The 72,089-nt window shown below is 42.2% G+C and overlaps 2 pseudogenes; both read right to left on the bottom strand.

The window, feature by feature from the left end:
* Positions 1–15,194: 15,194 nt before the first annotated feature.
* LOC144297501 (cationic amino acid transporter 3 pseudogene) lies at positions 15,195–48,994 on the bottom strand (annotated as a pseudogene).
* Positions 48,995–49,105: 111 nt separating this feature from the next.
* Positions 49,106–51,095, bottom strand: LOC144297500 (cationic amino acid transporter 3 pseudogene; annotated as a pseudogene).
* Between the last annotated feature and the right edge of the window lie 20,994 nt (positions 51,096–72,089).

The raw sequence follows: 72,089 nt of genomic DNA, 5'->3' as shown, positions 1-72,089 counted from the left end.
CCGCAGCCACTGGGGTTGTTCCTCCAGGGGCCTCACGGGGTAAACAACCCCACTGAGCCCTGCACCAGGCAGGGGGCAGAGCAGCTCCCCTGAGTGCTAACACCTGAAAATCAGCACAACAGGCCCCTCCCCCAGAAGACCAGCTAGACGAACAAGTTCCAGGGGAAGTCAAGGGACTTAGGGTATACAGAATCAGAAGATACTCCCCCGTGTTTTTTTTTTCTTTTTGATTTCTGATTGCTTCCCCCACTCTTTTTTTCACCTTTCTTTTTTTCTCTTTTTCTTCTCTTTTTTCCTTTTTTTTTCCTTTTTTCTTTTTTCTTTTTCTCTTTTCTTTCCTTCTCTCTCTCTCTTTCTCTCCTTTTCCCAATACAACTTGTTCTTGGCCACTCTGCACTGAGCAAAATGACTAGAAGGAAAACCTCACCTCAAAAGAAAGAATCAGAAACAGTCCTCTCTCCCACAGAGTTACAAAATCTGGATTACAATTCAATGTCAGAAAGCCAATTCAGAAGCACTATTATACAGCTACTGGGGGCTCTAGAAAAAAGCATAAAGGACTCAAGAGACTTCATGACTGCAGAATTTAGAGCTAATCAGGCTGAAATTAAAAATCAATTGAATGAGATGCAATTCAAACTAGAAGTCCTAACGATGAGGGTTAACGAAGTGGAAGAACGAGTGAGTGACATAGAAGACAAGTTGATGGCAAAGAGGGAAACTGAAGAAAAAATAGACAATTAAAAGACCATGAAGACAGATTAAGGGAAATAAACGACAGCCTGAGGAAGAAAAACTTACATTTAATTAGGGTTCCCGAGGGCGCCGAAAGGGACAGAGGGCCAGAATATGTATTTGAACAAATCCTAGCTGAAAACTTTCCTAATCTGGGAAGGGAAACAGGCATTCAGATCCAGGAAATAGAGAGATTCCCCCCCTAAAATCAATAAAAACCGTTCAACACCTCGACATTTAATAGTGAAGCTTGCAAATCCCAAAGATAAACAGAAGATCCTTAAAGCAGCTAGAGACAAGAAATCCCTGACTTTTATGGGGAGGAATATTAGGGTAACAGCAGACCTCTCCACAGAGACCTGGCAGGCCAGAAAGGGCTGGCAGGATATATTCAGGGTCCTAAATGAGAAGAACATGCAACCAAGAATACTTTATCCAGCAAGGCTCTCATTCAAAATGGAAGGAGAGATAAAGAGCTTCCAAGACAGGCAGGAACTGAAAGAATATGTGACCTCCAAACCAGCTCTCCAAGAAATTTTAAGGGGGACTCTTAAAATTCCCCTTTAAGAAGAAGTTCAGTGGAACAATCCACAAAAACAAGGACTGAATAGATACCCTGATGACATTAAACTCACATCTGTCAATAGTAACTCTGAACGTGAACGGGCTTAATGACCCCATCAAAAGGCGCAGGGTTTCAGACTGGATAAAAAAGCTGACCCATCGATATGCTGTCTACAAGAGACTCATTTTAATTTTTTATTTATTTATGATAGTCATACAGAGAGAGAGAGAGAGAGAGGCAGAGACACAGGCCGAGGGTGAAGCAGGCTCCAAGCACTGAGAGCCCGACGTGGGATTCGATCACGGGTCTCCAGGATCGCGCCCTGGGCTAAGGCAGGCACCAAACCGCTGCGCCACACAGGGATCCCCAAGAGACTCATTTTAGACAGAACGACACCTACAACCTGAAAATAAAAGGCTGGAGAACCATTTACCATTCAAATGGTCCTCAAAAGAAAGCAGGGGTAGCCATCCTTATATCAGATAAACTAAAATTTACCCCGAAGACTGTAGTGAGAGATGAAGAGGGACACTATCTCATACTTAAAGGATCTATTCAACAAGAGGACTTAACAATCCTCAATATATATGCCCCGAATGTGGGAGCTGCCAAATATTTAAACCAATTAATAACCAAAGTGAAGAAATACTTAGATAATAAAACACTTACACTTGGTGACTTCAATCTAGCTCTTTCTACCCTCAATAGGTCTTCTAAGCACAACATCTCCAAAGAAACGAGAGCTTTAAATGATACACTGGACCAGATGGATTTCACAGATATCTACAGAACTTTACATCCAAACTCAACTGAATACACATTCTTCTCAAGTGCACATGGAACTTTCTCCAGAATAAACCACATACTGAGTCACAAATCGGGTCTGAACCGATACCAAAAGATTGGGATCATCCCCTGCGAATTCTCAGACCATAATGCCTTGAAATTAGAACTAAATCACAACAAGAAGTTTGGAAGGACCTCAAACACGTGGAGATTAAGGACCACCCCACTAAAAGATGAAAGGGTCAACCAGGAAATTAAGGAAGAATTAAAAACATTCATGGAAACTAATGAGAATGAAGATACAACCATTCAAAATCTTGGGATGCAGCAAAAGCAGTCCTAAGGGGGAAATACATCGCAATACAAGCATCCATTCAAAAACTGGAAAGAACTCAAATACAAAAGCTAACCTTACACATAAAAGAGCTAGAGAAAAAACAGCAAATAGATCCTACACCCAGGAGAAGAAGAGAGTTAATAAAGATTCAAGCAGAACTCAACGAAATCGAGACCAGAAGAAATGTGGAACAGATCAACAGAACCAGGAGTTGGTTCTTTGAAAGAATTAAGAAGATAGATAAACCATTAGCCAGCCTTATTAAAAAGAAGAGAGAAAAGACTCAAATTAATAAAATCATGAATGAGAATGGAGAGATCACTACCAACACCAAAGAAATACAAACGATTTTAAAAACATATTTTGAACAGCTATACGCCAATAAATTAGGCAATCTAGAAGAAATGGATGCATTCCTGGAAAGCCACAAACTACCAAAACTGGAACAGGAAGAAATAGAAAACCTGAACAGGCCAATAACCAGGGAGGAAATTGAAGCAGTCATGAAAAACCTCCCAAACACAAGAGTCCAGGGCAGGATGGCTTCCCAGGGGAATTCTATCAAATGTTTAAAGAAGAAATCATACCTATTCTACTAAAGCTGTTTGGAAAGATAGAAAGAGATGGAGTACTTCCAAATTCGTTCTATGAGGCCAGCATCATCTTAATTCCAAAACCAGACAAAGACCCCACCAAAAAGGAGAATTATAGGCCAATATCCCTGAGGAACATGGATGCAAAAATTCTCAACAAGATACTAGCCAATAGGATCCAATAACACATTAAGAAAATTATTCACCATGACCAAGTAGGATTTATCCCTGGGACACATGGCTTGTTCAACACTCGTAAAACAATCAATGTGATTCATCATATCAGCAGGAGAAAAACCAAGAACCATATGGTCCTCTCATTAGATGCAGAGAAAGCATTTGACAAAATACAGCATCCATTCCTGATCAAAACTCTTCAGGGTGTAGGGATAAAGGGAACTTTCCTCGACATCTTAAAAGCCATCTACAAAAAGCCCACAGCAAATATAATTCTCAATGGGGAAGCACTGGGAGCCTTTCCCCTAAGATCAGGAACAAGACAGGGATGTCCACTCTCACCACTGCTATTCAACATAGTACTAGAAGTCCTAGCCTCAGCAATCAGACAACAAAAATACATTAAAGGCATTCAAATTGGCAAAGAAGAAGTCAAACTCTCCCTCTTCGCCGATGACATGATACTCTACATAGAAAACCCAAAGACTCCACCCCAAGATTGCTAGAACTCATACAGCAATTTTGTAGCATGGAAGGATACAAAATCAATGCCCAGAAATCAATGGCATTTCTATACACTAACAATGAGACTGAAGAAAGAGAAATTAAGGAGTCAATCCCATTTACAATTGCATCCAAAAGCATAAGATACCTAGGAATAAACCTCACCAAAGAGGTAAAGGATCTATACCCTCAAAACTATAGAACACTTCTGAAAGAAATTGAGGAAGGCACAAAGAGATGGAAAAATATTACATGCTCAAGGATTGGCAGAATTAATATTGTGAAAATGTCAATGTTACCCAGGGCAATTTACACGTTTTATGCAATCCCTATCAAAATACCATGAACTTTCTTCAGAAGTTGGAACAAATTATTTTAAGATTTGTGTGGAATCAGAAAAGACCCCGAATAGCCAGGGGAATTTTAAAAAAGAAAACCATAGCTGGGGGCATCACAATGCCAGATTTCAGGTTGTATTACAAAGCTGTGGTCATCAAGACAGTGTGGTACTGGCACAAAAACAGACACATAGATCAATGGAACAGAATAGAGAACCCAGAAGTGGACCCTGAACGTTATGGTCAGCTAATATTCGATATAGGAGGAAAGACTATCCACTGGAAGAAAGACAGTCTCTTCAATAAATGGTGCTGGGAAAATTGGACATCCACATGCAGAAGAATGAAACTAGACCACTCTCTTTCACCATACACAAAGATAAACTCAAAATGGATGAAAGATCTAATGTGAGACAAGATTCCATCCAAATCCTAGAGGAGAACACAGGCAACACCCTTTTTGAACTCAGCCACAGTAACTTCTTGCAAGATACATCCACGAAGGCAAAAGAAACAAAAGCAAAAATGAACTATTGGGACTTCATCAAGATAAGAAGCTTTTGCACAGCAAAGGATACAGTCAACAAAACTCAAAGACAACCTACAGAATGGGAGAAGATATTTGCAAATGACGTATCAGATAAAGGGCTAGTTTCCAAGATCTATAAAGAACTTCTTAAACTCAACACCAAAGAAACCAACAATCCAATCATGAAATGGGCAAAAGACATGAACAGAAATCTCACAGAGGAAAACATAGACATGGCCAACATGCACATGAGAAAATGCTCCGCATCACTTGCCATCAGGGAAATGCAAATCAAAACCACAATGAGATACCACCTCACACCAGTGACAATGGGGAAAATTAACAAGGCAGGAAACCACAAATGTTGGAGACGATGCAGAGAAAAGGGAACCCTCTTACACTGTTGGTGGGAATGTGAACTGGTGCAGCCACTCTGGAAAACTGTGTGGGGGTTCCTCAAAGAGTTAAAAATAGACCTGCTCTAGGACCCAGCAATTGCATTGTTGGGGATTTACCCCAAAGATTCAGATGCAATGAAACGCCAGGACACCTGCATCCTGATGTTTATAGCAGCAATGTCCAAAATAGCCAAACTGTGGAAGGAGCCTTGGTGTCCATCGACAGATGAATGGATAAAGATGTGGTTCATGTATACAATGGAATATTACTCAGCCATTAGAAACGACAAATACCCAACATTTGCTTCAACGTGGATGGAACTGGAGGGTATTATGCCTAGTGAAGTAAGTCAATTGGAGAAGGACAAACAGTGTATGTTCTCATTCATTTGGGGAATATAAATAATAGTGAAAGGGAATATAAGGGAAGGGGGAAGAAATGTGTGGGAAGTATCAGAAAGGGAGACAGAACATAAAGACTCTTAACTCTGGGAAACGAACTAGGGGTGGTGGAAGGAGAGGAGGGCGGGGGGTGGAGGTGAGTGGGTGACGGGCACTGATGGGGGCACTTGACGGGATGAGCACTGGGTGTTATTCTGTATGTTGGTAAATCGAACACCAATAAAAAATTAATTTATTAAAAAAATAAATAAAAAAAATAAATTCATGAATGAAAAAGGAGAGACCACCACCAACCAAGGTAATACAAATGATTTTAAATACATATTATGAGCAGCTATACGTAAAAATTAGGCAATCTAGAAGAAATGGACACATTTCTGGAAAACCACAACTACCAAAACTGGAACTGGAAGAAATAGAAAACCTGAACAGGCCAATAACCAGGGAGGAAATTGAAGCAGTCATCAGAAACCTCCAAAGACACAAAAGTCCTGGGCCAGATAGTTTCCCAGGGAATTCTATCAAAAGTTTAAAGAAGAAACCATACCTATTCTGCTAAAGCTATTTGGAAAGATAGAAAGAGATGGAGTCAATCCCATTTACAATTGCACTCAAAAGCATAAGATACATAGGAAAAATCCTAACCAAAGAGGTAAAGGATCTATACCCTTAAAACTACAGATCACTTCTGAGAGAAATTGAGGAAGACACAAAGAGATGGAAAACTATTCCATGCTCATGGATTAAAAGAATTAATATTGTGAAAATGTCAATGTTACCCAGGGCAATTTACACGTTTAATGTAATCCCTATCAAAATACCATGGACTTTCTCCAGAGAGTTGGAACAAATCATCTTAAGACTTGTGTGGAATCAGAAAAGACCCCAAAAAACCAGGGGAATATTAAAAAAGAAAACCACAGCCAAGGGCATCAGAAAGCCAGATTTGAGGTTGTACTACAAAGCTGTGATCATGAAGACAGTGTGAACTGTCACAAAAACAGACACATAGATCAATGGAACACAATAGAGAATCTGGAAATGCGCCCTCAACTCTATGTTCAAGTAATATTCAACAAAGCAGGAAAGACTGTCCACTGGAAAAAGGACAGTCTCTTCAATAAGTGGTGTGGGGAAAACTGGACATCCACATGCAGAAGAATGAAACTAGACCATTCCCTCACACCAGACACAAAGATAAACTCAAAATGGATGAAAGATCTAAAAGTGAGACAAGAATCCACCAAAATCCTAGAGAAGAACACAGGCAACACCCTTTTTGAACTTGATCACAGTAACTTCTTGGAAGATACATTGATGAAGGCAAGGGAAAGAATAGCAAAAATGAATTATTGGGAGTTAATCAAGATAGAAGCTTCTGCACATCCAAACAGTCAACAAAACTAAAAAGCAACCTACAGGATGGGAGAAGATATTTGCAAATGACCTATCAGATAAAGGGCTAGTATCCACGATCTATAAAGAACTTATTAAACTCAGCAGGAAAGAAACAAACAATCCAATAAAGAAATGGGCCAGAGACATGAACAGAAATCTCACAGAGGAAGACATAGACATGGCCAACACGCACATGAGAAAATGCTCTGCATCACGGGCCATCAGGGAAATAAAAATCAAAACCACAATGAGATACCACCTCACACCAGTGAGAATGGGGAAAATTAACAAGACCGGAAACAACAAATATGAGAGAGGATGTGGAGAAAGGGGATCCCTCTTGCACTGTTGGTGGGAATGTGAACTGGTGCAGCCACTCTGGAAAACTGTGTGGAGGTTCCTCAAAGAGTTACAAATAGAACTGCCCTATGACCAGCAATTGCACTGCTGGTGATTTACCCTAAAGATACAGATGCAGTGAAACGCCGGGACACCTGCACCTCGATGTTTCTAGCAGCAATGTCCACAATAGCCAAACTGTGGAAGGAGCCTCGGTGTCCATCAAAAGATGAATGGATAAAGAAGATGTGGTTTATGTATACAATGGAATATTCCTCAGCCATTAGAAATGACAAATACCCACCATTTGCTTTGACTTGGATGGAACTGGGTGGTATTATGCTGAATGAAGTAATCAATCGGAGAAGGACAAACATTATATGGTCTCATTCATTTGGGGAATAAAAAAAATGATGAAAGGGAATAAAGGGTAAAGGAGAGAAAATGAGTGGGAAGTATCAGTGAAGGTGACAAAACAGGAGACACACTTAACTCTGGGAATCGAACGAGGTAGTGAAAGGGAGGTGGGCAGGGGAATGCGGTGACTGGGTGATGGACATTGAGGGGGGCTCTTGACGGGATGAGCACTGGGTGATATGCTATATGTTGCAAATTGTACTCCATTAAAATAATAATAATAATATTTTTTTAAATAATAATAATAATATTAAATAAAAGTCAGGAGGGGATTTTCTTTTTTTTTATAAATTTATATTTTATTGGTGTTCAATTTGCCAACATATAGAATAACACCCAGTGCTCACAAGGGGATTTTCTTATGTTTGCTGTTTATGTTTCTCTGCAAAATTTTTCCGATTGTAGCTGATTGTCCCCCTATAGAACTCCACAGCAGCCCAGCATCTTACCCAGGAAATTCCCAGAAAGAAAAGTCATTGAGGTTCCCTTAGGAGAAAAAAGAAGAAAAAAAGAAGAAAGAAAGAAAGAAAGAAAGAAAGAAAGAAAGAAAGAAAGAAAGAAAGAAAGAAAGAAAGAAAGAAAGAAAGAAAGAAAGAAAGAAAGGAGGAAGGAAGGAAGGAAGGAAGGAAGGAAGGAAGGAAGGAAAGAAAGAAAGAAAGAAAGAAAGAAAGAAAGAAAGAAAGAAAGAAAGAAAGAAAGAAAGAAAGAAAGAAGAAAGAGAGAGAGAGAGAGAGAAGAAAGAAAGAAAGAAAGAAGAAAGAAAGAAAGAAAGAAAGAAAGAAAGAAAGAAAGAAAGAAAGAAAGAAAGAAAGAGAAAGAAACAAAGAAAGAAAGAAAAAGATATCAGGGTTTGCTACAAACACTCCAAACAGGACTAAAGAAGGAAAATACTCAGTTCTTATAGATGGTTGAACTCCTTTAGGATTTGTGCATGTGCACACACACATACACACACACACACCATCCCCCCAAAGTGTAACAAATATGCATATTTGCACTCAAATTCAAATACGTATGTCCATATATTAGGCACACGTATATGACTTACACTGAGTTGTTTTATGAACATATGCACCCAGCATCACCCTCTTTCTGAGCTCCTGACTACAGGGTGGGGTCCAGTTAGGATGAAGGAGAGAATGTCTGAGTAGAAGCTGCCTGTGTCACTAAGTGTGTCTCTGACTTCATGCCACAAAACACATAGAAATTATTTTTTTAAATTATTCACTATTTGGTATTACCTACTGCCTTTCAATGATCTCTATGAAATCAAGTTTATTCATCATCTATTCCTTACTGGGCTACTCCTTGCAGAATATGCTCAGGAGTAAGAGGCACCGACTTTGCTCAAACTTGGTACAAATCCAAGCTTCACTTTGCACAAATGACTTCACCTCTCTGAGCCTTACTTTCAACTTTTGTAAAAGGAGCATTAATAGTGACCTCTTTGAACTTTATATTAGGTAGATGATTATGGAAAGTGTTTGGACAAAGTATAGGGCATAGCACTCAGCACATGGTAGCTATTACTATCATCGTCATTGTGGGGGCACTGGAGATCCAAAGAAGTAATATGTAAAAGAGATGTTCTTTTCCCTGAGGAAGATTTAAAATACCATCAATGAAGCAAGATAATAGAAACATGGAGAGAGAAAGTACACACAGAAACCTGACACTCTTTTTTGAGCCCTAACATGCAAATTGTCCTCCTAAATCCAGGCCGTGTTTTTAAATTTTCCAATTTCAGTGTTTTAAGTTTTTTTTCTTCTGTCAATCATCATCCCATGCCTCACCACCTTACATACATCGCACATCTGCCCCAGCCTTTCATTTCAGGAGTGGACTGGAGAATTCTTTTGAGGAAAAGATTTTGAGAGTTTGTTGTGTACTTTTCACTGTTTCTGGGCAGGAGCCCATCTGAGGCACTCCCAATTCAAATGAGACAGCCGTGGGCATGACCAGAGAGCCTGTGCCTTCCCCCTTACTCTGTCACCCTCTAATCTCAGAAAATTCTTCCTCAAGTTCCATCTCAGTCTGTTTTCCTTCAATATTGGCTTCTTTATCACTCGTTCTGATTGGGGATGATATACACAATCCTCAAAGGCTGCAGAAAATTCTCAAATGCTCACCTGGTAACCTTGTTCTATGGCCTATCACTCCAGGTCTCTGGATTATAGGCCTGATATTTTCTTATTAGCCCATTAAAAGTCATCAAATGATCCCTTAAAAAGCTACTAATTTGGTCCCTACCAGGGTATAATCCTTTATGAGATCATTTGGTCACTCCTTAAGGCTTTTGAAAGATGAAAGTATCCTAACTTCTGGGACAGATAGTGAAAAGGACTCCCCTTTCAATCCTCAGACCTCCAAAGGCTCCTCAATTAGTATTTTCATACTTGATTAAGGGACAGTACAACCCTGAGGCGGGGCATGACTCATATGTAGAGGTAACAGAACTGGCAGTGGTCTCCATCCATGCAATACTTGCATCAGGGGAGCTCCTGAGGACCAGGCAGATTCCAGCGAGGGCACGGCAGGTATTTTCCCAAAGGAGGCAGAGTGCCAAACTCTCCATAGTGACTGATGTGGGAAGCCTGGGGACAGGAGGGCAGTCAGGGGCCACACTTCTCCCTCTTCCCCAATTTAGTTTCCGTAGCCTAGCCCCTCTTCTTGTGCTCCCAATCTCAGACCTTCTATAGCATTCATCTGAGGCCAGACACCTCTCATCACTAATTTAAGGCCAGTGCTTCTCAAAATTTAAGGAGCATACAGGTCATTTGGGATCTTGTTAAAAATGCAGATTCTGTTTCAGCAAGTCTGGGTTGGGGTCAAAAATTCTGCGTATCTTTTAGTTTAATTTCTTTTTAGGTAGGCCTCATGCCTAAAATAGAGCGCAACTCAGGGCTCGAACTTAGGGCTTGAATTCAAGACCCTGAAATCAAGACCTGAGCTGAGATCAAGAGCTGGATGCTTCAGAGATGGACTCATCCAGGAGCCCCTTAGATTCTGCATTTCTACACAAGCTCTGAGGTGACATCCATGGACCATGCTTTGAAGAATAAGGATCTAGATAAGTGCAGCAACTGCTACAAATGTCTCCCAGGAAGAGTCTGTCTGTCGACAACCTTCTGTCTGTCTATCCCCCAGATGGCAATGAGAATTATGTCTCATCTCTAACTGATTCAGAAGTCTCACTTAATGGCACAATATATAATATAAGCCTGCTCCTAAATTCCCTTAAAATGTGAGAACAGGGCAGCCCGGGTGGCTCAGCGGTTTAGTGCCGCCTTCAGCCCAGGGCCTGACCCTGGAGACCCAGGATCGAGTCCCACATCGAGCTCCCTGCATAGAGCCTGCTTGTCCCTCTACCTGTGTATCTGCCTCTCTCTCTCTCTATGTCTCTCATGCATAAATAAATAAAATCTTTAAATAAAATAAAATAAAATGTGAGAACACACATGCCTCAAGGAGTCTCATTCTTTTGTGACTCCTAAAGGTCCTTGTAACCTAGAAGTGCTGTCCTTTTCTTTTTCAATTCACCCATCCCTCTTTTATTTCCCAGACTGCTCCAGAGGCATCCTCCTCTAGGAAGTATCCCTTAACCAATACCTCTCTCTCAGTTATCTACTCATACCTTCTTTTCCAAAGCAATGATGACTCCAACCCAACAGTTCCTAATTCCTTCTATTTCAGTGCATTTTCCTCCCTATTTGCTTTGTAAATACATTCTCCCCAAAGAATCTTAGATGTTCTCACAAGGTTTTTGCACCTGTCTCTGAAAAAAGCATCTAAAGGAGTTGGTAAGGGTATAAGTAATCCTTCCCCTAGAGTCTTCCCTGGAGTCACCTGCTGTCTGTTGGGAAGATGAGAAATTCCACAAGAATGCAGCTTCTTATCCACCCCTCCCAGGCAGGCTCCATGCATAAATACAATAGAAAAATCACTGGTCCTTCTCTCCCAACCATAAAACTGGCTGCTTCAAGAAAGATGCCTGTTGTGCCCACACTGGAGCCAGTTGCCTCTTCAAGGAACCCCTGGGGTCAGGTAGAGCCAGTTGGACAATCTATCCATTGCACTATTTTAGGCCCTATTCCAAATCCCATGGGAATAGGTGGAGCAGGATCCAGGGAAGTCATGTCTGCCATTCTCCAGCCCAGGGCTGTATTTTCCCTCCTGCTCTTTGAATGAAGAACACTATTCTTATGGTTGGGCCTAGAGGAAGGGGAGAACCTGCTCCTGGCTCTGAGCAAGATTCCAGTCTCATGGAACAGACAGGACAGTCACCAGAACTCAGGCATAGCCACACAAGGCAAAACTAGAAGTGCCTGGGTACAGTTTTAGATGCTGGGTACAGAATCTGATCTGGATGGAGAGAAATGCTACTTGTCAAGGAAGCATCCCAGGAGATAGTTGTAAAGGAGTAGCACAGTGCTAGCCTGAAGGAATGAAGAATGTTTGTTCCAAATAAATGTGTAAGGCTCAGTTCAACTTAACATGAATTTATTAAATGCTCCTATGTGCCTGCTCCCCAGCTGGATGCTCTGGGGGAGTGAACAAAAATACTCCTTACTTATAATCTACAATCAGGAACAAAATACAGAAAATAAAGACACACAGATGACTGAGGTATTTTTTTATTTCAGCTTTATTGAGGTTTAAGTGACATAGAAAACTGTAAATTATTAAAGTGTACATTGTGATTATTTAATATACACCTACATTGTGAAAAGATTCATTATGATTTCCTCACTGTGAAAGGATCAATGATATATTTTAATCTAAATGTTTCCCTTAATGAAAGTAAGTGTTCAAGGACATCTTTGTTTCCCTCAGTTTACCTTCCATGTAAAGAAGCTTCAGCTGGTGATTTGGTTTTCAAAGTGTGGTCCGTGTCCAGCAGTATCAGCATCTCCTTAGACCATGTGAGAAGTACAAGTTCTGGGACCCATCCAGACCTGCTGAGTTCCAAACACGGGGGCCGGGGCCCACCAATCTGTTTTCACAGGCCCTCCAGGTGAGATGACCCCTGCTTAAATTTGAGCACCACCAAACAGAGTACTGTGCCTGTCCTCTCCCCACCCTCCCTCTCTCACTGTGACATTGATTAGTGAGTTGAATAAATGACCCTGACTATGTCCAGTTCAGCCCCTTGCAGTTTTTTGTTGTTTTTCGTTTTGTATCCAGAACCACCCTGACCCCAAGACACATGCATTCCAACCTGTTCATATAGCAGAAAATCTAAAAAAAGCAGACTCTCTCCGGTTGTGGGAACAGGGGTGCTCAGCACTACTTGTGATAAGGAGTAAGTCTGCCTATTCAATGATGTGGCGTTAGTGAGCCAATTAGGCTGAAGATATACAGCTAACAGTTTAATCATGTCTTTATGTCTCCATTAAAATTGTTTCCAAGCATAGGATGAGAAAATGGCATGTTATTTATTGGCCCCCTGCAGCTCCAACAATGGGTTGTAGTGAGCAGTGGACAGGATGCAGATATAGATCACGTGCAATAGTGAGGCCTAGTTCAAAGAGTAACCAGACAGAAAAAAGCAGAGGGAATCCTAGCATTTTTTTAAGTAAATGTAACTTTAGAAATGATCAGTTCTGATCTCTCATGCTGCAGATGAATATGTAGAGCTTGGAAGGGACTGGGAGGCTTGCCCAAGGTCACATCACTGGTTAGTGGTGGAAACCGACCAGGACGCAGGACACGTGGCTCTCAGCTGTGCACTTTCTGAGCAGGTGGATCAAAGCAGATAATAGTACAGAAACTTTAAAGTCCAAGAATCCAGATGTCACCAAGTAGAAGAACCAGCCCCAGGAATTTTCAGCATGGGCAGTGGCTTCAAAGCCAAAGAGCTCTGGGCTCAGAGGAAAGCTCTACTCCAATCCACCTGTCCATGCTCTGTGGCCCCTCACCCAGCCACGGCTCAGGCTACACAGCCTGCTGGGTCAGCTCTGAACACTGATTCGTTTTCCTGTGCTTTTCCTCATGGTGTTCTCTCTGCTCACAGTCTTTCCCTGAAGCCCCTATGTGCCCAAATCCTGTCTTTCCCTAGAGGGAGCCAACTCCAATGCCATTCCTCTACAGTTTCCTCTGATCTCACGAATCAGTGCTTACCACTGTGCCAGCCACAAATGATCATCCTTCATTCTGAATTCCCAATATTTTGGGACAACAAAAGAAAACACTTCCTCCTTTGTATTACAGCTATGCTTTACTCTTTGGATTAGAATATAGGCTCCTTAAGGGCAGAGGACACATTTCATCTCTTTATTTGCCTTTTTCTAGTTTCTTTCATTTTTGAAGTATAATTAACATACACTATTGCCATATTATTTTCAGGTGTACAATGTAATGCCAACAATTCCACATATTTCTCAGTGCTCATCAAGATAAGTGTACTCTTAATTCCCTTTATCTAAATCACCCATCCTTCTACCCAACTCCCCTTTGGCAGCAACTCTTTGTTTCCTGTATTTTCGAAGGGGATATGTTTGTTTGTCTCTCTTTATTCCTTTTTTTTTTAAAGGTTGTTTGATATCTTAAATTCCATATAAGAGTGAAAACATATGGGATTTTTCTTTCTCAGACTGACATATTTCAATTAGCATTATACTCACCCAGTCCATCCATATTGGTACAAATGACAAGATTTCATTCTTGTTTATGGTTGAGTAATAGTCCATTGTATATACAGATAAACCACATTTTCTTTATTCATTTATTGATGGACACTTGGATTGCTTCCATATCCTGGCTATTAAAAATAATGCTGCAATAAACATAGGGGTACATGTATCTTTTCAAATTTATGTAACTAAAAAGTTTTTGCACAGAAAAGGAAATCATCAACAAAACAAAAAAGCAACCTACAATGGGAGTAGAATTTACACAACCCAATACACACACACACACACACACACACACACACACATGAAAACCAAAGAATCTGGTTAAAAAATGGGCAGTGGACTTGAATAGACATTTTTCCACAGGAGACATTAGATGCCCAAAAGACAAATGAAAAGATGCTCAGCATCACTAGCCATCAGGGAAATACAAATTGAAGCTACAGTCAGATATCACTTTTTACCTGTCAGGATGGCTAAAAAAAACCACCCAAACAAACAAACAAAAACAAAAAACATAAAACTAGAAAAACAAGTGTTGGCTGAATGTAGAGAAAAAGAAACCTTTGTGCATGGTTGGTGGGAATGTAAATTGATGTAGCCACTATGGAAAACGTTAAAAAAGAACTATCATATGACCAGTAATTCTGATTCTGCTACTGGATATTTTGCTAAGTAAGTTATACAGCCAACACTGGGCTCAAAGTCACCACTCTGGGGAGAGTCCCATGCCCTACTGATTGAGCTAGCCAGGCACTCCCTCCAGTAGTGGCCATGTAAATACAGAAAAGGAAAACATTTTTTCAAGTTTATTTTAATAATATTTTTAAAAGCCAGTAAGCAGCTATAGACACAATTGAAAGTAGACAAGTTTTTAAAACAGGAGAAATAACAAAAATTCAACCATCACTCCATAATAAATATATCTATTAATAAATAAATTCTATTCGTGTCCTCCATCAACATCCCATGGGGACCTAGCTATTTTTGTACTCAAGAGTACTCCCCATTACTGTGCAGGGGACCACACTGCATTCAGGTATGATAACGTCAAACCATATATGTACTGGCACTGCTGGGTTCCAGTTTACAGTTTGAGCTCTAAGTGAAGTGGGGTTAAGGAACCAGGTTGTGCTGGATCCCATAGCTGAAGTAGATAGCAAACCCAGCCAGCATCCAGACACCAAATAGGGCCCAGGTGCTAGCATTCATAAAGATGCTCAGGAGTGGGGAGGAGAGGCAGACTAAGTACCTTAAAGTGAAGGGGATGGGAGCTCTGTGGCTGTCTCCAGATGACCCTAGTGATCCCAGTGATGAGTACCAGGAGCAGCACAATCACTGTGATCCACAATGGGTCTCCAGAAAGTAGTACTGGCCACCGGGCCTGGCAGAGCTGAGTCAGCAGCAGAACAAGGAGTGAGGAGCAAACAGAGACAATCTGACCAGAAAGTGGAGTGAGGGTGAGGGTGCCTGGGAAAAAAAAATAGTCCTTGTAGAATCTGCTTCTCTGCTGCAGGTCCATTCTCCTTCTTCACCTGTGCTTCAATTCCCCCATTCCTTCTCTCAGTCTTGTCCCTGAGGATGAATACACAAATAGCAACAAGGGATTGAGGTATCAGGGACCCAATTGAACTGAGGTCCACCAGATCAGTAAATGCAAAGAAGAATGCCACAATTGCTGCAATAACGCAAACGATCACAATGACCACAACCTGGGTGAGTATGCCAAAATAGGTCCTGGCGAGGACATGGAATAGAGATTCTCTCTCTCCCTCTGATCATCATGCCCCATCCCACTCACACTTGCTCTCCTTCACTCTCTCTCTAAAACTAATCAATATATCTTTAAAAAAAACCCACTCACTTGTAACTCCCAATAAATTTTCACAAGGAGTTATTTTTAACTCACTCAAATCATTGCCCAAATATTTTCTTCATGAAAGAAACTTGGATATGGCTCCTCCTTCTTCCTACCCCCAGCTGCCATTCAAATAGGACCCTAATCAGGGAGAGCATGCCTTTGAATGAACAATTCACACTAATTCCTCAGAAATGAGTTGTAAACAACAGAAAAAAACAAAGTTATGCAACCCCTAGTCTCCCCCCTACTCAGGCTTTGGTTTTGAGAGAATTTTAGGAAATGGTGTCAGAAATTTTAAAGACAGAAAGATTAAGTCAAAATTGAAAAGTCTTCTATATAGATGATCATAAGGAACCATTGGGTTATGGGTCAGACTTGTATATAAATCCATCTGGACTCCTTATTTGCTACTCACCAGTTACAATTTATGATTTACCAACAAACACACGAGATAGATGAGAAGGGTCAATTCTTCACTCACAAGAACTTTCTATACTCTAAATGTGACTGAGGTGTCCCCCATCTACCCTCAGGCTTCAAACTCTTCCATGGTTCCCACTGCCCTTCCTTCATAGTCCTTCCTTCCTTCATCACCTGACCTGTGCTCATTCCTCCAGCCTCATCCCCTGCCCAATTCCTGCCCCAACTATGAAATCCTACACTCAGCCTGTTCCCTTCCCTCTAATACCCTCTTGGATCCTTCACTTATCACCCCTCACTCCTCTTTCAGTTCCCAGCTCTAGAGTTCTTGTCCAGGAAGCCTCCCCTGACTCTCATGCTGCCATTCCTATGTGCTCTCATAGCTCCTGGGCTTCCCCCATGTGCCATTGACCCTAATATATCAGAGTTCCAGGTCTCCTCCATCAGACTGCAAGTTAGGTGCTCCATATGAATTTGTGGAACAAATGACCACCCTGAGAAGAAAAACCTGAAAGAAAACATAATCCAGAATTTCTATCCACTTGACTTTGAGATACATACTCTGTAGCCAGGCAACCTTTATAAACCTGGCTCAAGTAGCGATGTAAATGGTATCACCTTCCTTGCAGAAGACAAGCAAAATGACAAGTGTGGAAGGAAAACCAACGTGATAAAACTTTGACTGAACATCATTCAGGGGAGGTATAAGCTACACAGGGTGACAAAGAATTGTTTGCATTGTAGGAAACTTGTTTGAAAACCATCAATCTGCCTTGGGTTATAGACAACCAGCCACTCATGCCCAATTAAAGAATTCTTACTTTTTGAAAGGCATCATCCTCAGTCCCTATATTCCAGGGAGGATATCCTAAGGCAGAAGTTCTCACTTCTGGGTATAGAGGCAGGCATCATAAAGACACCTGGGGAACATTTTCAAACTCCACATCCTTTCCTTCTGGAGATTCTTGTCCCCTGTCCCTGTATGTCTCATGACTGCTCTAAACCACTCCAACTGACAGAGAATCGTTCTCAAGTTCAAGAGGAATAGATTTTCAAGCTTCCTTCACAGGAGGGCACACAGCTGAGTAGTTAGGAGTAAGGCTCTGCAGGTAGATGGCTCAAGTTCAAATTACACCTCAACTTCACAGCTGGTGACTCTGAACAAATTTGTTCACCTTATTTCTACTTTCCGCAATAGTCAAATGGGAGTAAAAGTAAATCCCTCCTGGTGTAGTTGTGAGGAATAAGTGAAATAAAGCCTGTAAAGTACACAGCTCAGTGCCTAGCAAACAGTAGGGACTTAATATCATCTATTTAGTATTTACTATTAAAATCTGATCCAAAGTCCTCCTTTAAAAATCATAGTCTTTACAAATGACTAGCCTTGATATCATGTACTGCCACTCAAGCCTGCTAGCTAGCCCTCATGAGACCAAGAAAACAGGTTTTTTTTCCCCATGTAATTCACCATTAAACTCAAAGGGCTCTTACTAGACACCTTCATACATGATGATGCTATACATGTGGGGGTCCTAGGCTCACTGAGTTAGACCAGGCATTAAGAAATGCAAGGGTCAGATGTAATGATAATAATAATAATAATAATAATAATAATAATAATAATAATAATATCTTTCCATGGGAATACCTCATCTTATTTCTGGAAGAGGCAGTGCTGGGTACTATGGACGTAAGAGCAATGAACATTTTTTAAAAGATTTTATTTATTTATTCATGAGAGAGAGAGAGGCAGAGACACAGGCAGAGGGAGAAGCAGGCTCCATGTAGGGAGCCCAATTTGGGACTTGATCCCGGGTCTCCAGGATCACAACCCACGCCAAAGGCGGCGCTAAACTGCTAAGCCACCAAGGCTGCCCAAGAGCAATGAACGTTATGTCAGAAATTCTGCGTGTGAGCCCTGGCCCTTCCACATGACCACATGAACTCGGAGCATTTGCTCACGCTTTCTAAACCCTGGTGTCCTTGTCCACAAGGGACCTCACCTGACTGCCCTCACTGGGTCAGCATGAGAATTCAGTGAGAAGATACAAACCATCACGCACCATTGGTGGGAGCACACTGGGTCATCATCCTGAAGCATGATATCAGTGGAATTAAGAATGCACACACTCTCACACTCCACAATCCTTCTCCCAGGTATACCCCCAGGAAACTCTCTCCTGAGTCCATTAGGAGCCCATGTGAGCATCTTCATCATAGGACTGTTTGTGGTGCCAGGAATTGGGGGCTGTACCAGTGTCTGTTCCTGGAGGAATATATCAGTAAAATGCGCCATGTGTGCACAATGAAATATGACACAGCAGTCAGAGATAATAAAGTAGATTTATAGACAGCAACTTGGTAGGAAACAATGTTGGGTAACAAAAGTAAAAGCAGGATGAGATATAGAGCACATACCATTATGTACCTTTAAAAAACAGCCAAAAACATTGTATATTTGTTAAGGAAATGCATAGACCTATTAATAATGTCATAACATTCCTCTATGCACAAACTTCCACTGATTTCTGAATTGAGACTAATGCAAAAGACTTCATTTACAATGGCCTACAGAGACCTACAGCATTTGTCACTGACCCAGCTACCTCTCACCTTGTTTCTCTCCCTCCTCACTCATTTCTCTCTAGCCACTGGCCTCCTGAACATTTTGGCCTCCTAACATACCAGGCCAGACACTACGTCAGGGCCTTTGTACTTGCTGTCCCATGTAACTGCTCTACTTCTAGCCCAGATACCCACATGCTTGCTCCCTTCACTGCATTTGGTGAAATAGCACATTTGTAACACGACCTTCCTGAATCACCCCACATACAACTGCAGTCTGCTCCTGCCACCTACAGACTTGAACCCCCTGTTTTTCTTTTTCCCTTAACACTTATCACTATTTAAGGTACTTTATGTTTCAGTTATTTATTCGGTCATGATTTGTTTCACTACATAAGATTGAGAGCTCCATGAAAGCAGGATTTTTTGATTGTTTTATTCCTGGCTGTACTCCTGCACCTACATCTGTGCCTGACAGAGTCAGCACTGTGTATTTGTTGAGTGGATGAATGTATCTTAATACATATATGGAGCATAGATAGGAAAATTATTTGTTAAATACAATAAAGCACATCTCCTGTGAGGAGGAAAATGAGAATAGAGATAACGATGAAAGGGGAAAATAAATGCATTGAAAGGGGCCTGACAGGAAGTGATGATGAAAATATGCCACAATTGAGAGAGGGACTGACCCCACTCTGTGCACTGTAGGTTCAACAAAGGAATTGCAGGAGATCATGTGAGAGGACCCGTTACAGAGCCCAATAAATGGCAGGCATTCAGTAGGTTTAACACGAAGGGCAACCAGAACCCTGTAATCACCAGCATATGGAGAATACAGAGTGGGAATACCTGCTAGAAAGAGAGCAAAGAATGAGGGAAGGTGGGGCACCCATCGTAGTTCTCTCTGAACTCATTTCCCTTTTCCCAATTCCTCTTTCTCCTTCAACTCCTTCAACTGTCCTCAGAGGCTCCTGCAGTTGGCACTAAAGATGCTTGTGCCACGTTTCTCTCTCTAAAGAAGCATCCCCAGTGATCTACCTCCAGCAAAAACACAAAAGTAGTTCTTCACATCCTTTAAGTCACAGACCCCTCTGAGATGGCTCACCTCAAAAAGATGTTATACGCTCTGAAGTCCATTCACATACCAGAGCAGGAATACTGGAGGAGGAGCAACTGAATAGCAGAGTTGGAGAGGGGTATTGATTTTGGTCATTTCTGTTTTCCTCAACTGTGTTTTGCAGGGTGGTCCATGGACCCCCCCCCCTACTTTAACTACCAGGGGGCAGTCAGGATACGAGAGTAGAGGCTTTGAGTTCAAGGCAAGAGTTTGAAATTATAGTATGTGTGGTGCATGTATAACCAATACTTTCAAATTGTAAACAGCTCAGAATATATATGAAAAATAAAAAAGAACAAAAGCCACTGTGAATTCTGGAGCTGAGTCTCATATCCAGAAATACAAAATATAGTTTACAAAATCAAAGAAAAATGGGATTTTCTCATTCTCTCTCTCTGTTTTTGCCTTCAGGAGTCTATGTCAAATCATGGTCCTTCATCTATCCATTCCGAAAATATACTGCTTCCCAATTACTTAGTACTATGGATAAAGCAAAGTAAAACACCAACATCCCTCCACTCAAGTTACTTAAATTTCTGTAGGAAGAAGCAAAAATAAAAATAAACACATTAGTAATAAGAATATATATGGTGTTGGATTTGTAATCAGTGCTGCAGGAAAGCAAGAAAAGGTTAGAAGGTGCTCAGAGTGGTTGCTGTGATGTTAAAATGGGTGGTTCAAGACAGACCCACTCTCACACTGTCATGCATCCATCACCACCATCCATCTCTAGAATTTGTTCATTTTCCTCAGCTGAAACTCTGTACCCATTAAACCATAGCTCTCTATTCTTCTCTCCTGCAGCCACTGGCAACCACCATTCCACTTCCCATCCCTAGGAATTTGACTCATCTAGGTACCTCGTATAAGTGGAATCACAGCATTATCCTTTTGTCACTGGCTTATTTCCCTTGGCATAATGTCTTCAGGGTTCATCCATGTTGCAGCATGTGTCAGAATGCCCTTACCTCTAAGGGTGATAATATTCTATTGTGTGTGTATCCCACATCTTGGTTTTCTGTTCATCCACAGATGGGCATGCTGGTTGTTTTACCTACAGGCTGCTATGAATAATGTTGCTATGAAGACAGGTCTATGAATATCTTTTTGAAACCCTGCCTTCAATTTCTTGGCATATATACCCAAAAGTGGGATTGCTGGATCATAGGGTAATTGTATATGTATTTTTTAAAGAAATCACCACACTGTTTTCCACAGTTGTTGCCCCATTTTACACTCCTACCAGCAATGCACAAGCGTCCCAATTTTTCCACATCCTCATCAATACTTGTTATCCTTTTTTTTTTAAATATCAGCCAGCCTAATGGGTATGAAGTGGCCCTTGGCTATTTTTAAGAAATAACTAGGAGTCCTGTAGGGCCATGACAGTGTAAGTAAGGGGGAAGCAATAGGAGATGAGGTCAGAGAAAAAACAAGAAGCCAGATTCTTCATGTAGAGTCACCCTGAGGATTTTGGCTGTTATTCTGGGTGTGATGGAATCCCTAGAAAAATGGAGAGTTTTTCATATTCTTTAAACTGAGTATTGGGATCTAAGGAAAGGCTTCTCCCAAGTTTGAAAACAAGACACGAAGACAGGTTTTGCTGTGTGCTTCCATCTGCTTCCCTCTCTAGATGTCAAAAAAGAGATATCCTACAGCCACCCATGGGACAGGGACGTGAGGATTATTTTCACCACAGCTGTTAACTTTCTGGATTATCTCTAGGCAGGACTCCATTATTTAAACCTCAAACAAAAGTCATGTTAGTATCATTCACTGCTTTAGGTTATTCCCACCATTACTGTGGATAATCAAGAGCTGACATGGAGATAAAGGATGCTTTTTCTGGAACCTGGTGAAATTAAGGACTGCAAAGACAAGAGTAGGCAGACTCTCAGGAAAAGTGACAGGACCCACGGGGATCAGGCACTCACAAGTGCAGAATTAAATAGATTAATCCAAGCCCCAGCCCCAGTTGCCTCAGGAAGGACTGTCAGAAATGTCTGAGATGCTCAGAACTGGGAGAGAAAGAGCCCCCAGTGGAAATCTGAATACACATTTCTGAGAGGCAAAGAGTACCTTTCATAACCTTACTCCCCCCTCTCCAGGTGACAGGTATGAAAGATTCTACACCCAAATAAGAAGTCCAGAAGTCATACAGTTTCTCAACAACTAATAATCTGGAGTGAATAGCTGCCCAACCACCAACTATATTAGAAAATACACACTTATGTAGGGTGTGGGACATGGAGGGTAGAGAAGGAGATAACTATGGGGCTGTTCCCATTGGGAAAGGAGGAGGGACAAAATCCATTTTCAACATGGCATTCATAGGATTCAAATGGAGGTCAGGGGGAGAAGTATAGTAAAATCTGGAAACCTAAATAACTAATTTCCCTCAGCAAGGAAACAGGACATAGACTCCTAAGTTCTGGTGTGCTGTGCTTCTTTCCATCTAAGGACACCTTATTCCTTCACTCTCAACATAATATGATCCCCATTCACCCCAGGGTAAAGAGACTGTTCAGCCTACCTCACATCATAGTCTCCATCTCATTTCCCATCTCTGTGGGCTCTTTACACAGGTCCTGCATTATCTTTAAGCCTTCCAACATGTATTATAAAAATGGGACTGTAATATAGGAGAAGGCTGCTCTTTCCCTGTCCTCAAGTGGAAAAATAATAGAGCTAAGTAGCAGTCAAAATCTTATGACATTCATTCCATAAATATTAAGCACCATTTAGAATGTGTTTCTAAATGCCAGTCCTAGGGCAGCCCGGGTGGCTCAGCGGTTTAGCGCCGCCTTCAGCCCAGGGCCTGATCCTGGAGACCCGGTATTGAGTCCCACGTTGGTTTTCCTGCAGGGAGCCTGCCTCTCCCTCTGCCTCTCTCTCTGTGTCTCTCATGAATGAATAAATAAATAAATAAATAAAATCTTTAAACAACAAAACAAATAAAGACAAAGATATAAATAAATAAATAAATAAATAAATAAATAAATAAATAAATAAATGCCAGTCCTACTGCTTGACCCAAGGTACATACCAGAGAGGAAAAAGACGTGTTCCCTACCTATATGACACTAATTGTCCTAACAAGTTTCTTATGTAATACTCTTACCCAAAATGTGTAACCTGAATCTAATGACAAAAAAGAATCAGTCCAGCTGTATTCCTCGGTACCTTATGATTTTTGAACATCTGTACTCTGAAAACTATAGACTTATTTCTTTGAGGAAGACACAAGGAAAATTATTTGAGGAAGACACAAAGAAATGGAAAAACATTCCATGCTCATGGATTAGGAGAACAAACATTGTTAAAATGTCTGTACCACCCAAAGCAATCTACACATTTAATAGATAAGTGAAACAGAATAGAAATCTGAGAAATAGACCCACAAGTCTATGGACAAATAATGTTTGACAAAGGAGGAAAGAACATCCAATGGGAAAAAGGCAGTTTCTTCAACAAATGGTGCTGGGAATATTGGGCAGCAACATGCAGAAGAATGAAACTGGGCCATTTTCTTATTCCATACATAAAAATAAAGTCAAAATGGATGAAAGACCTAACAAAGAAACAAAACCATCAAAATCCTAGAGGAGAACACAGGAAGCAACCTCTTTGACCTCAGCCATAGCAATTTCTTACAAACACATCTCCAGAGGCAAGGGATAAAAGCAAAAATGAACCATTGGGATTTTATCAAAATTCAAAGCTTCTGCACAGTGAAGGAAACAGCCAACAAAACTAAAAGACAACATATGGATTGGGAAAGATATTTACAAATGACATCTCTGATAAAGGGTTCATATCTAAAATCTATAAAGAACTTATCAAACTCAACACCCCAAAAATAAATACTTCAGGGAAGAAATGGGCAGAAGATATGAGCAGATCGTAGAAGACACTTTTCCAAGAAGACATGCAGATAGCTTACACATGAAAAAGATGCTCAACAGCACTCATCATCAGAAAAATACAAATCAAAACCATGATGAGAGACCACATCACACATGTCAGGATGGCTAAAATTAACAACAAAAACACCCAACAGGTGTTGGCAAGGATGTGGAGAAAGGGGAGCCTTCCTACATTGTTGGTTTGAGTGCAAACTGATAGAGCCACTCTGGAGAAGTGTGGCGGTTCCTCAAAAAGTTAAAAACAGGACTACCCTATGATCTTACAATTATACTACTAGGTATTTACCCAAAGGATAAAAAATACTGATTCAAAGTGGCACATGCACCCCAATGTTCATAGCAGCATTATCAACAATAGCCAAATTATGGAAAGGGCCCAAATGTCCATTAATGATGAATGGATGGAGATGATGTGATATATGTATATATCACATATGTATATTTTTATATATCACATATATATTTTATATATCACACATATATAATATATATAAGGAAATTTTATTTTTATATATAAAATTTATATATTTATACATACATATATAAGTGTATATATATATAAAATGGAATATTATTCAGCTATTTGAAAGACTGAAATCTTGCCGTGTGCAACAATCTAGATAGACTTAAGAGTATATTATGCTAAGAAAAATAAGTCACAGAAAGACAATACCACATGATTTCACTCATATGTGGAATGTGAGAAACAAAACAGGTAAACATAAGGGAAGGGAGAAAAAAGAGAGAGGGAAGCAAACCATAAAAGACTCTTAAGGATAGAGAACAAACTGAGGGTCAATGAAGGGAGGTGGGGAACGGGTGGACTAGATGGATGGTGGGCTTTAAGGAGGAAACTTGTGATGAGCACTGGGTGTTAGATGTAAGTGATGAATCACTAAATTCTGCACCTGAAACCAATTTTACCATATGCGTTAACTAACTACACATTAAATAAAAACTTGAAATAAAAAAGGATCAGTCTACAAAACAGTTTTCCACAGAAAGCTGACTTTTGATAAAACAACTGACCTGTGCTGTTCAAGACTGCCAATGTCAGGCATGGCAGGCTGAGGAACTGTTGTAGATTAAAGGAGCATAAAGAGACGTGATTGTGAGATGCAATGCAGAGCCCTGCACTCAGATCAGGGAGAAACATTTTACTATAAGAAATTGGACAATTCATAAGCTGAGAATATGTATCTTTTTTCTACACACTACACACACACACACAGGAGAGAGCAAGCAAATGCGTCAAAATATTAATAATTCCTCAATCTTGTTGAAAGATAAAGGGCATAAATACTACTCTTTGTGCAACACCCTGTAGATTTGCTATTCGTCATACGAAAATGGTAGGAGGAAAACACGAGTGTCCTCTTAGTATAGATTATAGTTTCTCCTTCCCTAAATGCCCTTTATAAACAAGCTTGTCATCACTATTGGTTGGAACCAAATTCTATCTGGAATGATATAGCAGCAGATCCTGCATCAGAAGAGTGGAAGGGAAGGTAAAACTTTCCTGTCTTTGATTTACAACCAAAATTGTCAGCTAACAAAAATGCCTGCAATGAAACCATAACCATGGCTCATGTTAGTACTGTTACAAAAAACACAATAATTTTACTGTCATTTGTGGGACCTTCACAAACTAATAAACCAAGGCCCTACACTTGAACTCTAGAGGCATTGGTGAACACGTGCAGAGGCTGGAAATAAAACAGAGAAAAATTATATCTGGCAAGTAGGGGAACCAGGCATATATGTAATATTTAGGGATACAGGGAGAGAAGAGTGAAAGAGAACCAGATTTGTTAAGCTGCAAGGAATCCACATATGTTAGTTCATTTAACACCCATAACAACCCAATGACACAAATATTACTATTCCACATTACAGATTGAGGGGTGAGACAATTGCTCCAAGCTTAGATAGCCAGTAGGAGGAAGAACTAGAATTTGACCTTGGTTCTTTGTTACTTCAAAAAACGTATCTTTCTATGGCAGCATGCTACCTCCACTAAGAGCCGAGACTCTAGGGCATGGCTAATAAAGGAGTATTTGAGCCAATTCTTCTCTTTGTGACCAGATCACCCTCTGTCCATGTCTTCTCTCTCTTCCCAAACACATAGTGATGTCCTGGGACCCTTAAATCTGAGAGCTCCATCTAAACCATGTCTGCTAAAATCCAGACCTAATCCAGAGGCAAAATATCTCAGACCATCCTTTTAGACACCGAGGAAGATTCCAAAGCATCTCAGTACCATTACAACAGACCCCAGATATGAGTTTACAGCTAATTTGAATACCTGCCCTGAACTTTAGTCCATTTCCTTTTCTTTAGCTTTTGGGGAAAATACAGGATAATAGATCTCTATGCCAAAACAAGACACCCTCTTGAGACTAAAATAGACATTGGTGTTCCTGATTGTGATGATGTCTGTGACCACCTCTGACTGGTATAGAAAATTCAATAGAGAAGACAAAGGATTGCCTTTCTAGTTTAGGTTCAAAACTAAGAAAACCCTAAATATGTCCAGAAACAAAGGGAATAACAAAGCAGACTCTATGGACTTTATTCAAGGATACTGCACACAAATTTGGAATAAATCCAGGAATTCCAAGTGAAATCATTGGTTTCAGATATTTGGGAGTCACCAACATATCCATAAATTCAATTCAGCTGACATGAAGCCACATAGACACTTACAGCCTTGTCTACACTAGACCTCTATCTAGTAAGTTCCTATGGCTTCTGAATACTGTATACCTAGAGCCAGCCTCCTGCCATATTCCTTGGTCCACTTTCCTTGTCCATAAAATTGGTAACTCTAAACAATGAGATCCTCTCAGCTTTCATTCAGATTAACCCAGCAGCCATCAGACACTGCTGCCCTTCCTTGAAACAGGATAAAGCTCTAAATCATCTTATTCCTGACTACTACATTGCTCCAAATAACTGAAGTGTGAGTACCCTCTGACCTCCTTCTAGAAAATGACACTTACCTCAAATCTTAAAAAGATACACACACGCACACACACACACACACACACACACACACACACACACAGAGTCCAAACCAGACCGGCAGTTTTCTATTTTCTATCAAATCCAAACATCTAAGATTGTATTTCTAAGTCTTTCTTTTCACTGTTTTCTTCCACTTTCCTACTATTAACCTTTTCTGTGTGTCTCTGTTGAACAAGACAGATGTTTCCCCACACATGCACACCTTGCTGACATTAATATCAGCCCTCACACAGACCTTCCCTCTCTTCATAAAAACACTCTCCCCAAACCAAGTTTGACATGACTCTACATCCAGAAACAGCTTGGTCACACTTACTGATAAATATCAGATGTCTCCAGTATGCTCTGCTTGTCCCCTGCCCATTAATATTTAGTGGCATAATTCAGGGCCTAGAATTATGGCACTGGGAGAAATCCCAGTTAGGGAAGAGAGCAGGAGTAGTATGTGGTGAGGTGGATCCCAGGAGAAGAATTTCTGTCTGGTGATGCTTCCGGATTGTCTTTCCTTCTCCAGCTGAAGCCTGAGGTACGAAGAGTGAAATGGCCACAGCCAAAGAAGTACTCCAGGCTCTACAGTCCAGTTTGGCAAAGTCAGAGATAAGACACAAGAAATGAGGTCAAAGACTCTTTAACACAACAAAGTGAAAGTACAAGGGAAGTAACCCAGGTCAGCTAAGACTAAATACAGTATCTGTGACATTTATGATTTGCTTCAGTTTCATCCCCTTGATATGTAACAACTAAACAGACAACATGGAGTTTTATTATTTCCACTGCTCTACTTTATTTGGAAACTAAGTCATCTTATGCTTTGGCATTGGGCAACGTGACTCAAGACACAAACTGCAATCAACTACACGTAAGGCTAGCCTGAGGAAGGGGGGAGTGAGGAAATGTCAACTGATTGAATGGTGTGCCGAATAGAATCACACCTGCTTCAGGAGAATAGGGAAGTATCCTTAGACTATCAGTTCCCAGAGGAAAGATATTTCTGTATTTGGTACCATTTTTCAGGTACTGTATGCAAGTAACTACACAGATGGGTTCAGTGTACTTTGGATTGGATATAAACAGAGAAGCTGGATGATCTCTCAAGTGGAAACCGTATGACATTTTTAAGTGAAAAAGACTGGATTCAATCTATTAAAAATAAGATTTGAACGAAGAATAAATTAATTCAAGGGCAAATTCCAAATTAGAAAAGGCAGGAAACTATAGTGATTCTTTGTACAAAAGAACTCAAGCAAAAGTAACATTTTTTCTTGGCCCTAATTTATCCACACCAACACCATTATCTTAAATTATCATGTACTCAGTTACACAGAGTGCAAGACAATTGTGGCTTATTACAGGTTCCCCTCTCTGGGAACTTACAATTTAGTGCATTTCGTGAATACATCCCCACATGCCAAAATAAGTAAAACATACATAATATATGAATGAAGAAGGATATTCCGAAGTAAGAAATGAGCAGTCAAGGCAAGGGCATGTCAAGATCCCACGTAGCTTCCTAGTTGATGGAAGATAAGAGTACTAAGGGCCACATTTCCATTGTTGACAGGACTAATGAGTATCTTCTGTGCACTCTGGTCAGCCTGAGAAGACTGCATGGAAGGGGGAGGGAATCACACAATTTTGGCATTGTGTATAATGTTTCCCAGGAAAACATCAGTTCAAGCTACATCCTCATTTGGGCCATGATCCAATAAGTAGAGTCCCTTCAGGCCTTCCTTCTATGCCTCCACCAAAAGCACAAAACAAACCCCAGCATGCCTCTAGCCAGTAAGTCTATGTACCCAACTAGACAGATCCAGTGAAATATTTGCTATAGATATTAATACAGACTTAGATACTAAGGCATAATATTAATAATAATGATAATAATAATAATAATAAATAATAATAATAATAATAATAATAATAATAATAATCCTCCGTCCTGGTCTGCACAGAAATGAGAGAGAGAAATCATTTCAATAGTAGTAAATGTGTAGCTACTCCCCTGGGGAAAGAGAAGGAAAAGTCAGAAAACTTGCTTGAAAGGTTGAAAGAAAGCTGAAGTAACTAAATTCAGCTCATACTAAAGAAAATAAATATCCCTACTTATCTCCCAGGAGTCTTCTGAGAACAACCCCACCAAAGGCATCACTTACCAGGCATCCTCCCACCTATGATCTTAGTTTGTTCTATAGTCTGTTTGCATGTTACTGGGAAGAAGTTTTTTTCACCCTTTTGAAAATAAAAAATCCTTAGGGTATAACCTGCTTCATGTTCCCTCCATGAGGTTAGAACCCCTAATTCTGCAAGTAAATTTAACCTAGGTGCCACCAAGACTTAAATTGAAAGGCACAGCAGCCCCCAAACAGTCAGCTCATCAGACCAAGACGAAACACACCACCTCCTCCAACTCACCTACATGTCCTATCAGCTCCAGCACTACACCTCTCAAGTCCCACCCCAGTCTCCCAGTGTCCGAATTCCAAATCACTGAAAACCCATCCTGGTGCAGACTAACTCTCTCCACACCAACTGTGTTCCCAGTGCTGTGCTAGGCAGTGGGTCAGTGGGCCAGTGAGGACTACAGAGCTAGAAATCCTAGAGGCAAAGGAAACAGGCAGGATTGGCAGGAGGGCTGAGATGGTAGGACAGTAGGGGAGAGATATCTGGGTATTTGGTCTGTGTCTGTTCCAACATCCTAAGCTGTCTTCCCTGCCTGAAGCTGGGATTTTCAGACATGTGCGTCTGCTTAAGGGAAAGAAGGGCAGGTGCAGCGGAGGGAGGGTCTGTCTATCCCACATCTGATCCCCAGACCAATCCCTTCCCTTTCTCCCTGTGCTGTCCACACCTGCTGGGGAGAGGGTGGGGGACTGTGGAAGAAGCTAGGACTCCAACAATCATCAAGTAAAGAAGAGAATAGGCCAGGGCAGGGGAATGCTGAGGATGCAGAGCTAGGATCATAAGTCCGTCCTGGAGGAGGAGCACAGAGGTGCTCCACCTGCCACCTCCACTGGCAGGTGGAGCCCACCCAGGTGATATCACATGAAATATCTCAACCTTGAAGGACAGTGAGGAGGGAAGAACAGAGGAGGCAGGGGTATGAGCCAGGGACAGGGGGAGAGGCTGAGACACACAGAGATGTAAGACAAAGAGAGCTCTTGAAGGGAGGGCAGAGAGGGACCAGGAATGGGGGAGGCTGCACAGGAGACAGGCAGCAGGACATGCTGGGGAGACACTAACAGGCTCCCAGGGTGAGACTCACACACATGTGAGGGGAAGAGAGACCCTCAGACCCTGAGGGAGGGACACAGGCAAGGAGACAGGCAGAGGGAGGAGCTGAAGGCAGACCCAGTCCTGGGAAACCTCAGGCCACTCCTATGGAATCCTCTCTGGAGTCAGAGAGACAGAAAGACAGGCCCTGAGACAGACATATCTGCTGACAGAGGTGAAGGTGAAGGAGGCCAAGATGGAAGAAGAAGCCAGGGCTGCAGGGAGAGGTGAGGGAGCAGACAGGGAGAGAGAAGGAGGCAGGTGTACAGCAGGAGGGGGAGCCAGGCCAGGGAGGGGGTTGCAGAGTGGCTCCAGGAGCCTCTGCCTGTCTCCTGGCTCCTGCTGAGCCCAGGCTCCTCTCAGGACCTGCTGCTGCTGGATGGGCCCAGAGAGCTGACAGGGCCAGGCTGCTGCCAGGGCTGCCTCAGGCTCCCTCCTGTGCCCACCTTGGGGTTCCAGGGGCGCTATGAGGATATGGACACTGACTCCCCTGCCCTCCCCACCACGATGCAGCCATCAAAGGAGGCCTGAGCTCAGCCTTAATGTCTCAGAGTTCGTGCATCCTGGCACACCCAGTGCTGCAGAGTGGGGGACAAGTAGAGAGAAATTGAGGCAGGCAGGCAAGGGAGGCTGACCAGCTCTGGTGAAGATGCTGGGACAGCCTGGTTAGGGATCCCATGGAGGAAAGGGAGGGGAGGGAAGGCCTGGGACTGTCTGCATTGAGAGCTAAGAAAGTTCCCCACACAGTGGGAGCAAAATAACCTACTACTATCCATTATTTTGGGGTCAGCAATATAGACAACCTCTGAGCAATCACCATCAATGCCTTCAAGGAGCTCCTCACTAAAGGGCCCCCACAAATACACATATGAAACCCACTTAAGAGAAACTAAGGGAGAGAATAGAGACCTTGAGGTCAGTGTACATGCTTGAATCTAGGTTACAAGGGACCAGTGATGAAGCCACCAGCCAAGTGTGTGAAGACCTAATACAGCATGGCAAACTGAGAAGCCCCTTCCTTCTCCCCCAGGGCTTTCTCAGGGCTCTGCAGAGACCAGCTCCCACAGGTCCTCTCAGGGCCAGGGGAGACCCTGAGAACATTAACCCATGCAACCTAAAAGAGAATTGTTCTCCCCGCCCTCTGCTCTGTCAGCCACATGTGAAGGTCCAAGACCCAGATGTGTGGCTACAGCTGGAGCCCAATGAGTCTCTGTAGCAGCAGGAGGGAGGGTGCAGAGGGACCCAGAGAAGTTTATCTGCTTCCAGAGAAGTCCTGCAGAGAATAGGGTCCAAAGCTCACCGGGTCCATCCCAGTCCCATGGAACTAATAAGTATAATAAAGTTCAGAATGTCCAGAGCTCCCAGGTCATTATAGCCAGAAGCTGGAAATCACATTTCTTCTCAAGGTCTACCCTTCATCTTATTCATTCCCCACAGACAAGCATCTTTTCTGAAACAGTCTGAATCAGATCCTGGAATGTAGCAGCTGCCTCCACTAGGGAAATGGGCTTAATTAAAGCAAAGAAATTTAGAAAATGCCTCAGAAAGGATTTCCTTAGAGCTAGGGTTGGTAAATGCTAGAACCCGAGAACATATACAAACACACGCACACCCAAACATGAAAAGGAAAGCCTTCACTTGACTGCTATTTATTTGCCTGGGGGTGGACCTCCAGATGATGGGGCTCACATCAAGGAACACAATATAGTTTCTCTAAACATTAAGAAATGGATTCCCCTCTCACCCTGAACTGCAGGAGGGAGAGGACTGTTCCCCTCCCCCAGTCATGGCAAACATTCTGAGGAAGGATGACACAGCCTGGAGGGAAGAGCCCACGTGCAGATGCCTGGTTACCTGTCCTGTCCCCCGAGGCCTCCCTGTCCTGTGGACCTCCACCTCTCTGCACCTGGTCAGTGTCCATCCTTTGGATTCAAACTGTTTCCCTTTTAGGGCTCTTTTGGGGAGGGAGAATTTGACTAGGAGATCTGTCACTTGACAGAGTTTCAATGTCCCCCTGTAGATGTGTCCTTGCTGATTGGCTGGCCCCCCAAGTCTCTACTCCCCTGTCAACCAGGTATTGAAAGGATCCCTGAGGAAGCCTCCAGGGTCCCTGAGGCCTGCTCCCCTCCTCCAACAGGCCCAGAGGACACCCTCCCCCTCCCATCTCAGCACAGGGACCCCCATCCTGCAGCTCTTGGGAAGGCCACAAGGGAGCAACCCACACAGAGACAGTCCTCAAGCTAGGGTGATGCCTCCCCAGAGCCAGGCCCCTCCCCTCCACCTGCATCACCACCACTCACCCTCCTCTCCAGGCAGCAGGCCAACCCCAAGGGTCTCAGGAGAGACAGAGTAGGCTGAAGGAGCCCAGGCAGTGGGGACAGGTGGGCTGCATGAGGAGGGAGGGGAGGAAGGAAGGGAGCCTGGAAGAGGAGCCTGGGAGAGCACAGGTGTGTAGAGCCCCAACCAGGAAGCAGATGGGCAGGGGCAGCTGAGGCCCAGGTTGAGAAATGTCAGTGGGCCTGCCTGCTGCTCCCCACCCCAGACCAGCATCCCAAGACCTCTGGTGTCTCCACAGGCGTGTGCACTGGGTCAGAGGTGGACAAGAGAGGAGCATGGGGGGCCAGGGGAGGCCTACACCTCAATAAAACACAAGGATAGAGAGAGGGGAGGGTCCACACTGCCCCCTCCCCCTTCGGGATGAGCCCAGGCTGGACACCATCTTCTCTGCTATTCCCAGAACACAGAACATGGGGAGGGGCCCAGGCAATTATCCAGGGCAGTCCTGGTCCTCCTGGTGCCTGGAGGGGGTCGAGGGGAAACCCAGCCCTGCCTATGGGGGCACAGCTCTATGTAGAGGGGGTGAGGACAGAGGGGGAGCAGGGACCAGGCACACAGCCAGGAAGGAGAAGACAGAGGAACAGGACAGGCCTGCAGGTACCCTGGCAGTGGTTCAGATAGAAACAGTTTGGGGTCCAGAACCAGAGGAATTAATCCCGTAAGACTTCCCAGAGAAGGAGAGATTGGGGCGAGTTTGCAAGGAGCTGAGAGGCTGGTCTTCAAGAGAGGAGGAGAGAGGATGGCTCAGAGTGGGGACAGGCTATAAGGCTAGGAGGGGGCAGGGGTGCTGAATCCTGGGCTGGCCTTCCAGGGGGAGCTAAGAGACCAGATGCAGGGAGCCTGTGGAGGGAGGGCGGGAAGGACCAGGGACAGGTGTCAGTGGGCAGGAGGTCCTGAAGCCCAGCTGGGAGTGCTGGGCAGGAGTCACTGGAGGTGGAGGAAGGGGGGAGAGTACCCCAGTCTAGCTGGAGTACTCCTCCCCTCTCCCCATCCCATAAAGCCAATAGAACAGGACAGAGTCTAGGGGCCTCCAGTTGGGACACATGAGAGACTCCTGGACCAGGGTCAGGGCCTGTTTGCCTGAGGCGGCCATCACGGAGCAGGGGACACTGAGTGTTCCCACCCCGGGGGTCTTGGCTCTTGTCTGCAGGTGGGAGTGCTGCTCCTTGTGGTCTCTGAGCTCCCTGCTCTGGATCTGCCCTGAAATAATTTTGAAATAAATTTCAAAAAAAAAAATAAAGAGAACAGCTGGAATTCTAAAAAAAGAATAATAAAGAAGTAAACAAAGAGTAAAACAGAGATTTCCAACTCCCATTACCATTGTTGCATCTGTCAAAGGTCATTCCTTTCTATGAAATTATTTTTCCGTATGACCCTTTTCTCAACTAGATTCCTCAATTAATACAATTTTTATTTTTTTTATTTTAAGCACAGATGATATTTTTGTGTTTTTTTAAATTTATTTTTTATTGGAGTTCAATTTGCCAACATATAGCATAACACCCAGTGCGCATCTCATCAAGTGCCCCCCTTAGTTCTCCTCTTTCTGGATTGAGGGGGTCACTTGATGGGATGCGCACTGGGTGTTATTCTGTATGTTGGCAAATTGAACACTAATAAAAAATAATTTTTTTATTATTAAAAAAAACAAAGAAAGAGTCATACTTGGAAACAAAGAAGTAAATACAATGGCTTTTCTTAGAACCTCCCATTAACGGGTTCTATCAGAGGGGTTACATGGGGGGTATGTGTATTAGGGGCAGCTGTGTATTAGGCTAGAAAGCAATGGACTGGGACACCTGGGTGGCTCGGTGGTTTGGCACCTGCCTTCAGCCCAGGGCGTGATCCTGGAGACCCGGGATCGAGTCCCACATCGGGCTCCCTGCATGGAGCCTGTTTCTCCCTCTGCCTCTCATGACTCCAGGATCATGCATTGGGCCAAAGGCAAGTGCTAAACCGCTGACCCACTCAGGGATCCCCTGGATAGATAAAATAAAAAAAAAAAAAAAGAAAGTAATGGACATGAGGGCATTGTCTTATGGCTGCTATTTCTCTTTCTCTGCTAATACGTTTGGATTGTAGCAGATTCATGAGGGCTCCACAGCAGCCCAGCATCTTAGCCATAAACTTTCCAGAAAGAAAAATCATTGAGATTTCCTTGAATTGGGATAAAAAATAAAAATCAGGGTTGCTACAAATACACCATCCAGGGTCAGTGAAAGAAGGAAGCTAGTGCCTTATAACTGGTTGAACTCTCACAGGTTTTATGTACATATAACACACAACACACACACACACACACACACAATCCATACTTAAGAAGTCTAACAAGTATGCTCATATTTATAGACCTATGGAAATAAACATACCCACACTGCAGGTTATGTTTCCATCCAAATTCAAACATGTATGTCCATATAGTATGTACACACACATGACTTTCAATTAGGTGCTTTATGAATATATGCATCCAGCTTCACCCCCTTTCCAAGATCCTGACTGCAGGGTGGAGCACAGTGAGGGTGAAGGAAAGAATGTCTGAGTGTGTGCTACATGTGTCACTAAGCGTCTCTCACTACATGCCATGAAATACATAGAAATTGGTTATTAATTATTCACTATTTAGATTTATTCACTGCCTTTCATTTAGTGTATGTCATCAAGTATCAATGAGCCACTATTCTGTGCAGAATATAGATTCACTCAAACTTGGTACAAATACTAGCTTCATTACATTTGCACAAATGAACTTCTCTGAGCCTTAGTTTCAACTTTTGTAAAATGGGAATGACAATACTCACCTTATTAAACTTTTGCATTAAAAGGGTGATTATGTAAATTGTTAAGTATAAGACTTACTACTCAACAAATGGTAGGTAATATTTCCATCATCATCTTGTGAGCATTAGAGATATAAAGAAGTAATATATAAAAGAGATGTTCTCTTATGTTGAGCTCTGGATATTATAGGTAAGTGATGAATCACTAAATTCTAACCCTGAAACCACTTTTACCATATATGTTGACTAAATAGAAATTGTGGTTTCTGTATACAATGGAATATTACTCAGCCATTAGAAACGACAAATACCCACCATTTGCTTTGACGTGGATGGAACTGGAGGGTATTATGCTGAGTGAAATAAGTCCATCGGAGAAGGACAAATATTATATGGTCTCATTCATTTGGGGAATATAAAAAATAGTGAAAGGGAATAAAGGGGAAAGGAGAAAAAATGAGTGGGAAATATCAGAAAGGGAGACAGAACATGAGAGACTCCTAACTCTGGGAAACGAACTAGGGGTGGTGGAAGGGGAGTTGGGAGGGGGGTGGGGGTGACTGGGTGATGGGCACTGAGGGGGGCACTTGATGGGATGAGCACTGGGTGTTATTCTATATGTTGGCAAATTGAACACCAATAAAAAATAAATTTATATAAAAATAAAATTAAAAAAATAAATAAATTTGAAATTTAAATATATATATATGCTCTTTTCCCTAGGGTACTTTTTTATTAATTAAACACTGTATTATCATTTTCTTTTTATTTTAAATCTTTGAAATAAAAAAAAATCTTTGAAATCCAGGAAGGTGTAACACTTAAAGAGCATCTCAATTCAGATGATCCACACTTCTAGTACTTGATAGCCACACGTTTCTGGTGGCCACCATATTGTACAGGGAAAATGTTGTATATCACCACTAAGAGTTTGACTCTCTGCTTCAAGGAATATGGGAGCTAATATTTGTTAGTGATTGGTCTTAAGGAGAATAAACATCCCATTGTGTGGGAATCGCCTCATGTGAAGTTTTGTAGGGTCTTCAGGGAAAAGGAAGAAGGGGATGCTCCCATTGGCAACCTGGGATTTCAGTTTTCCTAAATTCCATGAACTACCCCATATCTTTAATCAGTTATTATTATTTTTTACTTAAGTCAGCCAAAAAGTTTTCTGTTACTTGTTACTAAGGAACCTCGAGGAAGGAATTAATGATTCAGTCCTCATTGTTATGGTCTCTTGACCTAGTATGAAGCATCTACTGAAACATTCAGCTTTCCTGTCTGCTAATACATTTTACCATATCCTGCAACTTGATTATGTGCTTATTTCCTCTATCTTTATCAATATTGGGATGGGAGGGATCTAGCTCTTGAGAACACGTGATGTTGTTGGATGCCTTTACTCTAACTTCTAGGATTTCTGATGGCCTTTAAGATAGTCAAAATAGCTTTTTAAATTAAATAGCTCTTTAGTATAACGAGCAGAACTAAGATAAAAATGTTGCAGAATAGGAATCTTTATGACTTTTTGGCCATTTCTTATTCTAATTTTAAAGGGATGCACTTTTATCCACTTTGGAGGACTGTTAATAAGAATAATGAATAAGAATAAGAATAAGAATAATCCTGATGTCTTCAGGATGTCAGTAAATCTCACAACTAAGAAAATAAAATCCATTGGGAGATCAGTAATAAAAGATTAAATTAACTGAGCATAGAAGAATACAATTCAGAGAGAATAAAGACAGGCATATGAGGTCGACTTCCATTTATCTTATAGCTTCACTAATTTAACAGAAGTCTTAAGTGTCAGATGAAGTAAAACTGGTCACCAGAAGAAGGGAAATTGACTATGGCTTAAAAAAAAAAAAGTTCAGCAACACTAGCCAAAAGCACATTTTTTTTTTGTACTCCAGGACTATGAATACTTGTTTAAAATATTTTACTTATTGATTTGAGAGAGAGAGACAGACAGACAGACAGAAGAGGAAGAAGAAGAAGAAGAAGAAGAAGAAGAAGAAGAAGAAGAAGAAGAAGAAGAAGAAGAAGAAGAAGAAGAAGAAAATGACAGAGGGAGATAGAAAACGAAGCTTGCTCCAGGCTGAGCTCAGAGGCAGATGCAAGTCCTGATCCCACAACTAGGAAATCATGACCCAAGCCAAAACCAAAAGTCAGACACTCAACTGACTATGCCACACAGGTACCCCCAGGACTATGAATGCTTTATTCGTTTCTAAATCTGGCTCACATTTCCACCTCATGATTCAAAAAATACTGTTTACTATAACCTAGGTATAACAATGAAGAATGTTAAGGGGCAGGCATGCTTTGAAGTGTGTATATTTAAGAACTTACTCTGAATGTTCCTGACCTATTTATAAATAAATTCCTTATTATTCTGCATAGAGTGATACATGGACAGAGTTTTGATCTGAGAGTCATAAGCCCTGAATTCTTGTGCAATTCATTTTGCATCCCTGAATCTCAGTTTCCTCTTCTCCAAAGCAAGAATAATTATCCTTGCCTTGCTGTGTCATCGGAGTGTTGGAGGATAATATACATAAGTCAATAAATAATATAGGACTCTGTACATTTCACATTATCTTATAAATTAACATATCATGCATGTATATTATTTATGCTAGCCCTATTCAAAGACAAGTTTAAGTGGATGACATCATCAAGTAGACCATAAAACATATGTTGAGATATGTTGAGTAATTAACGATGTTTAAGTATAAGAATAATAACTAGCTCATAGTGGGTGCCCAGTTAACATTTGTCGTATAAGTAAAAGAACTAATAGACAAGAATAAGGAATGCATGGGGAATATGTGAGAAATTACTAGGCATTTTGATCAAGCATAGTCTAAAATTAGTGCACAATGAGTGGCAAGTATTTTGGTGGCAGTTATATTGTTGTATAAATAAATGTCAACTCTATTTATGATACAGTAGGTAGTATTTATACCTGCATATTATTTTCTCAAGCAGCATCATAAAACATACTTATTGGGTTTTTCATAAGGTTCTGATAAAATTTTACTACAACATTTTACATTAATATATATGACACACATTTGGTGTCCGTTGAAGAGACATGATAGGTGGGAGTTAAATTTCATAGACACCTGCCTCAGACTTAAATGTAGGTCACAAAGGACAACCTTTTCTATTAGGGACCCTGGGGCACTTTTAAATCTCATTAATGAGACAAGATGAAGACACGGAGAGAGAAAGAATAGGAAACCTAAAACTCTTATTTGAGCCCTACCACGCAATTTGTTCTCCTAAATCCAAGCCCTGTTACAAACATTTAGCAGGTGTCAACGTTCTAATAAGATTGGTTTTTCTTTCTGTCATTCATTATCCTCATGCTTCCCCACCTTACATACACCACACATCCACCCCGGCCTCTCATTTAAGAAGTTGATTGGAGAATTCTTGGCATAACAAAGATTTTGAGAGTTCATTTTGTACATTTCCCTGTTTCTGGGCAGGAACCTATCTGAGGCAATCCAAACCCAAGTGAGACAGTCATGCTCACAGCCAGAGAGCCTGCACCCTCCCATCCCCTCTGTCATCCTGTAAAAACAGAAAATTCTTCTTTATGTTCAATCTCCATCTCTTTTCCATCAATACTGACCTCTATTTATCACCTATTCTTATAGGGAATGGGATACACAAACTCTTGAAAGCTTCAGAAAATTTTCAAATGCCCACCTGGTAATATTGTTCCATTTGCCAATCACTCCAGGTCTCTGGAATATAGGACTCATATATTATGTCAATAACCCATTAAAAATAATTTAAAAATCCCCTAAAAAGCTTTAGTTTGGTTCCTACCCAGGTATAACCACTTATTCAGTCATCTGGTCTCTCCTTAAAACTTTTGAAAGATGAGAGGTGCCTCGGTGGCTCAGTTAATTAAGCATCTGCCTTTAGCTTAAGTCATGATCTCAGGGTCCTAGGGTGGAGCCTTCCATTGGGTTCCCTGCGCAGTAGGGAGCCTGCTTCTGCCTTTCCCTCTGCCTGCCACTCCCACAGCTTGTGTGCTCTCTCTTTCTCTGCCAAATAAATAAATAAGATATATTTTTAAAGCTTTTGGAAGATGGAAGTATCCTAATTTCCAGGACAGACAGTTAAGTACTCCTATTTCATCCCCTAACCTCCATAGCCTCCTCAATTAGTATCATCAAGTTATCACTCATTTGATTAAGGGACAGTACAACCCTGAGGCGAGGCATGACTACCATGACCTCCGAGTCCCTTTCAGGCCATCATATGAAGAAGGGGAAACAGAATTGGCAGTTCCAACCCAACCAATGCTTGTCCCACAGGAGCCCCTGAGCCCAGGCAGACTCTAGGGTAGGTAAGGAAGGCATTTTACCAAAATGGGCAGTGTGCCAAATCCCAGCATAATGACTGACACAGGAGGCCTGGAGACAGGAGGGCAGCCAAGACCTATGCATACTTCTCCTCTTCCCCAAATTCAATTTCCCCAGCCCACAATTTCCTTTTGTGCTCCTAATTCCAAATTTTTCAGATTTTCCATAGAGCTCATCTGTTGCCAAGCAACTGTCATCCATTACCTAAGACCAGTTTTCTTTTTTCATCCAGAATCAACCTGACCACATGACACATGCATTCTAACCTGCCGATACACAAGAAAATCTAATAAAAGTGATCTCTCTCCTGTGTTGGAAGGCAGGCATGCTCAGCACTACATATGATGAGGAGTCAGTCAATCTGTCGGAGTGATGCATGATTAACAAAATGATTAGGCCACAGATCTAAAACTGAGGGATTAATAATCTATTTCTATGTCTTAATCCATCACTTGGTTCCAAACATAGTAGGGGGAAATGGGGTGTTACTTATTGGACCTCTACAGTTCCAACAATGGATTGTAAGGAAAGTGGGCAAGATGCAGGTTCAGATCACATGCAGTAGACAGATCTAGTTGAGAGAATAACAGGACAGAAGAACCAGAGGAAATCCTAGAACTTTGTTAATAAACAGATCAGATAAGTCAGAAATGGTCAGTTCTGATCCAGTTACACATAAATATAAGCAGAGCATGGAAGACACTGAGAGGCTTATCCAAGCCTACATTGTTGGTTAGTGGTAGAAACCAGACCAGGACCCGGGACACGTGGCTCTCAGCAGTGCACTTTCTGAGCCCTGCTGGGCAGACAACAATAGAGAAAGTTGAAAGTCCAAGAATGCAGATGTCACCAAGTGGAAGAACCAGCCCCCAGGGTTTTCAGCATGGGTAGTGGGTTCAAGGTCAAAGTGCTTTGTGCTCAGAGGAAAACACTGGCTGCAATCCACCTCTGCATGCTCTGTTGCCCCCTCACACAGCCACAGCTCAAACTACACAGCTGGCTCTGTGTGCTCTGAACTCTGCTTCATTTTCTTGTGCTTTTCCTAGTGTTCCCTCTGCCTGCACTCTCTCCCTGCTTTCCCTGTGTGGAATATCCTATCTGTCTTTGGAGAGAACCAATTCAAATGCCATTCCTCTGCAAAATCTTCTCTGGTTTCACCAATCAACTCTCACCACTGTGCCAGCCACAAAAGATTTCCTCAACTCTGAATTTGCAAGACACATTATCTGCTTATTACTTATGACAATACTCTGTGTTACAGCTATGCTTTACCCCTTGTATTAGAATTTAAGCTCCTTAGAAATAAGTTAGAGAAAGATAATTATCATATGGTTTCACTCATATGAGGAATATAAGAAACAGCACAGAGGATCATAGAGGAAAGGAGGGAAAAACAGAATAAGAAGAAATCAAAGAGGGAGATAAACCATGAGAGACTCTTAACTATGGGAAAGAAACTGAGAGTAGGTAGGTAGGGGGATGGGGTAACTGGAAGATAGGCATTAAGGAGAGCACATGATGTGATGAGCACTGGGTGTTATATACAACTGATGGATTTCTTAACTCAACATCTGAAAATAATGATGTTCTATAAGATGGCTAATGGGATTTAAATTAAAAAAAAGAAAAAGCAAAAAGAATGAAACTAAGAATTTAAGCTCCTTAAAGTCAGTGATCATATTTCATATTTGGGGGGATTTCTTTGTTTCTTTTATTTTTATTGAAGTATAATTAACATACAATATTGTTATTTTATTCTTATGTATACAATATAATGATTCAGTGATACATATTCAGGGCTCATCAATATAAGTGTTTTCTTAATTCCTTTAATCTATTTCACCCGTCCCCCCAACCATCTCTCTGCTGGACACCACCAGTTCCCTATCTTTAATTCTGTTTTTTTTTTTTTTCATTTATCTCTTCTTTTTCTATGTTTTTTTTGTTTTATTTCTTAAGTACATATATGAGTGAAATCATATAGTATCTGTTTTTCTCTGACTTACTCCACTTTACATAATAGCGTCTAGGTATATCCATGTAGTTATAAATGGAAAGATTTCATTACTGAATTATACTCCATTATATAAACTATGTAAATATGTATTTATATATATCAATACATACATACACTACATCTTCTTTATGCATTTATCTATCAATGGTCATTTGGGTTGCTTTCATATGCTGGCTTTTGTAAATAAGGATGCCATAAACATAGAAGTGCATATATCTTTTTGATTTCATGTCAATAAAACATTTAACGGCAAAGGAAATCATCAACAAAACAAAAAGGCAAAGTACCTAATTTGATATTATAAGACCTATCTCCAATAAGGGATTAATTTCCAAAACACATAAGTATTTTCCATAACTCAATACCAAAAACAACCAAATGATCCATTAAAAAATGGGCAGAGGACCTGAATAAACATTTCTCCAATGAGAACATGTGAGATGGGTAATAGACACAGGAAAACATGCTCAGCATCACTAATCATCAAGGAAATGTAAGTTAAAACTACATAAGATATCACTTTACATCTGTCATAACAACGAAAAAAAAGTCAAGAAATAAAAAGTGATGGTGAGGATGTGGAGAAAAGGAACCCTCATGCACTGCGAGTGACAATATATTGGTGCAGACACTATGTAAATGAGTATGAAATTTCCACAAAAATTAAAAATAGGAGGAAGGGCAAGATGACGGAAGAGTAGGGTCCCCAAGTCACCTGTCCCCACCAAATTACCTAGGTAACCTTCAAATCATCCTGAAAAACTACGAATTCGGCCTGAGATTTAAAGAGAGAACAGCTGGAACGCTACAGTGAGAAGAGTTCGTGCTTCTATCAAGGTAGGAAGACGGGGAAAAAGAAATAAAGAAACAAAAGGCCTCCAAGGGGGAGGGGCCCCGCGAGGAGCCGGGCTGAGGCCGGGGCGAGTGTCCCCAGGACAGGAGAGCCCCGTCCCGGAGAAGCAGGAGCTGCACCGACCTTCCCGGGCGGAAAGGGGCTCGCAGGGAGTTGGAGCAGGACCCAGGAGGGTGGGGATGCCCTCGGGCTCCCGGGGACACTAACAGACACCTGCGCCCCGGGAGAGTGCGCCGAGCTCCCTAAGGGCTGCAGCGCGCACGGCGGGACCCGGAGCAGCTCAGGGGGGGCTCGGGGGCGGCTCCGCGTAGGGGGCTGCAGGGCGGGAGCAGCTCGGGGGGCTCGGGGGCGGCTCCGCGGAGGGGGCTGCGAGGCAGGAGCAGCTCGGGGGGCTCGGGGGCGGCTTCACGGAGGAGGCTGCGGGGCGGGAGCAGCTCGGGGGGCTCGGGGGCGGTTCCGCGGAGGGGGCTGCGGGGCGGGAGCAGCTCGGGGGGCTCGGGGGCAGCTCCACGGAGGGGGCTGCGGGGCGGGAGCAGCTCGGAGGGGGCTGTCGGGCGGGAGCACGAATCCAACAGCGCAGGCCCCGGAGCACTGGGCTCCGACACAGCCCAGGATCCGACCTCCTCCCGGGACAGGCAGAGGCCGGGAGGGCCCAGGACAGCGAGGACGCTACTCCCGCCAGGTGCCCCGAGCTGAGCAGATCAGCGGCCCCGCCCCGGAGCCTCCAGGCCCTGCAGACAGAGAGCCCCGGAGTTCCTGCGGGGGCTGACTCCAGGGCTCCAGAGCTGGCCGCCGCCACTGTGGTTGTTACTCCTGGGGCCTCACGGGGTAAACAGCCCCCACTGAGCCCTGCACCAGGCAGCAGGCAGAGCAGCTCCCCCAAGTGCTAACACCTGATATCAGTGCAGCAGGCCCCTCCCCCAGAAGACCAACTAGACCAACAAGGGAAAAACAAATTATTGACCAAGCAACGCTGGAAAGTTCCAGGTGAACTCGAGGGATTTACAGTATACAGAATTAGAGGCTACTCCCCCTTGTTTTTTGTTTTTTGATTTCTGTTTGCTTCCCCCACCCCCCGTTTTTTCTTTTTTCTTTTCTTTTTTTTCCTCATTTTTTCTTTCTTTGTTCTTTTTTTTTCTTTTTCTTTCTTTTTTCTCTTCTCTCTTTTTCTCCATTTCCCAATACAACTTGTTTATGGACACTCTGCACTGAGCAAAATGACTAGAGGGAAAAACTCATATCAAAATAAAGAATCAGAAACAGTCCTCTCTCCCACACAGTTACAAAATCTGGATTACAATTCAATGTCAGAAAGCCAATTCAGAAGCACTATTATACAGCTATTGGGGGCTCTAGAAAAAAGCATAAAGAACTCAAGAGACTTCATGACTGCATAATTTAGATCTAATCAGGCAGAAATTAAAAATCAATTGAATGAGATGCAATCCAAACTAGAAGTCCTAATGATGAGGGTTAACGAAGTGGAAGAACGAGTGAGTCACATAGAAGACAAGTTGATGGCAAAGAGGGAAACTGAGGAAAAAAAGAGACAAAAAATTAAAAGACCGTGAAGATAGATTAAGGGAATAAACGACAGCCTGAGGAAGAAAAACCTACGTTTAATTGGGGTTCCCGAGGGTGCCGAAAGGGACAGAGGTCCAGAATATGTATTTGAACAAATCCTAGCTGAACACTTTCCTAATATGGGAATGGAAACAGGCATTCAGATCCAGGAAATAGATCCTCCCCAAAATCAATAAAAACCGCTCAACACCTCGACATTTAACAGTGAAGCTTGCAAATTCCAAAGATAAAGAGAAGATCTTTAAAGCAGCAAGAGACGAGAAATCTCTAACGTATATGGGGAGAAATATTAGATTAACAGCAGACCTCTACACAGGGACCTGGCAGGCCAGAAAGGGCTGGCAGGATATATTCAGGGTCCTAAATGAGAAGAACATGAAACCAAGAATACTTTATCCAGCAAGGCTCTCATTCAGAATTGAAGGAGAGATAAAGAGCTTCCAAAACAGGCAGGAACTGAAAGAATATGTGACCACCAAACCAGCTCTGCAAGAAATTTTAAGGGGGACTCTTAAAATTCCTCTTTAAGAAGAAGTCCAATAGAACAATCCACAAAAACAGGGAGTGAATAAGTATCATGATAACACTAAACTCATATCTTTCAATAGTAACTCTGAACGTGAATGGGCTTAATGACCCCATCAAAAGGTGCAGCATGTCAGACTGGATAAAAGCGCAGGACCCATCTATTTGCTGTCTACAAGAGACTCATTTTAGACAGAAGGACACCTACAACCTGAAAATAATAGGTTGGAGAACTATTTACCATTCAAATGGTCCTCAAAAGAAAGCAGGGGTAGCCATCCTTATATCAGATAAACTAAAATTTACTCCGAAGAGACTGTAGTGAGAGATGAAAAGGGACACTATATCATACTTAAAGGATCTATTAAAGAAGAGGCCATAACAATCATCAAAATAAATGCCCCGAAAGTGGGAGCTGCCAAATATATCAATCAATTAATAACCAAAGTAAAGATATATTTAGTTAATAACACACTTATACTTGGTGACTTCAATCTAGTGCTTTCTACACTTGATAGGTATTCTAAGCACAACATCTCCAAGAAACGAGAGCTTTAAATGATACTCTGGACCAGATGGATTTCACAGATATCTACTGAACTTTACATCCAAACTCAACTGAACACACATTCTTCTCAAGTGCACGTGGAACTTTCTTCAGAATAGACCACATATAAGGTCACAAATCAGGTCTGAACTGATACCAAAAGATTGGGATCGTCCCCTGCATATTGTCAGACCATAATGCCTTGAAATTGGAACTAAATCACAACGAGAAGTTTGGAAGGCGTTCAAACACGTGGAGGTTAAGGACCATCCTGCTAAAAGATGAAAGGGTCAACCAGGAAATTAAGGAAGAATTAAAAAGATTCATGGAAACTAATGAGAATGAAGATACAACCATTCAAAATCTTTGGGATACATCAAAAGCAGTCCTGAGGGGAAATACACCGCAATACAAGCAATGCTCCAAAAACTGGGAAGAACTCAAATACAAAAACTAACCTTGCACCTGAAGGAGCTAGAGAAAAAAACAGCAAATAGATCCCACACCCAGCAGAAGAAGAGAGTTAATAAAGATTTGAGCAGAACTCAATGAAATCGAGACCAGAACTGTGGAAGAGATCAACAAAATCAGGAGTTGGTTCTTTGAAAGAATTAATAAGATACATAAACCATTAGCCAGCCTTATTAAAAAGAAGAGAGAAAAGACTCAAATTAATAAAATCATGAATGAGAAAGGAGAGATCACTACCAACACTAAGGAAATACAAACGATTTTAAAAAGATATTATGAACAGCTATACACCAATAAATTAGACAATCTAGAAGAAATGGACACATTCCTGGGAAGCCACAGACTACCAAAACAGGAACAGGAAGAAATAGAAAACCTGAACAGGCCAATAACCAGGGAGGAAATTGAAGCAGTCATCAACAACCTCCCAAGACACAAAAGTCCAGGGCCAGATGGCTTCCCTGTGGAATTCTATCAAACGTTTAAAGAAGAAACCATACCTATTCTAATAAAGCTGTTTGGAAAGACAGAAAGAGATGGAGTACTTCCAAATTCGTTCCATGAGGCCAGCATCACCTTAATTCCAAAACCAGACAAAGACCCCACCAAAAAGGAGAATTACAGACCAATATCCCTGATGAACATGGAAGCAAAAATTCTCAACAAGATACTAGCCAATAGGATCCAACAGTACATAAAGAAGATTATTCACCATGACCTAGGAGGATTTTTCCCTGGGATGTGAAGCTGGTTCAACACTCCTAAAGCAATCAATGTGATTGAGCATATCAGCAAGAGAAAAAACAAGTACCTTATGATCTTTTCAATAGATGCAGAGAAAGAATTTGACAACATACAGCATCCATTCCTGATCAAAACTCTTCAGAGTGTAAGGATAGAGGGAACATTCCTCAACATCTTAAAAGCCACCTAGGAAAAGCCCACAGCAAATATCATTCTCAATGGGAAAGCACTGGGAGCCTTTCCCCTAAGATCAGGAACAAGACAGGGATGTCCACTCTCACCAGTGCTATTCAAAGTAGTACTAGAAGTCCTAGCCTCAGCTATCAGACAACGAAAAGAAAAAAAAGGCATTCAAGTTGGCAAATAAGTAGTCAAACTCTCCCTCTTCGCCGATGACATGATACTCTACATAGAAAACCAAAAACCTCCACCCCAAGATGGCTAGAACTCATACAGCAATTTAGCAGTGTGGCAGGATACAAAATCAATGCCGAGAAGTCAGTGACATTTCTATACACTAACAATGAGACTGAAGAAGGAGAAATTAAGGAGTCAATCCCATTTACAATTGCACCCAAAAGCATAAGATACCTAGGAATAATTCTAACCAAAGAGGTAAAGGATCTATACCCTCAAAACTATAGAACACTTCTGAAAGAAATTGAGGAACACGCAAAGAGATGGAAAAACATTCCATGCTCATGGATTGGCAGAATTAATATTGTGAAAACGTCAATGTACCCAGGGCAATTTTCACGTTTAATGCAATCCCTATCAAAATACCATGGACTTTCTTCAGAGAGTTGGAACAAAATATTTAAGATTTGTGTGGAATCAAAAAAGACCCTGAATAGCCAGGGGAATTTTAAAAAAGAAAACCATAGCTGGGGGCATCACAATGCCAGATTTCCGGTTGTACTACAAAGCTGTGGTCATCAAGACAGTGTGGTACTGGCACAAAAACAGACACATAGATCAATGGAACAGAATAGAGAATCCAGAAGTGGACCCTCAACTTTATGGTCAACTAATAATCGTCAAAGGAGGAAAGATTATCCACTAGAAAAGAGACAGTCTCCTCAATAAATGGTGTTGGGAAAATTGGACATGCACATGCAGAAGAATGAAACTAGACCACTCTCTTGCCCATACACAAAGATAAACTCAAAATGGATGAAAGATCTAAATGTGAGACAAGATTCCATCCAAATCCTAGAGGAGAACACAGGCAACACCCTTTTTGAACTTGGCCACAGCAACTTCTTGCAAGATACATCTATAAAGGCAAGGGAAACAAAAGCAAAATGAACTATTGGGACTTCATCAAGATAAAAAGCTTCTGCACAGCAAAATAAACAGTCAACAAAACTAAAACACAACCTACAGAATGGGAGAAGATATTTGCAAATGACGTATCAGATAAAGGGCTAGTTTCCAAGATCTATAAAGAACTTCTTAAACTCAACAGCAAAGAAACAAATAATCCAATATTGAAATGGGCAAAAGACATGAACAGAAATCTGGGAATGTGAACTGGTGCAGCCACTCTGGAAAACTGTGTGGAGGTTCCTCAAAGAGTTAAAAATAGACCTGCCCTATGACCCAGTAATTGCACTGCTGGGGATTTACCCCAAAGATACAGATGCAATGAAACACCAGGACACCTGCACCCCGATGTTTGTAGCAGCAATGTCCACAATAGCCAAACTGTGGAAGGAGCCTCGGTGTCCATTGAAGATGAATGGATAAAGAAGATGTGGTCTATGTATACAATGGAATATTACTCAGCTATTAGAAACGACAAATACCCACCATTTGCTTCAACGTAAATGGAACTGGAGGTTACTATGCTGAGTGAAATCAGTCAGTCAGAGAAGGACAAACATTATATGGTCTCATTCATTTGGGGAATATAAAAAATAGTGAAAGGGATAAAGGGGAAAGGAGAGAAAATGACTGGGAAATATCAGAAAGGGAGACAGAACAAGAAAGACTCTTAACTCTGGGAAATGAACTGGGGGTGGTGGATGGCGAGGTGGGCAGGGGATGTGGGTGACTGGCTGTTGGGCACTGAGGGGGCACTTGACGGGATGAGCACTGAGTGTTATTCTATATGTTGGCAAATTGGACACCAATAAAAAATAAATTTATAAAAAAAATTAAAAATAGAACTACTTACCATATGATCCAGTATTTCCACTACTAGATATTAACCCAAAGAAAACAGAAACATTTTTTCTAGCTCTTTTATTAAGAATTTTTCTAAAGCCAGTAAGCAGGTAAGACACTATTGTAAAGTAGACAGTTTGAAAAACAAGAAAAAGACCTAAGACACATCCGTCACTCTACAATAAATACACAGCTCTGTTAGTGTACCGTGGCCAACATCTCTTGGAAGGCCTTGCTTTGCATGTGCTAGGAGTATTCTCCATTATCATTCAGGGGGCCACAGTGCATTCAGGTGTGATGATACCAACCAAATATGTACTAGTTGAGTTCAAGATCTACAGTTTTGGCCCCAACTTAAGTGAGATTAGCGACCAAGCTGCTCTGGATCCCATAGCCAAAGTAGATAGCACACCCAATCAGCAACCAGACACCAAATAGGGCCCAGGTGCCAGCTGTCATCTGCACCATAAGATAAACATTGAGAAAGATGCTCAGGAGTGGGAGGAGAGGCAGACCAGGTACCTTGAAGTGAAGGGGAGTGGAGTTCTGTGGCTGTCTCCAGATGACCCCGGTGATCCCAGTGATGAGCAGCAGGAGCAGCACAACCACTGTGATCCACACTGGGTCTCCAGAATGCAGATATGGCCACTGGGCCAGCACCAAGCAGAGAAGAGTCAGCAGCAGAACAAACAGTGAGGAGCAAACAGAGACAATCCGGCCAGAGAGTGCGGTGGGGGTGGGGCTGCCTGGAAAGAGTAGTCCCTGTAGAGTCAGCTTCTCTGCTATGGGTCCATTCTCTTCCTGCACCTCTGCTTCATTTCTCTCACTCTCCTCCTGCACCTCTGCTTCACTTCCCTCACTCTTCTTTTTGGGCAGATACCTGATGATGAGAACCCCAAAGGATATCAGAGAGAAAATTACCAGAGACACCAGTGACCTGAGACGCATAAGGTCAATGATTCCGAAAAAGAAAGCCATGATTGCTGCAAGAATAACAAAGACTACAATGGCTGTGATGTGAAAGCACATGCCAGTTTGGATCCTGGCAAGGACGGGGAACAGGAGGCCATCCTCTGCCATCTTGGATATCACCCGATGGAAGAAGAATGTAAAGCCAAAGATGTTTAAAAAAATATTAGATAAAATTACAAAAGCTACAACATAGTAGGCAGGGACCCAGCCAATATGAAGAAATGTCTCTAGCAAGGTGCTCCCAGAGTGGAGCTGGTAGTAAGGCACCATAAGTGTAAATGCTGCAAAGACACTAAAATACATCAAAGTGGAGATGAACAGTGAAATCACAATGCTCATTGGGATGGAACGCTCAGGATTCTGGGCTTCTTCAACTCTGGTAAGAATAATGGTGAAACTACGAAAAGCATAGAAGCAGATAGCTGTTCCATGGAGAATACCCTGGAAGCCAAAAGGCATGAATCCTCCAGAGCCCAGAAGACCCAAGCTAGAGGTGTCATTGAGTCCAGCCTTTATGTAGTCCTCTTCTGTGAGCTTCCAGTTGTGCAGGTCCCCCTTTATGAAGCCAGAGATGATGATAAAACTGAGAACCAAAATGTTCATTGATGCGGAAACTTTGGTAACAACCAGGAGAAGCTGTCTAATGTTTGAAATCAGCACTTCCATGAACACCATCACAAGGCCCACAACAAAATAGCCTAGAATTTCTATAAAGTCCTGGGAAACATGCAATGAAATGCTCCTGTGCAAGATCTGAGAGAGCTGGTTCCCAAAAAGGCTGGCAAAAGCTAAGGTCCAGGCTCGGAAAACTAATGCCATATGAGCAACATTGGTAAGGATGAGATTCCAGCCGGTGATGAAAGCCCCAAGTTCACCTACAGTGACATAAGTGTAGAGATATGAAGAGCCAGAGTGGGGAAGCCAGGCACTAATCTCTGCATAGCACAACCCAGCCAACAATGAAGTTAGGCCAGCCACCAAAAAGCAGATCACAATGGCTGGTCCTGCTATAACTCCAAACACCTCCCCAGCCAGAATATAAACATTTATACCCATTGTGTAGCCCACACCCAGGGCCACTAAATCCAGAGTGTTCTGAGTTCTGGCAGGGGCAGTCTCAGCCACAGATTGCTCCAGCGGATGTTTGTGCACCAGCTTTTTACCAAATCTTCGAAGTACCTGACGCAGCATTCTAGCTGGAATTGAAGAGGATTCTAGAATCAGAGAGCTGTAGCAAATCCAAGGGTCAGAGAGTCGCAGATCAAGTTCAGTGAGGCTAAGTTAAGCAGAGTTGGGTTGGGGCTGCCTCGATTGGTTGCTCAGGCTTCAAAGGTGCTGTCTCATATTTCTTCTGGTATGTGTTATCCCTTCACGATGCCTAAAACATAGTAAACAATAAATTTTTACTGAACTCATTATTCAACCCACCAACCAAAGCTCAGAAGTCCCATGTCACCTGTTGCAGCCCAAATACAACAGAAACTGACACCAAAGGACATCATAGCAAAATAAACCCTGCTTTCCACCCAGAAAAAGTGCCAAATACCTCCCAACATTCTCCTTTTTTTGCATACCACATGACATAAACCCATCTCAGTTCATTTAACTCGTGCAGTTTCATGTAGTAATTAAGCTGCAAGACCCAACAGAGTATAAATGTACAATAATTCACATATGGGATATTTACAAGGTTCTTGAGTTTGAGTAATGACACATTAATTCACAGACTAGATGTTTCATTGCAATTACAGAGCCATTTGTATATATCTTCTGAGTTTAAAATATAAATATTAGTCTCCTGTTCTTACATCCTTGGGCACCAAATCCCTGGCCAAGGTCAGATGGTACTTTGATCCCCATTTTTCCTCATTCTGCATCATCCACTTAGCTGTACTTATGGCCAAGAATGTACAGTCCACCACTTCTGTGAGGAGGGGAAATGAAAATAGAGATAAAAATGAGAGAAGAAAACAAAATGCATTGCAAAGGGGCCTGACAGCAAGTGATGGTACGAACATGCTATGACTGAGGGAAGGACTGAGCCTACTCTGTGCATTGTAGATTGCACACAGGAATTGCAGGAGATAATGTTTTGATAGGACCTGGTAAAGACCCTGATAAATGGCAAGCATTCAGGAGATTTAACATGAAGGGAAACCAGAGTCCTGTGATTGCCAGGATATGGAGAATACAAAGAAGAAATACCTGCTAGGAAGAGGGGGGATAACAGGGAAGATAGAGCACCCTTCCTCTAGCTTCCTCTGAACCCATGTCCCTTTTCCCAATTCCCCTTTCTCCTTCAGCTCCTTCAAGTGTACTGGAGGCTTCTATAGTTAGCACTAACGATGCTTGTACCACGTTTCTCTCTCTGGGGAGCTGTCCTAAACCCCCTACCTCCCAACAAAGACATAACAGTGGTTCTTCACATTTGTTGAATCACAGACCCCTCTGAGGTGGGTCACCTTAAAAAAATATCATACACTCTTCAAATTCCATCCATGGACTGAGCAGGATCGCAGCGGAGGACCATCTGAATGGCAGGGTCAGAGATGGTCAATGCTTTTGATAATTTCTGTTTCCCTCAATTGTGTTGTACAGTGTGGTGCTTGCACTCTTCCTACTTTTACTGAAGATGGGGGAGAGTAGATCTACGGACAAAGTATGAAGATAACCAAAGAATCAACATAAAGAACAAAATGTATGGGAACTAAATAATCATATTTTATTTCTCCAACAGAATCAGGTAGAAGGCAGAACAAACAAATGAACAACCAAATGCACAGAAGAGAGAGCAAACCCATAATTGGGAATCCTGAGAGAGCCTGCTACAAATTCAGCTTATAACAACACAGAGAAACATTGTTCTCAATCACCATGTTCAGAAATGTTCTTTCTCCGTACACTAATCTGCGATTATTCTAATAGTTTTGTTTAGTCCAGACCCTCTGACCCAGCTTTCAGAGTCCCGCCCCTAATTCTTCTCCTATCCTCAGGCCCATCACCTCCTTCCTTACTCAGCTCATCACATCCTGACTTACCCTTCCTGGGATAAGCCTGTGGCCTGGGTAAGTATGTGCCCTGCCAGGGACGCCCTTCTCACTCCTTCTGTCCAGTCTTGACCCTCTAGTTCTTCTCAACCTTATTCTACAACCTTCCCCCTACATCTAAAAAGCCTTTCCTAAACCATCCTGCCTGATTCGCATCCCCAATCCTCTTCCCCTTCCCACCAGCACTTATAGCCTGTCCTGATGCTCATTTGAAACATTTTCCCTTTCTGTCAGCTGGTGTCCTGAGTGTGTCATTTACATTCCTCTACAGTCTAAAAGCTTCTGGAACGTGGGGCTACAATCCATGTATCTCCTCCTCCTTCGGATTTCCACACTTCTACACCAAACCTGCACTATCCAGGGCAAGGATCTGCTCATGATTGCAGCAAGCAACCGAAAGAGGCATTTAGGACAGAGAAAATGAATACAGATGTGTATTGATTAATCAGTATATCTTAAGATTCCGAGAAGTAGGGTTTTTTTTTCTTGTTTTTTGCTTGTTTGTTTGTTTGTTTGTTTGTTTTGGAAAAACCATGTTTTGGAAAAAAAAAACATGGAGGAAATAGGAGACTAAAACACACACTATTATTTATTTCAAGAGCATTTCCTGAAAACATTTCCTAATAAGGGCTCTGGGTCTGTGAATCTCAGTTTAAGTAGGAAACAGTCTCTCCCAAAGGTGGTGCTTGCTCAGGAGAAATGCTTAAAGAAATGCAGAGACGGAGGAGGGAACATGAAATCAGCTTATATGAAGCCCATAATGCCCCCAAGCTTCCCTCCTTCCTCCTTCCTGTGTTGCTCTAAGTCTCTCAGCTCCTTGCAAACTCCAAAACAAAAGTTCCATCCCAAATCTCCAAGAAAAACTGTCAAATCCAACAATCCACCCACTAAACTATAGGGATGTGTATTGTTTCACCTTTCAGTTGTTGTGAATAATGCTGTTTTGAATACAGGTATATAAATATCTTTTTGAGTACTTGCTTTCAGTTGTTTGGGATGTAAACCCAGAAATGGGATTGCTGGATCATAAATTATTTGCATATGTAATTTTTTTGTGAAATCATCATACTATTTTCCACAGCTACTGCACTATTTTACATTCCCACCAGCAATGGTTAGGCGTCCCACTTTCTCCATATCCTCATTCTCTCTCTCTCCCTTTCTCTCTCTCAGTCAGATAAGTAAAATCTTTTAAAAAAATGGATGGAAAATTTTAAAACATAAGCAAAAGTATGTTACTCTCCTGCTTAAAAACCTTTGACTTTCCTTTGTGCTTCTCCACTATTACAACTTCCATGCTTTCCTTACACACTACAGTGCTGCTCATGATCTCTCCCCCATCCTCACCTCCACAGGTCATGTGGTTCCCCCCCCCCAACACCAGCTACACTGGTCACCTCTTAATTCCTGAAAGTGAACCTTTGTGCTCATGCTATTCCTTCTGCTTTAACTGTTCTGATGTTCCTTCCTTCTTGCAGTCTACATCACTTCCTTACCAGGTTGAGTGTTTGCCAGAGATGGAAATCTCTTCTTTATCCTTAACTCGGAAGAACCGGAACCAGAAAACTGAGCCCAACAGTCAGTTCAAATATGATTAACCAATTTCCAGAGCTAAACTGGCAGAGTTATGCTGGAAAAAATACTTCAGTCATATCAGATTAATCATTCTGGCTTGGTTGTTGTTGACAACCAGAGGTCTGACATAGTAGACTATAAAAAAATGGGCATTTGTGTTTTCCATTATGATCCATGTCTGTGACCAGCTCTGAGCTCACAGCATTAGAGCATTATTAGTATTTATTAATCATTCACAGAAGTAAGCACAAAGACCAACGGACATCAGGCATCAGTACAGACCTCTTTGTCTAATATTGGATCTCTTCATTATTTTTTGAAGTTATTAAGGAATATGGGCTAGATATAAAGAATCATGGATATTCTCAACATGCTATTACTAAAGGAAGATCAACAGACAAGGTAAAGGATTGTCTTTCTGTTTAGTTTCAAAGGGAAAAAAAGCCAAATATGTTCAGAAACAAGAGGATTGACAAATCAGACTTTGGAGCCTGACTTTATTCTGGGACATTGCATAAAAGTTTAAAATAAACCTAAGCAGGGAGAGGAGGGGCAAGACGGTGGAAGAGTAGGGTCCCCAAATCACCGGTCCCCACCAAATTGCCTAAATAACCTTCAAATCATCCTGAAAATGTATGAATTTGGCCTGAGATTTATTTATTTATTTTTTTTTATTTTTTATTGGTGTTCAATTTACTAACATACAGAATAACACCCAGTGCCCGTCACCCATTCACTCCCACCCCCCGCCCTCCTCCCCTTCCACCACCCCTAGTTCGTTTCCCAGAGTTAGCAGTCTTTACGTTCTGTCTCCCTTTCTGATATTTCCCACACATTTCTTCTCCCTTCCCTTATTTTCCCTTTCACTATTATTTATATTCCCCAAATGAATGAGAACATATAATGTTTGTCCTTCTCCGACTGACTTACTTCACTGAGATTTAAAGAGAGCACAGCTGGAATGCTACAGTGAGAAGAGTTCGTGCTTCTATCAAGGTAGGAAGATGGGGGAAAAAAGAATTAAAGAAAGGAAAGGCATCCAAGGGGGTGGGGGGCATGCAAGGAGGGGGGGTAAGGCCAGGGCGAGTGCCCCCAGGCCAGGAAAGCACCATCCCGGAGAATCAGGAGCTGCACCAATCTTCCCGGGCGGAAAAGTGCTCACAGGGAGTTAGAGAAGGATCCCAGGAGGGGCGGTGATGCCCTCAGGCTCCCTGGGACACTAACAGACACCTGCGCCCCCGGGAGAGTGCGCCGAGCTCCCTAAGGGCTGCAGCGCGCACAGCAAGACCAGGAGCAGCTCGGAGGGGACTCGGGGGCGGCTCCGCGGAGGGGGCTGCGGGGCGGGAGCACGAATCCAACAGCGCAGGCCCCGGAGCACTGTGCGCAGGGGACACAGCCCAAGATCCGGGCTCCCCGCGGGACAGGCAGAAGCCCGGAGGGCCCAGGACAGCAAGGACACTCCTGCCGGGAGCTGAGCAGATCAGCAGCCCAGCCCCAGAACCTCCAGGCCCTGCAGACGGAGTGCTTCAAAGTTCCTGTGGGGGCTGAATCCAGGTTTCCAGAGCTGGCCTCCACCACTGGGGTTGTTCCTCCAGGGACCTCACGGGGTAAACAACCCCCACTGAGCCCTGCACCAGGCAGGGGGCAGAGCAGCTCCCCCAAGTGCTAACACCTGAAAATCAGCACAACTTGCCCCTCCCCCAGAAGACCAGATTGACGGACATGTTCCAGGGGAAGTCAAGGGACTTAGAGTATACAGAATCAGAAGATACTCCCCCGTGGTTTTTTATTTCTTTTTGGTTTCTGATTGCTTCCCCCACCCTTTTTCTCCCTTTCTTTCTTTTTCTTTCTCTTTTTCTTCTCTTTTTTCCTTGTTTTCTTCCTTTTTTCTTTTTTCTTTTTCTCTTTTCTTTCATTCTCTCTCTCTTTTTCTCCTTTTCCCAATACAACTTGTTTTTGGCCACTCTGCACTGAGCAAAATGACTAGAAGGAAAACCTCATCTCAAAAGAAAGAATCAGAAACAGTCCTCTCTCCCACACAGTTACAAAATCTGGATTACAATTCAATGTCAGAAAGCCAATTCAGAAGCACTATTATACAGCTACTGGGGGCTCTAGAAAAAAAGCCTAAAGAACTCAAGAGACTTCATGACTGCAGAATTTAGATCTAATCAGGCAGAAATTAAAAATCAATTGAATGAGATGCAATCCAAACAAGAAGTCCTAACGACGAGGGTTAACGAGGTGGAAGAACGAGTGACATAGAAGACAAATCGATGGCAAAGAGGGAAACTGAGGAAAAAAGAGACAAAAAATTAAAAGACCGTGAAGATAGATTAAGGGAAAAAAACGACAGCCTGAGGAAGAAAACTTACGTTTAATTGGGGTTCCCGAGGGCGCCGAAAAGGACAGAGGGCCAGAATATGTATTTGAACAAATCCTAGCTGAAAACTTTCCTAATCTGGGAAGGGAAACGGGCATTCAGATCCAGGAAATAGAGAGATCCCCCCCTAAAGTCAATAAAAACCGTTCAACACCTTGACATTTAATAGTGAAGCTTGCAAATTCCAAAGATAAAGAGAAGATCCTTAAAAGCAGCAAGAGACAAGAAATCCCTGACTTTTATGGGGAGGAATATTAGGGTAACAGCAGACCTCTCCAAAGAGACCTGGCAGGCCAGAAAGGGCTGGCAGGATATATTCAGGGTCCTAAATGAGAAGAACATGCAACCAAGAATACTTTATCCAGCAAGACTCTCATTCAAAATGGAAGGAGAGATAAAAAGCTTCCAAGACAGGCAAGAACTGAAAGAATAGGTGACCTCCAAACCACCTCTGCAAGAAATTTTAAGGGGGACTCTTAAAATTCCCCTTTAAGAAGAAGTCCAGTGAACAATCTACAAAAACAAGGACTGAATAGATACCCTGATGACACTAAACTCATATCTGTAAATAGTAACTCTGAACGTGAATGGGCTTAATGACCCCATCAAAAGGTGCAGGGTTTTAGACTGGATAAAAAAGCAGGACCCATCTATTTGCTGTCTACAACAGACTCATTTTAGACAGAAGGACACCTACAACCTGAAAATAATAGGTTGGAGAACCATTTACCATTCAAATGGTCCTCAAAAGAAAGCAGGGGTAGCCATCCTTATATCAGATAAACTAAAATTTGCCCCGAAGACTGTAGTGAGAGATGAAGAGGGACACTATCTCATACTTAAAGGATCTATCCAACAAGAGGACTTAACAATCCTCAATATATATGCCCCGAATGTGGGAGCTGCCAAATATTTAAACCAATTAATAACCAAAGTGAAGAAATACTTAGACAATAATACACTTATACTTGGTGACTTCAATCTAGCTCTGTCTACCCTCGATAGGTCTTCTAAGTACAACATCTGCAAAGAAACTAGAGCTTTAAATGATACCCTGGACCAGATGGATTTCACAGATATCTACAGAACTTTACATCCAAACTCAACTGAATACACATTCTTCTCAAGTGCACATGGAACTTTCTCCACAATAGACCACATACTGGGTCACAAATCGGATCTGAACCGATACCAAAAGATTGGGATCGTCCCCTGCATATTCTTAGACCATAATGCCTTGATTAGAACTAAATCACAACAAGAAGTTTGGAAGGACCTCAAACACGCGGAGGTTAAGGAGCATCCTGCTAAAAGATGAAAGGGTCAACCAGGAAATTAAGGAAGAATTAAAAAGATTCATGGAAACTAATGAGAATGAAGATACAACCGTTCAAAATCTTTGGGATGCAGCAAAAGCAGTCCAAAGGGGGAAATACATCGCAATACAAGCATCCATTCAAAAACCGGAAAGAACTCAAATACAAAGGCTAACCTTACACATAAAGGAGCTAGAGAAAAAACAGCAGATTGACCCCATGCCCAGCAGAAGAAGAGAGTTACTTAAAATTCGAGCAGAACTCAACGAAATCGAGACCAGAAGAACTGTGGAACAGATCAACAGAACCAGGAGTTGGTTCTTTGAAAGAATTAATAAGATCCATAAACCATTAGCCAGCCTTATCAAAAAGAAGAGAGAGGAGACTCAAATTAATAAAAGCATGAATGAGAAAGGAGAGATCACTACCAACACCAAGGAAATACAAACGATTTTAAACACATATTATGAACAGCTATACGCCAATAAATTAGGCAATCTAGAAGAAATGGACGCATTCCTGGAAAGCCACAAACTACCAAAGCAGGAACAGGAAGAAATAGAAAACCTGAACAGGCCAATAACTAGGGAGGAAATTGAAGCAGTCATCAAAAACCTCCCAAGACACAAGAGTCCAGGGCAAGATGGCTTCTCGGGGGAATTCTATCAAACGTTTAAAGGAGAAATCATACCTATTCTACTAAAGCTGTTTGGAAAGACAGAAAGAGATGGAGTACTTCCAAATTCGTTCTATGAGGCCAGCATCATCTTAATTCCAAAACCAGACAAAGACCCCATCAAAAAGGAGAATTACAGACCAATATCCCTGATGAACATGGATGCAAAAATTCTCAACAAGATACTAGCCATTAGGATCCAACAGTACATTAAGAAAATTATTCACCATGACCAAGGAGGATTTTTCCCCGGGACACATTGCTGGTTCAACACTCGTAAAACAATCAATGTGATTCATCATATCAGCAAGAGAAAAACCAAGAACCATAGGATCCTCTCATTAGATGCAGAGAAAGCATTTGACAAAATACAGCATCCATTCCTGATCAAAACTCTTCAGAGTGTAGGGATAGAGGGAACTGTCCTCAACATCTTAAAAGCCACCTACAAAAAGCCACAGCAAATATAATTCTCAATGGGGAAGCACTGGGAGCCTTTCCCCTAAGATCAGGAACAAGACAGGGATTACTACTCTCACCACTGCTATTCAACATAGTATTGGAAGTCCTAGCCTCAGCAATCAGACAACAAAAAGACATTAAAGGCATTCAAAATGGCAAAAAAGGAGTCAAATTCTCCCTCTTCGCCGATGACATGATACTCTACATAGAAAACCCAAAAGCCTCCACCCCAAGATTCCTAGAACTCATACAGCAATTTGGTAGTGTGGCAGGATATAAAATCAATGCCCAGAAATCAATGGCATTTCTATACACTAACAATGAGACTGAAGAAGGAGAAATTAAGGAGTCAATCCCATGTACAATTGCACCCAAAAGCATAAGATACCTAGGAATAAATCTAACCAAAGAGGTAAAGGATCTATACCTAACTATTCTATAGTGTTCTAACTATGAACACTTCTGAAAGAAATTGAGGAAGATACAAAGAGATGGAAAAATATTCCATGCTCATGGATTGGAAGAATTAATATTGTGAAAATGTCAATGTTACCCAGGGCAATTTACACGTTTAATGCAATCCCTATCAAACTACCATGGACTTTCTTCAGAGAGTTAGAACAAATTATTTTAAGATTTGTGTGGAATCAGAAAAGACCACGAATAACCAGGGAAATTATAAAAAAAAGAAAATCATAGCTGGGGGCATCACAATGCCAGATTTCAGGTTGTACTACAAAGCTGTGGTCATCAAGACAGTGTGGTACTGGCACAAAAACAGACACATAGATCAATGGAATAGAATAGAGAACCCAGAAGTGGACCCTCAACTTTTAGTCAACTAATATTCGATAAAGGTGGAAAGACTATCCACTGGAAGAAAGACCGTCTCTTCAATAAATGGTGCTGGGAAAATTGAACATCCACATGCAGAAGAATGAAACTAGACCACTCCTTTTCACCATACACAAAGATAAACTCAAAATGGATGAAATATTTAAATGTGAGACAAGATTCCATCCAAATCCTAGAGGAGAACACAGGCAACACCCTTTTTGAACTTGGCCACAGTAACTTCTTGCAAGATACATCCACGAAGGCAAAAGAAACAAAAGCAAAAATGAACTATTGGGACTTCATCAAGATAAGAAGCTTTTGCACAGCAAAGGATACAGTCAACAAAACTCAAAGACAACCTACAGAATGGGAGAAGATATTTGCAAATGACGTATCAGATAAAGGGCTAGTTTCCAAGATCTATAAAGAACTTCTTAAACTCAACACCAAAGAAACAAACAATCCAATCATGAAATGGGCAAAAGACATGAACAGAAATCTCACAGAGGAAGACACAGACATGGCCAACATGCACATCAGAAAATGCTCTGCATCACTTGCCATCAGGGAAATACAAATGGAAACCACAATGAGATACCACCTCACACCAGTGACAATGGGGAAAATTAACAAGGCAGGAAACCACAAATGTTGGAGAGGATGCGGAGAAAAGGGAACCCTCTTACACTGTTGGTGGGAATGTGAACTGGTGCAGCCACTCTGGAAATCCATGTGGAGGTTCCTCAAAGAGTTAAAAATAGACCTGCCCTACGACCCAGCAATTGCACTGTTGGGGATTTACCCCAAAGATTCAGATGCAATGAAACGCCGGGACACCTGCACCCTGATGTTTGTAGCAGCATTGTCCACAATAGCCAAACTGTGGAAGGAGCCTCGGTGTCCATCGAAAGATGAATGGATAAAGAAGATGTGGTTTATGTATATAATGGAATATTACTCAGCCATTAGAAATGACAAATACCCACCATTTCCTTCAACGTGGATGGAACTGGAGGGTATTATGCTGAGTGAAGTAAGTCAATCAGAGAAGGACAAATAGTGTATGTTCTCATTCATTTGGGGAATATAAATAATAGTGAAAGGGAATATAAGGGAAGGGAGAAGAAATGTGTAGGAAATATCAAAAATGGAGACAGAACATAAAGACTCCTAACTCTGGGAAACGAACTAGGGGTGGTGGTAGGGGAGGAGGGCGGGGGGTGGGGGTGAATGGGTGGCAGGCACTGAGGGGGACACATGAGGGGATGTGCACTGGGTGTTATTCTGTATGTTGGTTAATTGAACACCAATAAAAAACTAATTTATTTTAAAAATCTTTTAAATTTTTTAAATAAATCTAAGCAACTACAACTGAATTCACTGGTTTCAGATATTTGGGCATTAGCAACCTAAGCCTCAATTCAATTCAGCTGACATGGAGTCACTTAGACACTTACCACTGTGTCCACGCTAGACTTACATCTAGTTCGTTCCTACAGTTTAGAAATACTGCAAATTCAGGGTCAGCCTGCTGCCATACTCCCTAGTCCACCCTCCTGGTCCATAATATTGGTAACACTAACAAATGAGATCCTCTCAGCTCTTACTGGATTCACCCAGTAGCCATCAGAGAGTGCTGGCCTTGAAGCTAGATAAAGCCCTAAATCCTATTATTCCTGACTACTACATTGCATCAGATAAATAAAGTATAAGTACTCTCTGCTCTCCTGGAAAATGATAACTTCCTCAAGTCTTAAAGACTCACTCATGCAGACACACACACACACACACACACACACACACACACACCTGTAGTTTCTGCTCTCTATTAAATTCAAACTTATTTTTTTCAAATATTTTATTCTTTTTTTTACAAATTTATTTTTTATTGGTGTTCCATTTGCCAACATATAGAATAACACCCAGGGCTCATCCCATCAAGTGCCCCCGTCAGTGCCCATTATCCAGTCACCTCCACCCCCTACCCACCTCCCCTTCCACCACCCCTAGTTCGTTTCCCAGAGTTAGGAGTCTCTCATGTTCTAAGATTATATTTCTGTCTATCTTCTCACTGCTTTTCTATCACTTACTGCTAGTATTAACCTTTTCTGTGGTTCCTACTAAAACAGGACAAATCTTTCCCCACACATGCCCATCTTGCTGGCATTATCATCAGCCTCCACACAGACTGTTCCTATCTGCCTAGAATATGCTCTTTCCAGGCCCTGTTCATCATAGCCCTCCTTCCTTCCGAAAGCCTCTCTGGCCACACCAACATACAGATATCTGATCTCCCCAGTATGTACTCCTTGTCCCTGCTCTGTGCTCTTCAATGCCCAGTGGCATAACTCACTGGCCTAGATATTTCCATAGGCAGGACACCCAGTAGGGAAGAGGATAGGAGTAGTAGGTGGTGAGGTGGAGCCCAGGAGCAGAGCTTCTGCCTGATGGTGCTTGCCTTCCTTCTCCAGCTGAAGCCCGAAGTACAAAGAGTTAATTAGCTAGTTAATTCCACAGGTGTGGAAGTACCCCAAGATACACTCAGTTTGGGAATATCAGGGATCCAACACAAGAACTGAGAACAAAGTCTCTTCCACCACAACAAAGTGAAAGTTCAAGGGAAGTAACCCAAGTCAGCTGAGACAAAGTGCATTATGTGGGACATTTATGATTTGCTCCAGTGTAGGAACCTACTAAATAGAAGTCTAGTCATCTCCTTGATAAGTGACAACTGAACAGACAGACAACACTGAGTTTTGTTACCTCCACTGCTTTACTTTATTTGGAAAATAAGTCATTTAATGCTTGGGCATCAGGCAACATAACTTGAGACGCAAACTACAATAACTACATGTAAGGCTAGCTTGCGAAAGTGGAGAGTAGGACAAAAGTCATTTGACTGGTATGTAGAATAGGATTTCACTTGTTTCAGGAGAATGGGGAATCCTTATAGTGTAAGCTCCCAGAGAAAAGACTTTGCTGTATTTGCTACCATTTTACCTGTACTGTCTGTAAGTAACTCCACGGATGGGTTTGGTGTACATTGGGTTGGATCTAAAGTGAGAAATTGGATGGTCTCTCAAGTAGAAGCCAGAAAGTTTCTGAGTGAGAAAGACTGGATTCAATCCCTACGACCCAGCAATTGCACTGTTGGGGATTTAGCCCAAAGATACAAATGCAATGAAACGCCGGGACACCTGCACCCCGATGTTTCTAGCAGCAATGTCCACAATAGCCAAACTGTGGAAGGAGCCTCGGTGTCCAACGAAAGATGAATAGATAAAGAAGATGTGGTTTATGTATACAATGGAATATTACTCAGCCATTAGAAACGACAAATACCCACCATTTGCTTCAACGTGGATGGAACTGGAGGTTACTATGCTGAGTGAAATCAGTCAGTCAGAGAAGGACAAACATTATATGGCCTCATTCATTTGGGGAATATAAAAAATAGTGAAAGGGAATATAAGGGAAGGGAGAAGAAATGTGTGGGAAATATCAGAAAGGGAGACAGAACGTAAAAACTTCTAACTCTGGGAAACGAACTAGGGGTGGTAGAAGGGGAGAAGGGCGGGGGGTGGGAGTGAATGGGTGACGGGCACTGGGGGTTATTCTGTATGTTAGTAAATTGAACACCAATAAAAAATAAATTTAAAAAAATCAATTAAAGATTAGATTTCAACTAGGTGTAAGGAATACAAAGGCAAAATTCCAGAGTACAAAATGTAGGAACCACAGTGATTCTTCGTGCAAAAGAACTCAAGCAAAAGCAACATTTTTATTCCCCTTAAATTATCAAAACCAGCACCATTACCCAAAAATCATCACACAGTTATACACAGTGTAAGACAATGGTAGCAAAGAGCGAATTCCCCTCTCTGAGAGCATACAACTAAGAGTGTTTCATAAATACTTCCCCACTTGCCAGAATAAGTAAAAGATATACAGACTGTGACCAGGAAATGTATTCCTTTTTTAAAAGATTTCATTTATTTACTTGTAAGAGGCAAGAGAGAGAGGGAGACATAGGCAGAGGGGAAAAGCAGGCTCCCCATGGGGAGCCTGATGTGGGACTTGATCTCAGGATTCGGGGATCATGACCTGAGCCAAAGGCAGATGGCAAGCATATTCCTAAATAAGAAATGAACATTCATGGCAAGAGTATGTGAAGATCCCAAATGACTTCCTAGTTAATGGAAGGTAACAGTAGTAAGGATCTCATTTTCCAGTGTTGGCAAAGCTAGTGATTATCTTCTGTGCACCATAGGTCAGCCCGAGAAGGCTTAGGGAAGAGGAGGGAATAACTTCATCTTGATATTGTATACAACTGATTCCCAGGAGAACATCTGTTAGGTATGTCTTCATGATTGGACGTGATTCAATATATAGAGCCTCTTTTAGGCACTTCTTCCTTGCTCCCCACCAAAAACAAAAACCAAACTCTAACACACTTTGAACCAAAAAATCCAATTTACCCAATTAGACAGTTCCAGTTAAATATTTGGTACAGATCTGGATACTAAGATGATGATGATGAGGAGGAGGATTATGATGATGATGATGATGGTAATAATAATAATAATAATAATTAATAATAATAATTCTCCATCGTGATCTGTGCTGAAAAGAGAGAGAAACCACTGCAGGATTAATAAATATGTAACTTTTCTCCAGGGGAAAGAGAAGGTCAGATAGCTTCCCTGAAAGATCGGAAAGAAAGCTAAAGTGCCAAATTCAGCTCATTCCAAAGAAAATTAATGTTCAAACCTACCTCCCAGGACTCCCCTAAGAACAACCTCAACAAACAGATCACCTACCTGGCATCCTCCCACCTCAGATCTTATTTGACATTATATTCTGATTGCATGTTACTTGGAAGAAGCCTTTGTCTCCCCTTCTAAAATAAAAATTCCCTAGGGTACAACTTGTTTCATGTTCTTTCAATGAGACTTGAAACTCTAATTCTGCAATTAAATATTACTATGTGCAAACAAGACTTGAACTTGATGACATGGCAGCCCCCAAGCTACCCTCTCATTAAACAAGAGGGAACATAGCCACGCCCCCCAACTCACCTACATAACCTACCACCCCCAGGCCTATGCCTCTCAAATCCCATCCCAGTCTCTCACCAGCTGAATTGCAAGTCACCAAAAACCGATCCTGAGGCAGATTAGCACACCAAGACCAACTGTATGTAGAACAAGTCTATCCAACAGATGTAGACCAAAATCTATGTAGAAGTAGAACGAAACATTTTTACTTCCCCCCTACAATATCTATAGAGTCTCTACTATATGCACACATCATATAGGATCATTGCACCATTATTTTGGTAAACAATCAAATAACCAGAACTTCTCTAGAGACTGTATAGACTCCAGATTGTGTACTACCATAGTGGGATGGTTGTGAGCAAGGTGGCTTTTCTTAGTAACCTCAGAGGAGATAGAGTTAAATGCAACTTTCTCATTCATGGTTTGACACATTAACACATTTGGTTTGAGTCAGAATCCAGTTTTGGAACTCGAAACATTTCTATCACATCAAAACAAGATGAACTGGAGGGTATTATGCTGAGTGAAGTAAGTCGATCAGAGAAGGACAACATTATATGGTTTCACTCATATGGGGAATATAAAAAAATAGTGAAAGGGATTATAGGGGAAAAGAGAGAAAATTAGTGGGAAAAATCAGAGAGGGTGACAGAACATGAGAGACTCCTAACTCTGGGAAACAAGGAAGAAGTAGTGGAAGGGGAGGTGGGCAGGGGGTTGGGGTGACTGGGTGACAGGCACTGAGGAGGGCACTTGACGGGATGAGCACTGGGTGTTATACTATCTGTTGGCAAATAGAACAGCAATAAAAATATACAAAATAAAACAAGACGATAAAACTGACAAATCTGAAAAGCTTGAGCTTCTGCTTCTAGAGATCTTCAGAAACCAGATAGGCTACCAGAAAGAATCAGAATGAGATTTTCCAAACAGGAATTAGAAAGAGAGCTGGTTTGGGTAATATAAAAAATAATGAAAGGGAATAACAGCGAAAGGAGAGAAAATGAGTGAGAAATATCAGTGAGGGTGACAGAACATGAGAGACTCCTAACTCTGGGAAATGAACGAGGGGTGGTGAAAAGGGAGGTGGGTGGGAGATTGGGGTGACTGGGTGATGGGCATTGAGGGGGGCCCTTGATGGGATGAGCACTGGATGTTAAGCTATATGTTGGCAAATCAAACTCCAATAAAAAATATACAAAAAAAAAAAAAAGAGAGAGCTGGGAAAGCTAAGAAGGGATTAGAAAATCATGTGATACATTGATGTCAAAAGGGAGAATGAGTTTCTTCTCTACTTCCCCCTAGGACTCCATACTCTTTTTCTCTCAACCCAGGATCCTGTCAATACACAACACCTAATAAAAATCCTCAAAGGAAACAGTAGAAGGAAATCCATCTGCCTGTCCTTCTCATTTTCCAAATTACAAGTATAACATAGGAGAGTACTGATTCAGAACACTTTTTCTAAGAAGCCTTACTAAACATTTTGTTTTTCCTCAAATCCTTCCTTTCTTTGTAAGCACAGAATCTAAAAGTCCATCCAGTAGTCCCATCCATCACTATACTCTGTCTTCACCTAGAATAACAGTGTTGAGTGCTCAGAGCCCAAGGCTCCTTCTTCCATGCACCTCCTCCCAATACACACCCTCAGTAATACACTGCACACAGTACATCTTAGGAAAGGCCAACTATCTCTCTCATTATCTTCCTTCATATCTTTAAGTGTGCACTGTCCTCCTGTGTAAGGACTCAGTTGTCTCTTTCTCTCTGTCCTTTCTCACCAGACTGTGCTTGGCCCTCTCACAGCCCTACATGGCTGCTTCACCTGCTCCCTTGCAAAGTTAACTTGTCTTGCTTTGTTTTATTGTAGGAAAGACACCAAATCATCTGAGGCATATGAAAGTTGTATCCTGCCTAAAAGTCCTCAGTTATCATCCAAATATAGACCAATACAACTTCTCCATGAAGACCCACCTGCCTCACCCCAACTCAGGTAACAAAATCTACAACAGAGAACCTCCACCACCACTGTTTTAGGGACACTCTTTATCCCTCTTCCCTAGTTTTTTCTAATCCCTTCTGCTTTGTGATTTCTGCAATTAGAAAAGAGAAAGAGAAAAAGATAAACCAAAAGAATATAATCTAAAAATCACGATATCATACTTAAAGTATCTATCCAACAAGAAGACCTAAAATCATTAATATTTATGCCCTGAATGTGGGAGCTGCAAGTATATCAATCAATTAATAACCAAAGTTAAGACATACTTAGATAATAATATACTTATACTTGGTGACTTCAATCTAGTGCTTTCTACACTTGATAGGTATTCTAAGCACAACATCTCCAAGAAACGAGAGCTTTAAATGATACTCTGGACCAGATGGATTTCACAGATATCTACTGAACTTTACATCCAGACTCAACTGAACACACATTCTTCTCAAGTGCACATGGAATTTTCTCCAAAACAGACCACATACTGGGTCACAAATCAGATATTAACCGATACCAAAAGATTAGGATCGTCCCCTGCATATTTTCAGAAAATAATGCTTTGAAATTAGAACTAAATCACAATAAGAAGTTTGGAAGGATTTCAAACACTTGGAGATTAAGGACCATCCTGCTAAAAGATGAAAAGGTCAACCAGGAAATTAAGAAAGAATTAAAAAGATTCATAGAAACTAATGAGAATGAAGATACAACCATTCAAAATCTTTGGGATACAGTAAAAGCAGTCCTGAGGGGGAAATACATCACAATACAAGCATCCATTCAAAAACTGGAAAGAACTCAAATACAAAAGCTAACCTTGCACCTAAAGGAGCTGGAGAAAAAACAGCAAATAGATCCTACACCCAGCAGAAGAGAGAGTTAATAACGATTGGAGGAGAAATCAATGAAATAGAGACCAGAAGAACTGTGGAACAGATCAACAAAACCAGGAATTGGTTCTTTGAAAGAATTCATAAGATAGATAAACCATTAGCCAGCCTTATTAAAAAGAAGAGAGAAAAGACAAATCAAATCATGAATGAGAAAGGAGAGATCACCACCAATACCAAGGAAATACAAACGATCTTAAAAACTTAAAAACTTATTATGAGCAGCTATACGCCAATAAATTACGCAATCTAGAAGAAATGGATGCATTTCTGGAAAACCACAAACTACCAAAACTGGAACAGGAAGAAATAGAATACCTGAACAGGCCAATAACAAGGGAGGAAATTGAAGCAGTCATCAAAAACCTCCCAAGATACAAAAGTCCAGGGCCAGATGGCTTCCCAGGGGAATTATATCAAACTTAAAGAAGAAACATCGGGGTGCAGGTGTCCCGGCGTTTCATTGCATTTGTATCTTTGGGGTAAATCCCCAACAGTGCAATTGCTGGGTCGTAGGGCAGGTATATTTTTAACTGTTTGAGGAACCTCCACACAGTTTTCCAGAGTGGCTGCACCAGTTCACATTCCCACCAACAGTGTAAGAGGGTTCCCTTTTCTCCACATCCTCTCCAACATTTGTTGTTTCCTGCCTTGTTAATTTTCCCCATTCTCACTGGTGTGAGGTGGTATCTCATTGTAGTTTTGATTTGTATTTCCCTGATGGCAAGTGATGCAGAGCATTTTCTCATATGCATGTTGGCCATGTCTATGTCTTCCTCTGTGAGATTTCTGACCATCCCTATTCTACTAAAGCTGTTTGGAAAGATAGAAAGAGATGCAATACTTCAATACCTCCAAATTTGTTCTATGAGGCCAGCATCACCTTAATTCCAAAACCAGACAAAGACCCCACCAAAAAGGAGAATTACAGACCAATATCCCTGATGAACATGGATGCAAATATTCTCAACAAGATACTAGCTAAAAATCATATTTATCAATTGGAATATACTTGGTGAAGGAAATTGGTCTTTCCACATGATTTTGCTTGAATTAGAGTGAATCTGCCTGCTGGAAGAACATGACATATATCAATTGACAATGGAGACAAGTAGCCCAAGAATTGCTACAGGGCAGCATAAAGACAACCTAGAAAACAACATTTGTCGCATATAATCAAGAAAACAGGTGTTATGCATGGATGAGTGTTGTCTGGGCTTTTGGTGTTGGGGTGCTACCCAGAGTGTATGTGGCAGAGTCTGGAAGGGGGGAGACAGTTAAGACTGCAGGGCCCGTATGTTGGTAAATTGAACACCAATAAAAAATAAATTTATTTAAAAAAAAAAAAGACTGCAGGGCCCTTTAAAACTAAAGAGTTGCAAGTATGTTTTGTGATAAAAGCAAACTGCCTCTTGGAGACCCATGAGACAGCCACCCCCCCAGGGAACTTTGGTAATCTTTCCTCCTACACACTGACCTGACCTATATCCTATCCCCACCATAATTTTTTTAAATTAGATAAGAAAAGTAGGGAGATACTTTCATCAGCTGTAAAAATAGATAGCTAGCTCCTGGAGCCTGGAGGAAGAAGCCCTTCGAATCCTCCCTGGTGATGGGGGACCATCTTATCAAACCAGGCCTGCTATTCTGCAAAGTCCTCCACACTGATGTAATACAGAGAAAATGTAATACAGAGACTTTCAAAATCTCCAGTGTGAGAGTGAGGGAAAACATGAAGGAGGCAGCAGAGTCAGGTAGAGGATATTCATTCAAGGAACATGTATAAGCACACTGTGTGCTGGGCCCTTTGGCAGAGACAAAGATGAAGAAAGCAAGTTGTGCACCATGTCAGAGAGCAAAGGGTAGGAAGGAGGGCAGGGCAAACAGGTGGGGAGATGCTGGAGAAGCATCAAAATTTCCTCATCAGAGCTGAGAACCCATCTGGTCTGGAGAACAGAGCGTAGGCCTCCAAATGCCTCTGACCCCAGTAAACCTACCTGCTCTTCCCAAACTTATCAGGCCTCTGGTCTGCATCCTGCAATCCAAAGTCTACCTCTAGGGCTCTGGAATACCTTCTGCTGAAACACCAAGGTCTTCCACAGCCAGCAGTGCCGCAAGCCCAAGCTTTGTCTCTGGCTCTGCCTCAGTTTTCCTGCCAAATCTATAAACAGGAGCTTGTCCAAGAAGAGTCAGCACTTGGAATGGAGCTCACAGGGTGCCCTCAGGGAGTTGAGGCTTTTAGGAGGTGGAGCCCTCAGAGAGGTGGGGCCCTCAGAAGGTTGGGGCACTCCACAGAAGTGCCCAGGGGAAGGGCCAGGAAGGGTAAAGGAAGTAGATTAAGCAGAATCCTGGAGGAAAGCAGCCGGTGGGCAATGGAAGACCAGATGGCCTCTGTCTGGGTGAAAAGGTGGACTGAGGGCTTAAATGGGACTTTGCTGGAGACTTTGCTGGCAGCAAGGTGTGAATTTAGAAGGAAACAAGCTTCTCAGGGTCCTGGGTATGGAGGAGGTCCTGGCTGGCAAGAGGGGAGTGTGGAGAGCCTGGTGGAGTTCACCCTGTGGTGTATGGAGGCCAGTCCCAGATCCAGCTGAAAAGCCCACTCAGCAGTCCTGTAAACAGGGACAGAAACACCTTCTCATACCCAGGCTGCCTCATCCAGCATCTCCCACAGTTTTATCCACCATCTCCATCCATCCTGGCCCCTCACCCTGATTTCCCATCGTTTCAGGAATTAAAAGGGAGCAGGCTTCAACTTCACCACAAGGAATGTTCTGAAACAGTCCACTCAGTGTTCATACCATATTCTGACTCAATATGCATTTAGCATTGTGCTAGAAGAAGTAAGAAAAAGATATAGTCCCTGCCTACAGATCTTCCTGCTGTAGACATTTAAAACATAGGTCTTCCAGGACCCTGAAACAGTGACCAAAGGAAAGTGCCGCTCCTTCCCAGAACACTGGTCTTCAAACAGAAGCAAGACTTGTCAGAGATGGAGAAGGTAGGACCTACCTAGGCACCCAGAGCTGAATGCACAGGTGATAGATGCAAGAAGCCATGGGTCTCAAGGAAAAGGGGCACTACTGCCTCAATTTGATAGTGCTGAGATGTCTCTAAAACATCAAATAGGTTCCTTAAAGCCTGGGCTGGAGGTGGAGGGAGGGGAGAGAAGGAGGGCAGCAGGTCCCTAAGGAGACAGGATCTGTACTAACTATATGAACACAGAGCATTGAAGTGGGAGCAGAAAGAGTGCCCCAGATCCCAGGAAGAACTCCCCCTAAGGAAACCTACAGATCCCTATATCTCCAGGAGGCAGGTCCTGTGCTCCAGGCAGTGTGCTGGGGAGGGGGTGAGTGGCCCATCCTAGACCACAGAGCCAGGATTCCTAGAGGCAAAGGAGCCTGGCAGGATTGGCAGGAGGGCTGAGATGACAGGACAGTAGGGGAGGGGCAGCTGGGTGTGTGATTAGCTTCTGTTCCCAGGGTCCTAGGCGGTCTTCCTGCTTCAAGCTGGGATTGTCCCAAATGTGCCTCTGCTTGAGGGAAAGAAGGGCAGGTGCAGGGGAGGGTCTGTGTATCCTGCATCTGGTCCCCAGAACAATCCCCTCCCCTTCTCCTTGTGTTACTCACTGCCTGCTGGGGAGAGGGTGGGAGGCTGGGGGACAGGCCAGGGCCCTAGACAATTACCAGGTAAGGAAATGAACTGGTCCAGGTCCCCTTCTTCCCTGGAGGACAGCAGGTTTACACAGGGAGCCTAGGGGCCATAGGGCTATGCTTTAGGCTTGGCCCAGCTTGGCAGGCCAGGGTTGAGGCATGGAGCCTTGGCCCTGGGGGCTCCCTACCCATGGCTCCCTCTGAGTCCTGCCAGGGTCCCATTGTGGCTGAGGCCATATTCCTCATGTTCCCTTGCATGCTGCTGGCCCCACCTAACTGTGCTTGGCCTGGATTTCAGTGGGATCTGCTGCCTCATGATCTCCTTCCACTCACCACGGGGTCTCACCCAGAGCCACCTGCAGGTAACGACTGAGCTCCATCCCCCTTCTTTGTCTCCCAGGTCTGCTCCCAGAGTCCATTCCAGGATCTGCCAGTGCCCCCAGCGACACCCCAGCCCCCAGGTGCAGCCCC

The sequence above is a fragment of the Canis aureus genome, chromosome 25 (genome assembly GCF_053574225.1).
Source record: "Canis aureus isolate CA01 chromosome 25, VMU_Caureus_v.1.0, whole genome shotgun sequence".
In the NCBI taxonomy this organism is placed as follows: Eukaryota; Metazoa; Chordata; class Mammalia; order Carnivora; family Canidae; genus Canis; species Canis aureus.
Note: the sequence above shows the minus strand (reverse complement) of the source record. Positions and strands in the feature narration are given on the sequence as shown.